At 37.6% G+C, this 66,528-nt stretch overlaps 3 protein-coding genes across 9 annotated transcripts; 2 read left to right on the top strand and 1 right to left on the bottom strand.

Annotated features, from left to right (window-relative positions):
• Positions 1–11,765: 11,765 nt before the first annotated feature.
• LOC120106647 (probable cytokinin riboside 5'-monophosphate phosphoribohydrolase LOG4) lies at positions 11,766–14,068 on the top strand. Of its 2 annotated transcripts, none has more exons than XM_039119658.1 (6): positions 11,766–12,153; positions 12,600–12,697; positions 12,798–12,828; positions 12,932–13,031; positions 13,117–13,187; positions 13,266–14,068. In XM_039119658.1, the coding sequence occupies exons 1-6, from the start codon at positions 12,019–12,021 to the stop codon at positions 13,269–13,271; spliced, it is 441 nt and encodes a 146-aa protein (XP_038975586.1). In that variant the 5' UTR covers positions 11,766–12,018; the 3' UTR covers positions 13,272–14,068. The 2 variants fall into 2 exon arrangements, with proteins under 2 accessions (XP_038975586.1, XP_038975585.1); XM_039119657.1 differs by having other exon boundaries at positions 13,285–13,941.
• A 30,241-nt stretch (positions 14,069–44,309) lies between these two features.
• Positions 44,310–56,220, top strand: LOC120106646 (nuclear transcription factor Y subunit A-1-like). 5 transcript variants are annotated; one of them, XM_039119656.1, is made up of 7 exons: positions 44,310–44,651; positions 45,376–45,677; positions 46,941–47,053; positions 47,229–47,300; positions 47,693–47,857; positions 55,304–55,726; positions 55,865–56,220. In XM_039119656.1, the coding sequence occupies exons 2-6, from the start codon at positions 45,410–45,412 to the stop codon at positions 55,715–55,717; spliced, it is 1,032 nt and encodes a 343-aa protein (XP_038975584.1). In that variant the 5' UTR covers positions 44,310–44,651; positions 45,376–45,409; the 3' UTR covers positions 55,718–55,726; positions 55,865–56,220. The 5 variants fall into 5 exon arrangements, 4 of the variants coding, with proteins under 4 accessions (XP_038975584.1, XP_038975583.1, XP_038975580.1 ...); XR_005508733.1 differs by having other exon boundaries at positions 44,311–44,651; positions 55,304–55,774; positions 55,853–56,220; XM_039119655.1 differs by having other exon boundaries at positions 45,381–45,677; positions 55,304–56,220.
• Positions 56,221–58,055: 1,835 nt separating this feature from the next.
• Positions 58,056–62,172, bottom strand: LOC103707848 (guanylate kinase 1-like). Of its 2 annotated transcripts, none has more exons than XM_017843122.3 (11): positions 61,890–62,172; positions 61,211–61,250; positions 60,929–61,039; positions 60,751–60,827; positions 60,547–60,676; positions 59,526–59,888; positions 59,210–59,331; positions 58,954–59,089; positions 58,786–58,831; positions 58,600–58,705; positions 58,056–58,515 (listed from the first exon to the last, which is right to left on the bottom strand). In XM_017843122.3, the coding sequence occupies exons 2-11, from the start codon at positions 61,211–61,213 to the stop codon at positions 58,401–58,403; spliced, it is 1,209 nt and encodes a 402-aa protein (XP_017698611.2). In that variant the 5' UTR covers positions 61,214–61,250; positions 61,890–62,172; the 3' UTR covers positions 58,056–58,400. The 2 variants fall into 2 exon arrangements, with proteins under 2 accessions (XP_017698611.2, XP_008790769.2); XM_008792547.4 differs by having other exon boundaries at positions 62,074–62,170.
• Positions 62,173–66,528: the final 4,356 nt, after the last annotated feature.

Below are 66,528 nucleotides of genomic sequence, written 5' to 3'. Positions count from 1 at the left end.
GGAAGACTCTCGATGGAAGTTTTCTTCCTTCCCAAGTCTGACGAGAAAGGGGTGTTTAAGTGCGTCTAGAACTCCAGCAAAGCTCCGATTTTCACCTATAAAAGAGATCTCCACCTCCCCTCTAGAATCCTCCCTTGAAGCCTTAATTAGAGTATGAAAAACTTGAGCTTTCCGTGGAGGGTTTCATTGTCGATTGGCTATGAGATCTTGCCGTCAACAAGGTAAGATTTTCCAACTTCTCTCTCCTCCTCTTTGGCTTTGGGCCATTGATTTTCTTTGATTAGAGTTGGCAAGTCACTGGAATTCACTTAGAACATAGTTCTTTATTTTGATTTTTGTTCACTGTCGCCGACCACTGCCACCTGTGGGCTGTTGCTCAGGGCTGTTGCCATCGCTGCCACCTGGGTTTGCTGTGGGGCGCTGTCCCTCGACTCTTCCTTGGTGGGATTGAGAAGGAGTGGGAGAGAGACATTTCCCCTATTTTGGGAAGGAGAAGAAGATAGTTCTCTCTCTTCTTTCTCTCTTTGTCCTCTTTCTTCTGAACTCTCTTCTTCTTTCTCTCTTTGTCCTCTTTCTTCTCTTTCTCTCTCATCTATCTACTTTTCTATTTCTTCTTTCTCTCTCTAGATATTTTATAGACCACTAGACAGTCCAAATATCTAGGTATAGGGAAGTTGACTAGGTGGACCTTAAGAGGGGTCTCGGGCTGGTATTGTGCGAACAGAGGTCTTGGGTCGGTATTGTACGACCAGGGGTCCAAGCAGACAATGTTAAAATTTAATCTCGTTCCATAATTTTGTACCATTGATCGTGGTTGTTGTGATTAGTTTGATGATTAGGCCTGATCTTATAGTGGGACAATCGACTAGGCAGAAAGGTATTGAGCATACCACTTTTCCCTCTAATTCGTAGTTCGAGGAGAGGATCGATATACCTAGTATTTGAGTCTATCATTAGTAGAAGTAAGAAGTCTTGTACACAATCATCTTTATTGATAATATATATTTTGTAGCATGTGCTGATGATTTTGGGGTTTGCATCATTTTCTATATGATCGTCTAATAATTTCTAACATATATATTTCATTACTATATAGACATATGAAAATTGGTGATTATGGCTGCTTGGATTATGGTTTTGGTTATTGAGAAGTAATGCTAATTATTTTGAAATTTGAGGATGACATAAAATATAAAATTATATTTTTCTTGGTATGGATGAAATTGAATAATTTGATTGATGAATAAGGACTAGACATGTTATGGATTGCTTGTCACGAGGTGAATCATGACATATTCTGATTTTGCTACTGTGGGCCGAAGTGCAGTTAACTTAGATTGCCACAAGTTGAATCACAGTTATCTTGGTTTGCCACCACTAGCTGAAGTATAGATATTTTGGTTTACCACCACGGGCAATCATAAGCATGCCCATGAATAGTCCAATTGAGAAACATAATGGTTAATCAAAAATCTCAAAGGTTAAAAATATAAAACCACTGTATGATAATATCTTACACATTTTTTGAAATGGGTTATATGTTTGATGACATATATTTATGGATGCATATTTACATGAATTTTATTGAGCTGTGATGGATAATCGATGTGAGATTTTATAATTTTTGTCTGTATTTTGACATGGTTTTTAGTTAATCTTTATTTAAAGTTTATTATATATATATATTGGTGTGAGTATGTAAAATTCTTACTGAGATGTAAAGCTCACGCCACTTCTTTTCTTCTTCTTTTAGAGTCACAGGATACGTAGTTTCGGATGCATTGGGCATGGAGCTCGAGCACCAGATTTATAAGTTGTTACTTAGTATATTTTTTGATACTGATGAACATTTGAAGATCATGTAACTAAACTAGTTATTTGAATATGAAGAAATTATTTATTTGAATTATTTAGCTATTCATTGTTGAGTTATTAGATATTTGTTCACCTTAAGCCTTGTATGATCTTTAGGGCATTGCTTTAGGGCTTATGTGGCCGTGTCACGTGACTGACCTGGATGATGGGTTTAGGGCGTGACACACTTCTTGTTATTTCATTGGCTATCTAGATAATTCTAAATAGATATAGATTATACTGCTTTGACAGAGGTACAATGATTGTTGAGTCTATCCATGCGAGATTTTTTAGAGTGATATGGATGACTGCAGATGCTCTCATACTAGAGATGTGACATTAGAGAAATGATAGGTTATTGTTTCTATTCCTATTTTCCAAAAAAAAGTCATATTTCATCCTATTGGTAGGACAATGGTAGAGCAGCATTAAATAGGTGAACCAATATGCACCTCCACAGCCAATTAATGAAATATCCGTAAGGAGATAACTTAGAAAAAGAAGACCTGTCATTCCTAATAACTATGTGGTTTATTTAGGTGAAAATGACATTGACTTTGGTTATTTGTTGGCCTAGTCTCATATTATCAGGCTATTAGATATCCCTAGTTAGATAAGTGGCTTGAAGCTATGCGTGATGCGATGCAGTCAAAATGAAGTATGAGATCTAGTGGAATTACCTAAAAGATTTTAAGTCCATAAGGTGTAATATTTAAAACCAAGAATATACTCTAATGGTAATATTAAATGGTTCAAGGACTAGAATGGTTACAAAAAGGTCATACAAAATGAGGGCATAGATTATAATGAGACCTTTCTTTTTGATCTTTTGCAAAGATTATTTTAAAGTAATTATGGCGTTGGTAAACCGTTTTGACCTAGAGCATAATTAGATTAATGTTAATCCAACTTTTTTGAATGATTTCTTCATGAGGAATTCTACATGAATCAATCAGAAAGTTTTGTCAAGAGTTGAAAGGAACATATGGTATGAAGACTTAAGAAATCCATCTATGGTCCTTAGCAAGCGTTGAGACAATGGTATCATAAGTTTGATGACATTGCGAGTTTCCTTAGATTTGTGAAAAACAAAGTGGATTGATGCATATACTTTAAGGTTAGCGGGATAAATTTATTTTTCTAGTCTTGTATGTGGATGATGTTTTGCTTGCTGGTAATGACTCTAAGTTATTGCATAGGACTAAACGTATGCTATCTAAGGTCTTTAATATGAAGGATCTTGCAGAAGCTTTATTTGTACTTGGTATAGGTTGTGGTGTATTTGGGTTATCTCAGAGAGTTTACATTGATCGTGTACTAAGTAGATTCAATATGCATAATTGCAAACCTAGAGACATATTTGTGATTAAGGGAGATAATTTAGTAGAAAGCCAGTGTCTTAAAAATGATTATAGAAAGATAATTCATGAAGAATATGCCTTAATCTTAGTGTTGTGGGTAGTTTAATGTATGCATAAGTCTGCACTAGACCAAATATAGTGTATGCTATTAGTGTACTTGGCAGATATATGATAAATTTAGATATGGAGTATTATTTTGTTAAATATTACATACGGTATCTTTTCCATTATTTTATATTAGAAAACCCTATTTACACTTGTGCACATATGGTTGTTTGCAAATGCTGTTTAAATAAAAGTTTTAAGCATAAAGGTGTTGCTTAAGCATAAAGGATATTTCTCATGTTATAATTGATATTATGATTCATCTTAAGATATAAAGGTGAAATTATGACAGAAGCTTAAAATTATTGTAATTGTAGCAGCTTTCATTCAAAAGCATAAAGGAGTTTCATTTGAAACCATAAAGTGAACTGATGATGAATTTTGTATGTTTTATTTTGATCACATAAAGATAAAATGTTCACACTACATGCACTACATCACTAAAATCCATGTCGGTGAAATTACTAATATTTATAACCATAGAAGAATCTTCTATCAATAAATGATATGAAGACTGCTATGATTCGATGTTAGCGGTTTTGTTGGACTAGATTTTGACTTAAGATGTTGCCCATTCAGGATATTTGTATATATGTCCACATAAGGTGAACTTAGCCCAAAAGTCATTTTCGAACTACATATATGTATTGAATAAATATATTTTCTTTAAAAATTAAAGTCCTAATCAATATTGCTCAAGTGGGAGAATTCTGGAATTCTCATAAGGTAGGCTTTCATTGATTATGGACTGATTCTATTTTGATTTATATATATTATAGGCTAAGTTATCATCTGAATGTATATTTGAGAAGCCTATAACTAATTTTAGTCATACAGTTATTTTGGACCCTATTGTCTTAGCCTGTGATGTAGTGAGTATTGATATATGTAGGCTTGATTTGGTTAATAGACTATGTAATAGATGGCTACATTAGCATTATTAACTGAGCTAGATCTCCATTCCACTACTATATATATATCTATCTTTAAAGAAATCCTGGAGCATCTAGGTTTCTATGCTCCTAGGGGTACTTATTCCATTGAGGAGATAAGCATCGGAAAGGAGAAGGAGAGGAAGATCTATCCGTTTTGTGCTTTCTTCTTCTAACGAATCTCATCACAACGATCATCAATGGCTACTTAGGGCTCTTAAGGTATGCCTCACTTTTCTGGTTTATTTTATGTTTTTTTTATATTCTTGTAAGACCCAACCCTTCTAGTAAGAAACCGGGTCTAGTCCATTTTACCGGTCCTGATGTAAGAGTTAGAGTAAGAGAAGTAAAAAAAAATAGATCCTTATTCGACTTAGAGTAGGAGATGGTAAAAAAAGATAGAGCCCTATTCGACTTGGAGTAGGAGATAGAATCTTTTCTCCATTTTGATTTCCTACGGAAGCTAAAAAACCTAGCCTCCAACAACTATTTAAAAATCCTATACCCACTTTTGCCTCACCGCCTAAAAATTTTGCCAATTGCCACTGCTAAATCACTGTCAGGTCCTTTCTCTTTCTTCTTTTGGGATCCAATGCTCTTGGCTTACGGTGCTAGTAGTAGATTTTAGTTGAGCGCTCATTGAAGTCTTAGGTCATGGGAGAGATTTTTGCAATTATTTAGACTTGTAGTTTAGTTTCGGTTGCAAGGTAAGTAATAATTTACCTTTTATAGATTTTTTATTTATATAATATTATTTTTACGATAAATAAATTGTTAAACGATTTATATATGATTTATGCATTTTATACGATGGTGTTTTGAATAGAAAATAGATATATAATTCGGAGTAATATTTTTTTGGATTATTGTTATACTATTTATTGATTTTACATCATATATACATATTTTGAATGGATTATAATATATATGTTATTTGTAAAAAGAATTTTGACATGTGTCAAATTTAGCTCTCTGTCTGACTATGTATTAGACCCTGCCAATTGGGGATTATGCATTAGCTTATTGATCTTATTAGTTCTACTTTTGGCCCCGCTATAGGGTATAAGTGTGGTATTTTAGACCACTCCGTAGGATATAAATGTGATTCTATTTCTGGCCTAGCTACATGGTATAAATGTAATCATAGTTAAAGGATGTTGAGTTAAATATAATTTATTTCGAATCAGATTTATGATTACGAATATAAATATTTGAAAGATATGGGTTTTAATGGATTTCTATTTTGAAACGAAATTATGCCTTTATAATGATTTGTGGTAGTTTGTGTTTTACTGTTGTATCTTATGTTATTACATGAATTATCTAGTTAGGGTATTCCTTAATTACTGATCTTGTAGGGAGAGCTCCTTATAAATATACGGGGGTTGCCGCGATCCATGGCTTGCAATCTTGGGTCGAAGGCGTGATAACTCTAATCTCCCACATCGTGTTCATGAAAAATCCCACATTTATTTCACAAAACAAATTAATGGTATAAATTGATGCATTGCAACTAACTATTATGGTTTGGTGTATCTTGAAGCCATGCTTATTGGAATTACTGAACCTGGTCTGGATCCATGCCCAATAAACATGCATGGAATTCATGCAGACACATATAGATGATAAAAAGGCTCTAGTAATACTGCTGCATCGTTTACTTCAATACAAATAGGCAGTTTAGGTGAATATATACAGCCATGGAAGCAATAGAACCAGTGCTAAGTAAAGCTTGTAGTTCACTGTTACTAAAGCATGTGAAGGCTGGTGCGGGCCCTAGTTAACCACCAACTTTGTAGGCGTAGGTGGCACCACAGCTAACCATGCAACCAATGCTTGGTCTCATAATTGTATGGCCAGGTTTTGAGGTCTCACCGTTTCTGTTTGCGATGGACCACCTCAAAAAAGGCTATTCCCAATATCTCTCTCTCTCTCTCTCTCTCTCATAATAGAGGAGACAGTCAAATGGCTTCATTAATTCTACTGTGTGGCCTGAGACCCTCTCAGGGAATAATAAAAGCCTCGAAATTTTGAAATAAGGCATGGTAGGACCTACATCCTTCATGTGATTACCTGTGGGGCAATTGATGAAACCTTCTGGAGCTTGACTCCAAGGGCCTATCTACTCAAAGATTCGGGAATCTATGTTTGGTGATGGAACCTTTTGGCGCTCATAAATTAGAAGGATTAATTGATCTATTGTCCTTGACTTCCAAGTCCAAAGCATACTATATCCTACAACACAAACACGCCTTTAACTGCCACAATGATCTGGAACCTAACCTCCCACACTAACCTCCTTCCCCCCATGCTTTCCAATGAGCTTAATTAATGCATTCTCTTGCCCAACCATATCTTTCTCACTGTTAAAATAAGATTGCAGGATCTGTGACAACAGTTGCTCGTCATGAGAGAAGGGGGGCCCCGACAAATTAGTGCTACTAGTGGTGGGTAGCCCTCAATGGCGAGATCAGCCACCTTTATTTGGTTTTGGATTGTATCTTTCATGCAAAAGAATAATTGATCTTCTCTCGTGGCATTGACCATATGCATATTTCTCAAAATATTGTGAACTCCATCATTCATCCAACTGCACACATCTCAAAGCAGCTATTGTGTGGTCCTACGGTGGATTCGCACAAAGAAGGATTGTCCTTCTTTCATTTGAAAGAGGCAGCCCCGGTCCCCATTGGCTCTTGCTACATAGCTTGAGCCATCGTGCATCAAATGACACGTAAAATCCTCATTATTATAATAATAACTTTATTGGCTTAAGAATAACAAATCAAATTCAAGTGATGGCGTATCGGGTGATGCTTATCATTAACATATAATATTGGTTAATGATCTCCAAATCTTACTCCATGGCAAATCTTTGCAAAAGATTCTCTTAGATTTTTTGAACTAGTTGCTATTTAGTAGTTATAAGTAAGGTTAATAATCTAGATTTATGTAAGGTTTTCTCCAACCTTTAAATCGGGGAAAAGAAGAAAGAAAAGAAATAACAGATTAGTGGAAACCAAAGGAATTCAATAAAAATGATCACATAAGTATTAAAGTGATAAACAGAAAGAAGAAGAAGAAGAAGAAGGTGAAGAAGAAATAGTCACAAAATCTACTTCCATCCAATAATATAAAGAGGAGGAAGTTCTTTCTCGTTGTCAATGATTTAAGTGGGACCAAGGCAGAGCCAGGAGTAGATGAACATGTTCTCTATCAGAGAGACCCACCAGCAAGGCAAGGCAACATCAAACATGAGTAGGGACTTTTGGTCTTTAAGACCTTCCTTCATGCAAGGAAGAACATTCTTTTATCAAGGTACAGAGGAAGGAGTCTCATAACATCTTTAAGACTATTGCATCTTTGCTGGATTCACATGCATGAATCAACTGCAGGATTGTTTTATGCTGTCGTAGTCATTATTCTTGGATACCACTTGGTAACAGTCCATCAGTAATAAACTAGACCAAGACAATCAGACTTTGCCAATCATCACTATGCTTGCCACCAATAATTTAGTTTGTCTTTGGAAATCGTGAACATGATCAATTTACAGGCATAAAAAAACAAAGAACAATGCAAAATAGCTCAGAATATTTGTAAAACGAATCAGTGCATCTGACTAAATATTTTTCATGTCCACATTCCCTGTTAAGTACCACACAAATGGTGTATTACATTTCAATATTTGGAAAGGACTGCACAGATATTGGAAAGAGATTCGTACCTTCTCTGAACTAGTTTTAAACAGGTGGCAATCAGGGACTCATAGGCTCTCTCGCATTTTCTATGAGAAAGGGCATGACTTGTGACTGGAACCAGTAGAAGAGGGGTAGATATGGATTGTTTTTTGTGAGTATTGAACGACATGATTAGGGATCGAATCTTCAAACTAGAGTGCTTTAACCACTATTAATCCTTTCCTCAGAAAAGTGGACCAAGGAATGGGACATCTCATAAATCTTCTGTAATCTTGATCAGAGGGACAAAAAAGGGGCCAAGAGAAATCCAACAAAAACTAGTATCCTCTAGAAGACTGGCTCCTTTCTTTTCTCGCCTGAGGCAGATGTCTCTGCTCATGGTCCGCTTTATTCCAACCCTCTTTAACTGGGAAGACAAACAACAAGCACAACCAACAAACGCAAAAAGCTATAAAAAGGCACTGTAAAGAAGTATTTCCGCTCAGAGGCAGGGCCCTCTATGAAGCCAGCCTTTTCAACCCTCACATCCGTCCAAAACTAGATGCTGTTATCATTGATACCGTGAGCCATTCCCCTAGTTTGTCTACAACATGCATCCATGACAAATTGTTAAGATAAAAAGAAATACATAACTCTGATTTATCAGAAATATGACCCCTGTTGATAGGGACAAGTTAAACAAGAAGCATAATTGTTAAACTAAGGGAAGAGAAAGAAGAGAGAAAGTATATCTTTTATTCATTGTATCTTGTATTTATTATACCGATATGCACATTAATATAAATAACCTAACAATGTGGCATGTTAGAAGAATGTACCGAGACTGATAAGCAAATATTAATCATATTTGGATTAATACAGTAACTAGAGAGTAGATATGCATAACAACTCCCTTCAAACTCAAGATGGTAAAATAGAATCCAGCTTGAGTTTCGAAATCACATCACGAAAGTATTCAGAAGCTGACATAGTAGATTTGGAGTTGGCGAGGCAGTGACTGAAGTGATAGATCAGAGGCTAGTATGGTAGATTATGAGCTAACATATAACTTAAAAGTTGATGTGGCAAATCAGAAGCTGATAGGGCAACATATAAGTCAACGTAGTAGATTGATGTATCAAGCTGATGTGGTAGATCAGAGAGATAATGTTGCAAACTAATATGTTTGGCAATGCCTTTAACTAAAGCGACAGAATGATATGTTCATGGCTGACATGGCAGACTAACGTGCTTGCCCATGTTGCTGACTAATATGTTGACCCACATGATCGACTAAGGTGGCAAATTGACGTATCTGCTAACATGGTTAACTAATTTATCTAATGACATAGTTGACTGATATGGCACTAATTAGACTAGAATCTATTTATGTGAATTGGATCTAGGCCCGAGTCTATAGTTCTGATTGAATTCAGATTTAAATCCAAATCTACAACGACTTTAGCTAAATGAATCTGATCAAGACCGAAATGAGCCGGATCTAATGGATCTGAACCTAGATCTGCAAAAGGGTTGATGCCCTAATTGCTACCGCTCGTTGAGAGGGGCGTCGAAGGAATTGAAGTTGTCAGGGCCGACGACGCCATTGTCGTGCTTGTGGAGAGCGATAGAGACATGGGAACCAACAAAATTGACAACGAGGATGATAAGGATGAAGATCTCCTATGACCGCCGAACCTCACCGAATGTCCGAATCTGCTTCTCCCAATGCAAGCCACCCCACAACACCTAGGAATACTTGGACAAAGTGTCAACAAAGCTTTGGAAGCTTAGGTACAATGCCATAAGGGCAATCAAGAAGAGCACTTAGAGGAACATGGTGCTTGTCGACATGAAGCATAGGTGGAACTGCCGATTAATCCTGTGGGCTTGCTCAGTCTTCACCTTCCTTGGTATCGATAGGAACAACTCATCCTCGAGAATCCTCATCTTCTTCTCCATCGCCATCTTCGTTTTCTTCGTTTCTATTCCTCCTATTCTCCTATTTTTCTTCCATTCTCTCTCTCCCAACAAGGGAAGGATTGGGCGGGTTTGCGGGCTAGTTGGTCATGGGCTTTCCACTTGACCTCGAATGCTTCGCAACAACAACTTCTGGCTGCTAGGAATTGGTGGACTCGATAAATGTTACTGGAGAATGCAAAGATTGGCATGATTGTGAGGGACCAAAAAACCCCTAGAACATTAGAAGATCGGTAGCTCTGATACCATGTTAAAATAAAAAAGAAAGAAAGAAGAGAGAACATATATATTTTATTCATTATATTTTGTATCTATTGCACCGATGTGCACATCAATATATAGGCTATGTGGCTGGTAACAAAAGTGTACCAAAACTATAAAAAAATATTAATCATATTTGGACTAATATAGTATCAAGACAGTAACAAGATAGCAAATAATACCAAGATAAAAAGAAATCCATAAGTCTGATTCTTCTTCTATATAGCCCCTGTTGATAGGGACAAGTTAAACCAGAAGACTTACAAGCATGATAATATTACTATATTTCTGATGAGCTAAAACATATATTAAATGGATTGGGTGGTTTACCAACGCATTGCACCGACATGCGATTTTAATTTAGGTGAATGGTCTCCTTGTAACAGTGGCAGTAGCTGGCCTTTTCTGGTGGGATCAGCGGCTGTGGATCAATGAGCCCTAGCAGAGACCATTCCAGATGTGATAGTTTTCCAGCATTATCCTCACTGCCTTGATACAATTCCAAACTTTTAGACATACACTAAGTGGATTTTTTTTTTATCATCACTATAGAGGAATTGTATCACGGAAATTTATATACATATTAGGACAGGCTAAGTTTCAAACTGAAACCATGCACCTAGTTGGTCAGATGGCACATAATTTTCTACCCAATCCTTCTTTTGCGAACAAAGTAAACAAGGCTTAGGGCCCTATTGGATATTTGAGATGTTAACAGAAATGAGTATCTCAATATTTGACCTATCCTAGAACCCAACATGATGATTTTAATCAAATTTAATGAGATAGTTTCGGTAATAGATTTAAAACTTAAAATTTGTTCTATTTCTGTTTCGGTTATGGTTTTGATGATTTCTCAATTCGAAACCAAACCCAGCATCGAATCTGATATCAAACTCGAAACTATATATATTTAATATTTAATATTTTTATATTTAATATAAATTTAAATTACTAACACATAAGAATGGCTATCAAATAATCATAGCTTCTATCACATTTAAAATATATAAAAATTTTGAAAGGAATAAAAAAAATTAAATTGTTTTCAGTTTTTTCAGTTTCGGTTCTAATTTTGCAGTTTTTTTTCTTGATGGTTAAAATTTTTTATTTTAAACATTATTTGATTTTGTTTTAATTTTTTTACTAATCATATCGAGCTGGTCCGGTCCATATTTCCGTCCAAATTTCTATTGGATATTCATTGTCTCACATGCCTCAAAAGCATTCATCCTTAAAAGGGCAGATAAAAACAAGAAGAGACAGCAGGCCGGAAAGAGCAGGCAAGAGAACAGTGTTGAATAAGCGATAAGATGTGGATGAGATTATCCAGAAAGTCAGTGGTAATTGGCAGTAAATTTGACTGAGGAAAAAGATATCCAAGCATATTGTAGCAGGACATTCCAACACCCAAGCACTGATTGGACGGGCACAAAAGCAAAGATATTTGTATGGTTATTCACTTAGATTCAGAAAAGAGAACCTAGTTGTCCATGTATCCGTGGGTGCCGGTGTGGAGAGAGAGAGAGACGGGCAAAGAATGAGGTTAGAGAGGAGGGGATAAAGGAGGGAGGATGGAGGTGGATTTCTTGTTGGGCTCATCTCCAACACCTAGTACCTGTAGCTTGAGCAGACAAAAGGAAGTGTTGGGGATAAAGGAGGGAGGGAGATTTAATAGGAAAGGGTGTCAGATACTTCTGTTTTGCTGGAATGGTTTGAATCCATTGTTCTTGGCTTTCATTGCCTTTGCCTCCTCACCACCCTCCCCCACTTCCTCCTTGTGCCTGTGTTTGAAGGCATTGCTTCTTCCCTGTGACATTAGTCATCTTCTTAATTCCTGAGAGGATGGAAGCAAGCAAACAGGAGGCAATCGTAAGTGAGAACAAGAGGAAGTTTAGGAGGATATGTGTCTTCTGTGGAAGTAGATCAGGAAACAGGACTTCATTCAGCGATGCCACTCTTGACCTTGGGAAGCAACTGGTGAGAAACTTGGGAGACAAATCTGAAAGCAAGCCACCAACTGACTTAATTGAGTTATATGAAGAAGAAGACACCTTCTTTGTTTTCTCTTACTCTTATGTTGGGTTCTCTTCTTCTTGTGAAGTTTGTTCCAGTTTTTTTTGGGTTGAAGATCAAAATAATGTGATGTGGTCGTGAAGAAAAAGCACTGCATAAACCTTATTTTACCTTTGGGATTCTTCATTTAGTTTGATTTATTTGCTTCTGGTAACCTCTGGGGAATGAGAATATTGGTGCATCCATGTGAAGAATGATGCTTCTTTTTTTGTTCTTTCAGTTCTAGTCTTTGTTTTATTAAAATAAATGTTATTTTTATGGTCTTCTAGCACTTGGTAAGCTTGACTCTTCTAGTTATTCTTGTGTTCTTCGCTCTAATAAATTGGTTTCTTTCATTGCTTCTCTTTCAGGTTCAGAGAAAAATAGACCTAGTTTATGGTGGTGGAAGTGCAGGCCTGATGGGCCTAATATCTCAGACTGTTTACAATGGTGGATGCCATGTTCTTGGGTATCTACTTCTGTTCTTTGTTACATGTAATACTTTTCTGTTAGATTTTCATGGTTCACAGAAGATAAAAGTTTCTTTCTAATCCATTCTCTCATCACAGAATCATTCCTAAAGCTCTCCTTCCACATGAGGTGAAGTTTCAAATCCTCCTCTCTCGGCTTTTATCTTTTCTTAGAGTTCAGCCGAAGCTATTTCTTTCCTGATAATCATAGAAAGCTCCAAACCCCTGGGCAGATATCAGGAGAGACCATTGGAGTGGTAAAGATAGTTGCAGACATGCATGAGAGGAAGTCAGAAATGGCTAAACATGCTGATGCTTTTATTGCTCTTCCAGGTGAAACCAAAGTTAACCGTCTACTCCAATGTCAATTAGGCTCTAATACACTCCCAATCTATGTCTAAATACCAACCTTTGTTAGGTGGTTATGGAACCATGGAGGAACTTCTAGAGATAATAGCATGGTCTCAGCTTGGAATCCATGACAAACCAGTCAGTTGTTGTCTTTCTTGACTTCTAGAGATATTTTTAGTTGAGACTTGTTAGGTCATGCTTCATTTAAGACTTTAGCTTTAAATTTTTTGGGCAGGTGGGGTTGCTGAATGTGGATGGGTACTACGACAATTTGCTTGCACTGTTTGACCAAGGAGTTGAGGAAGGCTTCATAGAGGAGTCAGCAAGACACATTGTGGTTTCAGCAGGAAGCGCAGAGGAACTGATCAGGAAAATGGAGGTAAATAATGGAGTGAAGATCATGAAGGGGAACACAAGCCTAAAGAGAAAAAGGAGCTGTTAGAGCTAAATTCATTTGTTTGATGGCTTCATTCTCTTTCTTTATTTGTTTATTGTTTGGTTTCCATTTGGTTGGTTGCTGAATTATTGAGTTGGGTGGCAGAAACAAAGGTTTCAGGGAAAAGCAGGGAATGATATGCTGTCTTTCACTGCTACTTGCAGGAGTATGCACCACTTCATGACATGTCTTCACCCAGACAAATCTGGGCTGTGGACCAATTATTAGAGTCTGCTACAAGTGGGCATACTCTCATGTCTTAAAATAAGCCCAACTCCCTTTTGTGTGTATATGTGTCAACATATTGCCTTCTATTTTCTATATGATTGCTATCTCTCTCTCTCTGTGTGTGTGTGTGTGTGTGTGTGAAGGACTCCAATCCCCCTGTGATGTAGTCTCTTGTTTTGTTAGATTTTGATGTGTGAATGGGAATGTTTGGTTTTGTTTGCTATATCACTAAAGCTGTGTAGATGGGGCCACCAGAAGTTTGATTTTTCTTTAATTTTTTTTTGGTTGTAAGAAAGATATAAATGTGCTTAAATTGTTGTCTATTGGTCTTCAGCCCCCGGGGCATTTGATTCAATCGCAATGGGAGCCATCCCAAAAACTTGCTAATACAATGTCATTTTTTAACTTCTACTGATGTAGAATGGAACCAGCTTCTTAAGTAAAATATTTGCCAAATTTTAAGGAAAGTGAGCTGCCAAGGCATTGCCTCAACCATAAAAATGAGATGATTTTTTCACACGGTTGCATATGTACTGCATTACTGCATTCCTTTTGGTTATTTTCTTGTCAGTTAGGAAGAAACAAGCTAAACTTCTGCAGGTTGGAGCATAGCCCAAGCAGCATCCCCTTCGAGACACCTAATGCAATGCTAGATTGGGCCCAAAACAGCCCAACTATTTGAATATAATATCGACTCATATTAGAAAACACTGATGTGCTTTTACTTGTTAAGCTACTTCATAATCTTAACAAGTTTCATCACTGCAGAGCTAAGCTTCTTTAGTAAAATCTTCACCAACATATAAAGGAGATGAGCTTTATACATGGTTGCAAATAGACTTCATCACTGCATTCCTTTTGGTTAGTTCCTTCTTAGTTAGCGAGAAACAAACTGTACTTGAGCAGGTTGGAGAACAGCCCAAGCAGCATCCGCTTTCAAACACCTAATCCAAGGCCATCTTAGGCCCAAAAGCTCCTATTTCAACATTATATCAAATCATAGTAAAAAAGATTAATCTGCTTTACTTCTTCATGCACACACACACACACACACACACACACATACACACTATATATATATATATATAACATAGAATGACCTGCATATATATATATATACTGTACACAATTAATTGCTTTTCAGGTACTTGCCAAGCTCCTTCATAATCTTAATACGAAAGCAGAGCTATTTGACACCTTTCAAACATTTGTTACCCACACGATGTCCAGTGTTATAAGATACGCAAGCTAACAACTTGATCATAAAAGTTTAATGGGCTTCTTTGAACATCCATATATATATGTCAGCCTCTTCTTGCTTTCAAATGGGCCTTCTAATGTGCTCAACTTTGTTCTTGCCTTCAGCTTCATATCCAAGCATAGACCTTCTCAACCATGCTTAGTGCACCACAGAAAATCTTTTCTGCAGTTTTAGATAACTAGTTGGTGTGACTACAGATTTTCGAGTATACTTTGAGCTGTTGTCATGCACCTCCTATAAGAATTATCTGATCGTATTGCCTAAGCCAACCTTTTAGAAAAATGTTCCCAAGAATTTTGCAAGATGAAGGGAAATATTTATTGGTAACAGCCTAGGGCCAAAATACTGAATTATTGGCTCCCAAAAACAAAATTCCACCTTATCTTAATTTCTGCCAAACTGGATATAATTATTTAACATGCCAAGTATGAAAAAATCGTAATCACTCTCAGGATTAATTGCTTGGTAGTCTTATAATGGTCTGCTTCTCTCGGGATATAAATTGCGATGAGATAATTATAGATCTTACTATGGTATGAGATAAAACAGTAAGAATCCCTTTCAACATCCCTGTAATTATGTCTAAATAAGCTAAATCCATCACAACTGAATAGTTGACTACTTTGAGGTTTTGATCTACAAGATTTTGTAAGAGAGCAGCCATAATAATGGAACATCCTAACCATGCCTTTCTTTCATGGATGTATTCACAAACTGTTCTTGAATATATTTATAAATGGAAGTGTGAACTTTGTTATCATGCACAATTTGTATAATCAATTCTGTACTTGAAATTGATCAATTAGTTAGACAAGTGCTATCCATGCTAGAGGAAACTCGTCGCATGCTTGAAAACATGCAAGGATTGCAAAATCAACTCCAAATCTTTAGCTTTTTAAAAATGAGTTTTAGACATTATAAGCAGACTTCTATCTACTATATAGTTTCAATTCTAGTATCTTGTAGAGTAGATAAAAGAACTAATAACTTTTGCCATATCCTCACAGCACAAAAAAATTGTGAAATGGGATGGCAACAAGATCTTGAATTCAATTCTTCTCATCATGAAGAGTGTACTGAATAGACTAAGATGACTTACATAGCTCAATTACTGAACTGTGAAGAGAGTCATTTATGTCATCTTCTTATCTTACTGTTACACTAAGCTAAGAGGAGAGAACCAATTTTGAATTTTTTTTTTTTTGAAAAAAAAATCTTCTAAGAGAAAACGTCTCCAATCCTATTCTTCAAAATTGTAGTAACATATCATCCACTTGCCTCTTATTTAAGAAAAATATTGAATAATCATTCATTAAAACCATAGATCATGATTTTCCAATAAGAACACCCCACCATTGATGCCCATGACTCCTTAATTTTACACACTTTCTCCTCCTCCTATTTCTACTACCCATCTTCCAAATTTACAAAATTTCATATAGATCTATTTTTTAAGCAACATGGGACATATTTTATTGCTTTATAAAATGCCACAAGGAAAGTATACAAGAAGAGAAACAAAAGAAAAAGGGAAAGAAAAAAGAAGAGAAAATCAAAGACAATATCTAGCCAATACCAAAAGTCTATGCAACAAAAAAAATAGCCTATAAATCAAAAGAACGATCCGTGAAACATTTGCTTTGACACATCCAAAAACTGGTCTAATGCCAATCTAATGCCCAACCATCTGTTAAGACTCATTGCCAAGTCTTAGTCTTATTAAAATTTATGTTCCGTTGGTTATTAGTTCTAATAACTTTAAGATTAACATCCATATTAAGTTAGGTTTTCTCAATATATTAGAGTTTATCTTGTAGTAGGAGATGGTGATGTTTTTATCTTTTTGTGAGATAGAGTATGTGATTTTATTAAGAGGTTGAGAGAGTTACATGAAGAGTAGTAGGGGAGAAATTTTTGAAATGCCATAAGATGGAGAGAGAGGCATCTTGGAAAGGCATGAGTCTTCTTTGTTAGAAGAAAATTAAACTCATTATTTCGGTCTTTATTTTTTTAAATAAATTTATTTTTTTAAATAAATTTATTTTTTACTCTCAATTTTTTCTTCCACTACTATTACTGGATTTAATTGATGTTTACTCTGGATCCTAGGCTAGCATGGTTGATCTATATTGAGTAGCATACCATTCTCTATATTATCAAAACCAGGTTGGAGCATAACCAAGTGATGTGCGGCTTTGATTAGATTTATCCAAAGCGTAGTTTGCAAAGCGACGAATTGCTTATTAGTAGTATTGGGAATTGTATCCTAAATGTCAATCGTCAGCATGTTGATGATTAAATTTTGTAAATAAATTGACAAATTAATAAAGTATTTTTTGGCATTATTCATCATTTTACATCTTCAAATGAACTCTTATAAGACGAAGTCCTTAGGACTTATTAATGATAAAAGAGGATTTATCTTCGAGTCCTTAAACCAGTTCGCGGCTAAATGATATGTTGTTACAAGAACGACAGCATTATCGAGATTAGGTCGTTGCGTGAAATATACGTTGGTTGTCCTCTTAACCAAGGAGTGTGGAGACACTGGTATGCCACACATATGAAGTGTAGGAGTACATTTTACTGAACGTGACCAATTGTGGAACACTTTACTGTCGAGAGATGTTCCGACTGGATATGGGTATTGATGAGAGCACAAAAGTGCGTTCTACACGTTGCTTAAATTAATATTATTGCTAACAAATAATGAGAAAAGGGCTGCATTAATTTTATATTTTATTTGGCACAAATTATCGTAAATCAGATTTTAAATGTGCATTTGGTTGACTTCAAGTCTAATTACACTGGAACAAAATTGAATCTGGTCAAGCACACTTGCACCCGAGGGAAACATGGCAGCCATCTGGAGGCAATGCGTAATGAAACATCCAAGGGCTTAGATTCATCAAGCCAAGAAGATCTGCAATTGGATCTCCCAGCTTCCTCCATTATCCCAGCCGTCCACATTCACAACGTGGTGATTTCCTTCCTTCTGGATTCGCCATCATCCCAACACCCACAGATCTCCCAGCTTCCTCCACAACGTCCGCCTGAGCCCTTCCGCCCGCAATCACCTCCCAACGCGTCCACCTCTTTCGGGTTCTCGCACATCCGAGCCAAGGGTCCCGTTTACATTCTCCTGTTTCAGCAAGTGAGCCACGGCGTTCATCCGCCTCCCACGAGTGATCCATGGTGTCCGTCCGCTTCTCCCACGCTCCCAACCGTCCGCGAAGCAAGCCTTCCGCGATCAGCCCGGTGTCCGAGATTTCAGCATTCCGAATCCATGACCTGCTCCTCTTCCAATTTCCAGGGGTGAGTTGAAATATGACAATCAAGGAAGCCCAACGACCATGATCGAAACCCAGCCACTGCCGAATCACAATGATGCCAACCTCCGAAACCCTCCAGTTGCAACCGTTGGGGCTATATCTGTTTATTTATTTGTTGAGACAATACTCCAGGAAAGGAAGGACTGTTTTGAGGATGAGTAATTACTGGATCCGCTCGTTTTCTTCCTTCGCGTACTTAGTTTAGTACAATGGAAACCTTTTTTTGACTTTTTTTAGGAATCGTTTCAACAAACGAGATATTTCACAATTGACATGAGACCCATCTCACGCTCCTTCCAGGTGTCCGCGTCTCAGCCTTCCTCTTAGTTGAGCCCAACGCCCATTCATCCGCCTCTTCCAGATTGGCAAGCAATCAGCCTCCGTGATCCATTCTTGTGAAGCTTCCCACCATCCGCATGCTGCCGCAGCTCTCATCCATTTCCACGTGCATTCAGCCCAGCATCCGTTCTCAGCGTCCCAGCCGGCCGCAATCACCTCCCAGCCCCATTCCTCCGCCCTAATCTTCTCACGCGGAAGATTATGTCCACTTGATAGGTCGGGAAAGCTATAAAAAGGAGATGGGGGATCGGTTCAAGGGTGGCTCATTTTGGGGGAGAAGAAGAGGAAGAACAGAGGAGCGGCCGACCTCTTCGATTCAAACAAAAACAGGGGCTGCGGTTGAAAGAAACAAAAAAAAGGGAGAAGGAAGAAACAGGGGATGCCCTGTTCTTCCAAAAAGAATAGAATAAGAGAGGGAAAGGCTAATATTTTAATGGAGGGTTGATTTCTTAGGTGAAGGGTGATGGAGGAACCTTTGATGTATTGCTTTCTTTGAAGTAAATTCTGAACCTTTACTCTTATAGATTTATATTTTCAATGTATTATGGATTCTTGCATAATTATTTTGTAGATAGTTCTTTAATGGTTTATGTTGATTGACATATGGACCGCTTTAGTATTTGATTTGTCGTTGATATAATAGGCACGATGAATGCTTAGAAATAGAGTTCATATGTCCATAAAATATATCCCATGTTTTGATCTATTCTGCTTTTACATCTTTAATCAAGAACTGAAGAATTTATTTCTTGAATGCAATATTATTAAGGGAGATTCCAGATCCCTACACCATCTTAATCTATCCAAACTTCGATTCTCTATTTACTATTTATTTTCTATTTGCAAAACATCATCTTAATCCACAAGTTTATTGAATTAATTAATCTAAAATTACGCTAATAATCTATATTTCGTTTCCTTGAGGAATTGACCTCGGACTTCCGAGTTTTACTGCTTGTGCGATTCTCCTGCACTTGGGAGAGCATTTTTGCGAGCGCACCAAGTTTTTGGCGCCGTTGCCGGGGAACGGCTGAGTTATTAGTATAATTTTAGATATAATTAGTACTTTAGTAGTTAGTCTTTTTCTTTCGAAAAAAAAAATTAAATCTTTACTACTGTTTTTATTCCCTGCACAGTCTGCATCAAACTCTGATATCAAGAGATATTCACCGTCTGATTGGACTCAAATTTGGTCGGCTGGTGCGAGCCACATTTTTCAATAATCTGAACGGTCTGATTGACATTCTGAGACTTTTAAGACCATTAGATTAATACGAAACCTTGCTGCTTTCTGTTTTGAATTTTTAGTATTTAATTTTTTTTTAGAATCAGAATTTTATTGTTATCATATCTCATTAACCCTTGTTGCTAATTGAAAAAAAAACTTTAAGAAAAGATAAAGGGTGATCATTCAAAATAAAAAAAAAAAGAGGGAAGAACTCAAAATTTCAAATTTTAAATTTCAAATTTCAGAATTCAAATTTCAAATTTAAACTATAAAAAAAATAAATAAATAATTTGCTTGATCAACTATTCAATATAATTTAATGTCATGTCATAAAACATTAAAAAAATCTTTTGATTGTTGCATATAGTATAAGGCATCAGCATAAAATATTCTAAGGGCTGAACCCATTAAAAAAGATAAGGTCGGGATTTCATCACTCGTCCTTAGCCCAAAAATCACCCCAGTGCATAAATATCCTAAGCTTAACTAAAATCAACTAGACGTTGGCCCCTAAGGATATTCGAGCTCAATAGAACGAAGACCACCGAAAGTTGCACCAATTTCGCTCTATGGCCCAGTCGATGTCTAGGCAAGCTTTGTCCCTTTAAGGGAGACAGTCTCTGTTCGAGGAAAGTGGGTTTTAAGTGGGACCCTTGCTAATTGCATCGTGACCCCTCCACTTACCTGGAAGCTTACCTGGTCGACTAGGTTACTAGACCGGATTGGAGGCTTAGGTGTCCTCTTCAAACCAGTTAGGAGCTGTCTAGAAATTTAAGAAAAACATTAGGAATTGAGGTGTAATGTTTTGTTGCATGTTTGATTGTGAATAGATCTTCGTATTAGGGTATCTTTAGGAGGTACTTATACTTATATTGAAAAAAAAAGAGAAAAATTTTGCATGCTAAAGTGGAATAGGGACGACACCGGTCGATTAAGTCGTACAACCTTAGATCATCCCTTAGGACACATCCCTAAAATTCCTTCGCAGTATCTCACACCTTGTGAGATGGCTGATTTAAACGAAGATGCGGGGAGTCACCACAATCAAGAACGAGAACCCCATGTTATGACTCTAAGACAATACCTGCAACCGGCTAGGACTAGTCAGCCTTCATGCATAATTTTTTCTGATAATGTAGGATATTTTGACATCAAACCAGGGATAATTCAATTGCTACCCAAGTTTCACGGGTTAGAGTCCGAGAGTCCGTATCTTCATTTAAAGGATTTTGAAGAATTGAGCATTACATTTAGAGTGCCGAACGTCACCGAGGATGTCCTCAAGCTGACATTGTTTCCTTTCTCTCTAAAGAATAAGGCCAAAACATGGCTAAACTCCTTGCGACCTAGATCAATAAGAACTTGGCAAGATATGCAGAGAAAATTTTTAAAGAAGTTCTTTCCCGCACAAAGGACCAACTTTTTGAAAAGACATATCAGCAATTTCCAACAAAAAGACAATGAAACATTTTATGAATGTTGGAAAAGATTTAAAGACCTTCTTCTCTCATGCCCTCATCACGGGTTCGAAACTTGGAGAACTATTAGCTTCTTTTATGAAGGTTTATCTCCACAGTTGAAACAGTTTGTAGAGACCATGTGCAATAGTAGATTTTTAGAAAAACAACCTGATGAGGCATGGGAGTATTTGGATTCCCTTGCTGAGACTGCCCAACTTTGGGATAACGAGGATAGAAATAATAAGTCTTTGCCTAAGCCTACTAGCTCTATACAGGGAGGCTTTTACAACCTCAGAACTGAGGATGATCTTCATGCTAAAATGGCAGCCCTCACTAGGAAGGTAGAAGAAATTAAGCTTAGGAAGGTTGAGCGTGTCAAGACTATAGAGCTTAGGAACGAGTATTGTGGTATCTGCGATATGTCGGGTCATACCACTACAGATTGCCCCACCATACCGACATTCAAAGAAGTCTTGCACGATCAAGCAAATGCTATGAACTCCTACCAAAAGCCTTATAACGATCCATACTCGAATACCTATAACCCTGGTTGGAAGAATCATCCAAATTTTTGGTGGAGAAACGATCATCCTCAACAGTTACACCATTCAGCTCCTCCACCTGTACATCCTACTTTTGCATCACCACCCTCTCAGAAGCCGAATATCGAGGATACCTTGCAATCTATACAAACTTTTCTACAAGGTCAAGCTAATATCAATGCTCAAAATATTCAAAATTTTGAAGATATAAGGAACCAATTGTCAATGTTGACTACCGTCCTAAGTACCCAAGAGAAGGATAAGCTTCTAGCTCAACCCTAACCTAACCCACAAGTGCACGGTAGTAATAATACGGCTCCTTCTAGTTCGCATACAGAACATACAAAGAGCATCATGACTTTACGTAATGGGAAAGTCATTAATCAGACCATCCCATTGAGACCGCAAATCACTTCTAATTCTGATGCTCCCAAAGCCGATGAAAGGGACAAAGAAGAAGTTGAGGTCCCAACTTCTACCGAAAAAGTTGAATGTCATTTTTCTCCACCTTTTCCACAACGGTTAAAGCCGTTGCAAAAGCTCGAATCTAATTCTAAAATTCTTAAGCTTTTTAAGCAAGTAAAGATCAACATACCTCTTCTTGATGCAATCAAACAAGTACCCTCATATGCCAAATTTTTGAAGGACCTGTGTACTGTCAAACGCCGATTAAATGTTAAGAAGAAGGCATTTTTAACTGAAAATGTGAGTGCTATTTTGCAGCACAACATTCTTCCTAAATATAAGGATCCAGGTTGCCCAACCATCTCATGCATCATTGGCAACTTTAGGATAGAGCGAGCATTGTTAGATTTAGGGACAAGTGTGAATTTGTTGCCATATTCTGTATATGAGCAACTTGGTCTAGATGAGTTGAAGCCAACCTCCGTCACTTTGCAATTAGCTGTCAGGTTAGTTAAAATTTTGAGAAGGATTATCGAGGATATATTGGTCCAAGTAGACAAGTTCTATTTTTCTGTTGATTTTATCGTATTGGACACACATCCGGCTTCGAACTCACAGTCTCAGATTCCGGTCATTTTAGGACGTCCATTTCTTGCAACTTCTAATGCATTGATTAATTGTAGGAATGACATCATGAAGCTTTCTTTTGGTAACATGACCCTGGAATAAAAAATATTTTTAATGTTTGCAAGCAACCCAATGATCACGAAGAGAATAAAAAGGTTGATTGGGTTGAAACCATCGTAGAAGAATATTTGTTAGCTAAAGCAATTAACGACCAATCTGATGATAGCTTAATTGATTGGTGTCCTAATGGAACCGATGATGATGATTTGTCAGTCACACCTATTGTGGATAATCTGGATATCAAGATGATCAATGGGTGGAGACCAAAAGTAGGAGAATTTGAGAGGTTGTTGCCTCGAGAGACGAAAATAATACCATCCCATGAGCAAGCACCCAAGCTCGAATTGAAACCCTTACCAAAGGGACTTAAGTATGCATTTCTTGGACCCGATGACACTTTTCCTGCAATCATCTCGTCTGAACTTGATCATACCCAGGAAAGAAAATTAGTTGGTGTTCTAAAAAATCATAAAGGAGCCTTAGGGTGGTCTATTGCCGACTTGAAGGGGATTAGCCCCTTAATCTGTACGCATCGGATATATTTGGAGGACAATGCCAAAACCATAAGGCAAATGCAACGAAGGCTGAATCCTACGATGAGAGACGTGGTTAAGGCAGAAGTCCTCAAGTTGCTTGACGTGGGTATTATTTACCCAATTTCCGACAGCAAGTGGGTAAGCCCTACTCAAGTCGTTCCTAAGAAGTCGGATTTGACGGTAGTAGAAAATGAACAAGATGAACTAGTTCCAACTCGTGTCCCGACAAGTTGGCGTATGTGTGTCGACTACCGAAAGCTGAATTTGGTCACAAGAAAGGATCACTTTCCTCTACCCTTCCTAGACCAAGTGTTGGAGAGAGTTGCAGGGCATGATTTCTATTGTTTTCTCGATGGCTATTCGGGATATTATCAAATTAAAATTTTACCAGAAGATCAAGAGAAGACTTCCTTCACTTGTCCTTTTGGCACATTTGCTTTCCGACGAATGCCATTTGGGTTGTGTAATGCTGCAACATTCCAAAGATGCATGCTCAGCATTTTTGAAGACATGAACGAAAAATTTTTAGAAGTGTTCATGGACGACTTCTCCATTTTTGGCGACTCATTTGATAATTGCCTTTCACATTTACAAGCAGTCTTATCTCGATGTATGGAGAAGAATTTGATACTGAATTGGGAGAAATGCCACTTCATGGTGCCAAAAGAAATTGTCTTAGGACATATTGTTTCATCGAAGGGCATGGAAGTAGATAGAGCTAAGACTGATTTATATGCTAAGCTACCTGCAACCAAGACGGTTAGAGATGTTAGATCATTTTTGGGTCATGCCAGATTTTATAGGAGGTTCATCAAGGACTTTAGTGTCATAGCTCGATCATTATGTAACCTCCTATCCCTTGATACACCGTTCAATTGGACTGAAACCTGTCAGGAGGCATTCGAAAAGTTAAAGTCTATGCTTAGCACTGCACCCATCGTGCGACCATCCGATTGGTCATTACCTTTTGAGATTATGTGCGACGCTAGCTACAGGAGCTGTCCTAGAACAACGCAAGGATAATAAGCCATATGTCATTTACCATACAAACAAAACCTTAAACGATGCTCAAATGAATTACACCACCACCGAGAAAGAATTGCTTGCAGTAGTATTTGCCTTAGATAAATTTCGCTCTTATATCCTTGGTGCTCCTATTGTTATCTTCACGGACCATGCAGCACTAAAATATTTGTTGGATAAGAAAGAGGCCAAACCACGCTTAATACGATGGATACTTCTACTCTAAGAATTTGACATCACTATCAAAGATAAAAAGGGAGTAGAGAATGTGGTTGCTGACCATTTATCACAATTTGTTTTTAATGATTCAGTACCACAGTTTTCCATCAAGGACTCATTCCCCGAAGAGCAGTTGTTTGCACTTTCTACTATGCCATGGTATGCTGATATTGTAAACTTTCTTGTCACGAACTGGATTCTGGAGCATTGGGGGTCGACAGATAGAAAAATTTTCTTGCGTGAAGTAAAGAATTATTACTATGACGAACCCTATTTATTTAAATATTGCAACGATCAAATCTTTAGACGATGCATACCGGATCATGATATACAAAGCGTACTCTCTTTCTGCCATACTGATGCTTGTGGTGGACACTTTACTTCTAAGAAAACCGCTGCAAAGGTCTTGCAATGTGGTTTCTATTGGCCTACTATGTTCAAAGATGCCTACGAGTTCTGCAGGACATGTGATCCATGTCAACGTATTGGAAGTCTAACTCGTAGGCAAATGATGCCTCTTCAACCCATTACTATTATCGAAATTTTCGTTTGTTGGGGCATCGATTTTATGGGCCCATTTCCACCGTCTTTTGGATATGAGTACATTTTAGTCGGTGTCGAGTATGTGTCCAAATGGGTAGAAACTGTCGATTGTAGGACCAATGATCACAAACCTGTCCTGAAGTTTTTTTAAAAAAATATTTTTTCACGACTTGGGATGCCTGAGGTTATAATTAGTGACGGTGGAAAACACTTTTGTAATAAGCCTTTCGAGACCTTATTGAAAAAGTATGGTGTCACCCATAGAGTTGCTACTCCATATCATCCGCAAACTAGTGGCCAGGTAGAGTTAGCCAATAGAGAGATCAAGCGTATTTTAGAGAAAACGGTGAACCCATCACGAAAAGATTGGTCCTTGAAACTATCAGATGCATTATGGGCTTATCGTACTGCATACAAAACCATTCTTGGCATGTCTCCCTACCGGCTAGTTTATGAAAAAGCATGTCATCTGCCTGTAGAAATAGAGCATAAATCGTATTGGGCAATTAGAAAATTGAATTTTGATTTACATGATGCCGGTCTAGCTAGAAAATTGCAATTGAACGAGCTTAACGAGATTCGCAGAGATGCTTATGATAATGCTAAAATTTGCAAAGAACGAATGAAGATCTTACATGATAAATCAATTTTGAAAAAAACTTTTGAACCTCTGCAAAAAGTTCTTTTATACGATTCCCGCTTACATCTATTTCCTGGTAAGTTGTGATCGAGATGGACAGGTCCTTACATTATAAAAACTGTTTTTCCATATGGGTTGGTTGAGATTGAGAATCCACAGGATGGTACGATATTTAAGATGAATGGACACAGACTTAAACTTTTTCTTGAGAATTTTGCAAATGAAGAGGACTCCTTTTCCTTGGAGGAGCCTTCTTACGACTGAGTATGACGGCAAAGGTATCTGTATATTAGTTAGAATTAATTTTTTTCTCTTATTTCTAGTTTTCTTCTTATTTTGTACGTCTTCTTTTCTAGATATCGACAGCTCAAGGTATTGCTCTTCTCCCCAATATTATTTTCTCTATTGTATCTATTACATTGAGGACAATGCAATGTTTAAGTTGGGGGGAGGAAAATATTTTAGTTTTAAAAAAAAAGTTTCTGCATTTGATTTATTCTATTACTTTCTTTTCTGAGCAAATGCACGTGTATTTCATATTGAGTTTGTGCAACTATTAAGACATGGAACACATGCATACTATGACTAATCAGAGACCTATTATTAGATCCCCGCACATGTACTTAATAATTATAGGAAGGCCTCAGGAGTTCACATTTGTTTAATACATTTTTATTAAGCCGTATCTGTAAAAGAAGTACGAGTATTCTTGTCCGTACTATAAGGTTCATGATATTGTTTTCACATAAAGATAGAGGTTGAATACCCTGGCTAGATCACCTAAGTGCCTTATGTTCTGACCTTGGTTGACCTATAGTCACGATGCAGTCACGTTATATGGTTTAGTTTACCTACTCTTTTGATTATGTCAAAAAAAAAAAAAAAGAGATGTCAAGTCTGACCTCGTGGCGTAGTCTGGTTCGAGTAATTAAGCCCGAGGGGTGTTTCACCTAATGCCTTGAGCCAACTGGATCAGGAGTCATTGGCCGAAAACTCACTACATGGACTTTACTAGAGCCTAAGGGGGTTGGACTATTGTAATCATCATATTTGTTTAAAAATAAAAATAAGCATGAATAAGGTTGGTTGGACTGAACCCAGTGACATGTGGTAATGGCTGGTTTGACTCCATTAATTTGGAACTCTATGTACTTTGGATGTTTAGCTGGGCTTGATAGCTCTTTCTTTATATGCGAACCATTTTTGATAAATTTAGACAACATGAGATATTCTGAAAATTTGATGGATCATGCCCTAATAAACTGTAGTAAACACTTGTGAACTTGAGTAGCGCACCTAAAAATTCAAGCAGTACCATGTTGTGGTGGAGGTATTAGTGCTCTAAGAAAGTCATTCTGTTTATGCACACTACACTTTAGTATTCCCCTTGCTTTGACAGTTGCCATGCTTGAAAATATATATTAATTACATGGGTATTAGCTTAGAATTTAGGACCTCATGTCATATCATTCATGATGTTTGTGGTTAACATCTCTACAAACCCTCACGAGACAACACTCGTCCACTAAGGTAACCTAGGGGTTTAACGGCTTGTTGCACGAGCTAAGTGCAATCGTGGTGCCCTATGAAAGTGGGTACGTATCTTAGTTTTGTGTCTTTAGCTTCAATAAAAAGTCATAGGTTAGACCACATCTTTTGTGTCCTCATTATCGTTTGCTCGTTAATTACTAGAGACTAGCAATAAGCTAGTTGGGGATGTGATGAGAGCACAAAAGTGTATTCTACACGTTGCTTAAATTAATATTATTGCTAACAAATAATGATAAAAGGGCTGCATTAATTTTATATTTTATTTGGCACAGATTATCGTAAATCAGATTTTAAATGTGCATTTGGTTGACTTCAAGTCTGATTACACTGGAACAAAATTGAACCTCATCAAGCACACTTGCACCCGAGGAATTGTATCCTAAATGTCAATCGTCAGCATGTTGGTGATTGAATTTTGTAAATGAATTGACAAATTAATAAAGTATTTTTTGGCATTATTCATCATTTTACATCTTCAAATGAACTCTTATATGATGAAGTCCTTAGAACTTATTAATGATAAAGGAGGATTTATCTTCGAGTCCTTAAACCAGTTTGCGACCAAATGATAAGTTGTTACAAGGACGACAGCATTATCGAGATTAGGTCGTTGTGTAACATATACGTTGGTTGTCCTCTTAACCAAGGAGTGTGGAGACATTGGTATGCCATACAGGTGAAGTGTAGGAGTACATTTCACTTAACGTGACCAATTTCGGAACACTCTACTGTCGAGAGATGTTCCGAGTGGATATGGGTATAAGTATCCTTCAGACCTGAAATCACTACAGTGATTAGCAAGCAACTCACTGTACTTTGGTACCGGACTACCTGAATTTCTAATTCAGTGACGGAAGGTCACTGGGTGCAGTCAAGTACTTGCATAGTCAGTTGTGAGTCAAGATGGAATTGACCCCTCATGAAAACAGGAGATAATTTCTTGTGATTAATTTAGCAAAAACTTGGCCAAGGTAATCCCAGTGAGGAGTCACGGGATATCTAAAGTTAATCACATAATGAATGTACTAATTATAGGGTTGACAGTGAGCTCTAAGTCATCCTGACATTAGGAGTCAAAGTAATGAATTATACAGTAACCATAGTCCAGGATTCTAGAATATTTGCTACGCATATATTCGGCCTATCCGGACGTCGGGTACCATTGCTAGATGGTTACATCGACTAGTGTAGGAAGTCGTTCCTATACTACCAGCTTAAGTTCGAACCTATGAGGTCACACGCATAGAAGTTTCCTGATTGATCAAGAAGGCTGATGAATGATTAAGAATCATTCGGGGGTAATTTGGTTAATTTGATTGACAAATTATCTTATAAAATAATTAAAGTAATTATTGGAGGATTAATTAGTAATTAAATTACTAATAAACTCAATTTGATTGAGTAATTGTACTAAGGATGAGCCAAATTGAATTGGATTCAACTTTGAGCTAAATCAGGATTTTGACCTAATTGGATTAGGTCAGAACCAAAAGAACTTAAGCTGATCAAATTAATTTTAAATTAATTTGTGCTTAATTAGGGATTGACCTAATTGGATTAGGTCCAACACAAAGTAATTAATTCAATTTGATTGAGTTTGGATGAGCCAAAATTGAATTGGATTCAATTTGAGCTCAATCGGGGCCTGACCTGATTAGATTGGGTTCAACCAAATTGTTTTGTTTTAATCCGGGTTTGACCAAATTTGATTAGGTGCAACCCAAGAGGATTAGGCTCAGATGATGTGGCAATTAGTGGTGACATGGAATTGGATTTCATGAATTTTAAATAACCCAAAATTAATGCATGGCGCATGAACCCATTGCTTGACACTTGGCGACATTGCTTGGTGTTTGAATTTAAATTCAAACATTAAGCAATGTGTTAAATGATTTTAATCACTCAAACCATCAGCCAAGGTGGCGTATGAGTTTTTTAATGGATTAAATTCGAATTTCAAGAGGTGAGTTCGAAAATATGAAGTCTTTTGCCTTGCCGCATGGAATTCTGCATCACTCCCTCTTGCGCATGAATTTGAATTTAAATTCAACTTAACCCTTTTAGTTAGGATCTGATTTGGGTTGTTCTTATCCTGATCATGCGCCAACTAAATGAGATTTAGAGGACTTGAATTTCGAATTTGAATGCCTTGATGATTGGCATTAAAAGGGATCAAAACATGGTGGCCGGATATAACAAGGAATGCTGCCTTCTTCTTCCACATGCCACATCTCCTCTTCCTTCTTCCTTCTAGCTAGGTTTTTCAGGGTGAATATCTAGAAGATTCAAGATCAGATCTGAGTCCTCTACTTTTCTTACAAACCTCATCTCCATCTGCTTCAAGACAATTGATCAAGAGTTGATTGAATCCCGGCGAGCAGATTTTAGCTTTCAAGTGTTCTACAGCTGCAAGCACTGTTGAGGAAGAAGATCCTTCAGGGCTTCACAAATAGAAGTTGAGAGACTAATGGCGCCATCGGACTGAGCTGGGAGGTAGTTAAGATACGGTTATGAACATAACAAGTTATAATTCTATTGAAAATAAATAGAAACTCGAAACCAAGATTACTGCTCTTCTCTCCCCACCCCACCATATTAGGAATAACAAAATGGACTTTGGAAGCTCAACCTATAATGCGATGCAACCCCCCAACTTATCCGAGAGATCATTTCTTCCTCTCTTCTAGCATATGTATTTTTTCTTAACATAACTACCAAATTAGTCGGGACTTGATTAGAATTCTTGTTGGCAACTAGGATAGGGTTAACAATCATACAATTTTAAAACAATGACACGTCAGATATCAACACGAAGGATTGATAAGATTGACAAGGAGGTAGGGTACATGGACATTTTGGAGATAGGTTTGATCTAGCTCCAAGTTCCTTAATTGTTTATAGAACTTTTAGAATCAGACTAGTAGATGAATAGAGAGTTGAAGAAGAATGCTATTTGTTGGCATGATCCAAGAATTATATGTATGCATGTTTCTAGAACAAAAAGAACATCTTTTGAATATATAAATTGCAATGAGAGTGCATGGATAAAACAAAGCAAAATGTTCCAAAGACCCCTCTATATAACTCACTAGTGATCAGAAACAAAAGTTCTATTTTGAAATTTTTGATGGGTAGATAGCAATGAGGTTGAGAGGCTCTGTTTGGTATCATTTTTTTCTTTTTCTAAACAAAAATGCAGAATCTGATACAAAAAAAGTGCATTGGTTACTTTATTTTTATTTTTTTAAAAAAAACTTTCATTATTTCTTGAAAAAATGGAAGTGAAAGATTTTTACCTTCATTTTTTTTAAAAAAATAGAAGCCATTCGTGTGCGTGGCTGCGAAGTCAAAGATCAGATCCACAACTTTCATCCATCATAAAAGGTATTAATCTAGCATTAATCATTTATTATGGTGTCAAGGTCTAGGTCTGATTTTCCGAGGTTTTACCCTCTTTTGGGGCTCCTCACGGAGATATCTCCAGAATCCATTCGATGGATATTCGGAGATTAATTGAAATAGAGTTCTTAAGTTTCAGATATGATAGTTAATCATGCATAAAAGTTTTAACATAATTGTTTAAACGATTCTGGCATAATCCTATGTGTTCTTAATGTGCTAATTTCCAGATTTGATCTTGTAAGCATGCATGAATTAAATTGTTTGATTCATTTTTCTGCTGCATTTTTGAAACTTAAAATGAACTATGTGTGGCTTGATCCCCCTTGTGAAGGGGTACGTAGGCAACCCGATCAGGTTCAGCCATGGTTTTCAAAAAAAAAAAAAAAAATTCAGCATGCTAAACACCGAAAAACCAAGGATTAACTTTCAAATAGTTCTTGTGTTTGTAATTCAGCATAATTTTAAAGCTTCCAGTAATTCATGGTGCAAGTGTTTGCAACATGTAAACTCTACTGTGATTCAATATTCGGATCATGATGGTTGACCTCATCAACTTTTGCTGCCACCACTTATCTCCCTAAGGTGAACAACACATATTATCTAATTTGAAAGTTTATAGTCAAAGTATATCTGATGGAACAAAATTTTGTGGAATATCTTGAAAGAATCAGAGACGATGCCGAGAGATACTTTTGGTAAACAAGTTGCGAGAAAAAAGTAGAACTTGAAATTTAAGAAAACAATGTGGATTATTCAAGCTATAGTTGATAGAGAGAACCATCTCCATATTCACAATATAAAAGAGCTGAAGAAAGTATGAGATATTCTTACAACTATTTATTCAAGATCCAGCAAGGTGAGACATCTCAAACAAAAGTTACCTAGAAAGTGGATTTTAGTTTGAAATTTTTCTGAAAATCTAAAAAAAAGGAGTTCAAAGATAAAGATCTAAAGTAAGAGGAGCTTAATCAATTAGACACTGGATCAAGTTTGGAAGATTTTGAGAATGGCAAGGTCGCTTAGCTCAAGGATTAATCAAGTCTAAAAAAAAAACTGAAGCAAAACAAGCTCGAGCAGATAGATACTATATCAAGTTTAGAAGAGATTGTGATTGAAGAATAGTTGATTTTGAAATTGCTTAGGAAGATTCAAGGGATGTTACAGTTGATCTAGTTATAGAGCCCTATATTGAGGAATTAAAAGAGTCTTATGCTGAAGCTTTTCAAGATATTGATGTTTCTTTGGGAGAATTGTCATCCATGCGGTTGAAGAGCTTTTGATGTAGCTTTGGAGATCAAGCATCAAAAGAAAATGCTTGGCATAGATGATTCATATTATGCCTTAGTATTCGACAAGGCTTTTGCTACGCTAGTTAATTTTAAAACTACTCTAGTGTTCGAATAGTTAGAAGACTCTAGTATATAAGGATTTGATTTCACATGTAAGAGCCCATTGCATGCAAATACAGAGAGCTACTCAACTGGATGCATGTGAATAGAGCTAAAGTTGTTTGCTGTTGATTTCATGTGTATAGGTAATGGCCGATACTTTGAAGAGGTGTGATTGCAACTGGTAACTGAATATTCAATGGTGTAAGCTATATGCTCGATAGAATCTTGACACTAAAGAGCTGGAGGACATCATCCATTTTGTCACATGTATTAGAGGGGACGAGCTGGTGAAGGTTTATTCTTCGAGCCAATAAAGGAGTTGCATTGTTTAATTGTTGACAAGTCATTGCATTTTGTTGTTGCTTTGGTAATATTAGTAATGGCTATTGTAGCTTTTCACAACATTGCTATATTCAATATTATCAGTATGGACTTTGCAATAAGGCGGAGTTTTCATATTCATTGCCAAGCCCTAGTCTTATTAGGATTTGTGTTTAGTTGGTCATTAGTTCTAATGACTTTAGGATTCAAGTCTATGTTAAGTTAGATTGAACCACAAGCTCAATATATTAGAGTTTGTTTTTTAGTGAGAGATGGTGATGTTTTTGTTTATCAGTGGAAGAGAGTATGTGGTTTTATTGAGAGGGGGAGAGAGTTATGTGAAGAACAGTAGGAAAGAATTTTTTGAGACATCATAGAGTGGAGAGAGAAGTTTTGGAGATGCATGAGGCTTCTTTGTGAGAGCAAAAGTGGACTTATTATTTCAACCTTTACTTTTTTGAATAAATTTATTTTTTTCTCTCAAATTCTTTCTTCCACTACCGTTGCTTGAATTAATTAGTGTTTATTCTAGATCCTAGACTGGCACATTTAATCTACATCGAGTAGCATAACGCTACACTATTTTCACAACCAAGTTCAAATTTCAAAATTTGAATTTCATAAAATCATGCTAGTCCTCTATCTTAAATTAAGGTTCAGCATAGCAACTACTCTATCACTATCATCCCTCCCCTCTCCTAGTACTTCATATTTACCAATGACTTCACTCCATTACAATACTTACTTCCCTTTGTGCGGTTTATTTGGTGTGATTGCTTGTTGACCATCACCCTCCTCCCCTTCCACTTCGTCCCCATAAATTCTTGTGCAAGAAATTTTAATTTATTGTTGTTGGTGTCTTTTAGAAAATAATCGTCCTCAATGCCCTCACTACCTCAACCTACCTCTCATCCCATGTCTTTGCAAACCAGGCTTGTTGTGGTTCAAATTTAGCCCGAGGGTGACCACGCCGGAGGAGTCAGGGGAGCTGCTGGTTGAGTTGGTAAAAGGACTCTACCTGCTGGACGCCGACAAACCTGCACAAAGCCTCACCGGTGATTTCGGTGAGGTTCCTCCGATGCTTAAGTTAGCGTGAAATTTTTGTTGGTCAAAATGTCCTCAGGCGTTACCTGATGGGGCTATTTATAGTCCCCGCATAGGTGCTCAGGTGGCAGAGATATGACCCGTCCTCATCATGGAAGGAGATGGCACTAGCCAGGTAGTGCGCAGCCACAGCCTACTTGAGGCATACGGTTTGAGCTGTCCCTACGTGCAGTATGGCATTGGCGTGTGCCGCAGGATATGGCCCTTATCAGCAGGCATGGCTAGGGCAGCAAGGCGTAGTCCTTTATTGACGTGTCTTAGCGTGGCCATCAAGCGAAGCATAGTGCGGTGAGGTTGCTGCAGGGTATGGCCGCGATGTGTACTGGGCGAGATGAGCTAGGCCTTTGATGGGGATCAAGGTCAGCTCGGCCTTCAACGGAGGCTGAGGTCGGCCTTGTACTTGGCAGGGCGCTGAGGTCCGGACGACATGGGGCCACAACAAATATTCGATGAGGTCAGTTTGGCGGGTTCTGAGATCGGCCTAGCTTCCTTGACTTTGAGGTCTGCTCAGCAAGGCGCCCCGAGCTCGAGCCAGGGCACATCGTCGTATGGGGCACCCCGAACTTGGCTGGGGCGCATCGTCGTATGGGGCGCCCCGGGCTCGGGCGCGTCGTCATTTATCCCTGCAGTCGACGCAGCAGGATGCCCTGAGCTTGAACCCGGGACGTCATTATAAGCACCAGAAGAGGTTGCTGCAAGTCGTAGCAGTGGAGAGATCCAGACAAGGTTGGAGAGATCCGAATGAGGTCGGCTGAATCATTGGCGAAATTCGATATCGGACTGGCTTTTAGAGGGATCGTGGTTCGACCTGGTCAGTGCTAAGGTCTGCTTAGTCGGAATGGGGTAGTCCCCTGTCCTAGGCAGGACAATCCTTTCTGCCCCCTATGAAGGCTCATCATCTTTTTGGATTTCACCTTTGCACAGACGCTAGCAAAGTAAGGCAATAGGTAGGCCATATTCTAAGGAAAGGAAGGAAGAGAAGAGATATTAGGAGAAGAGAGAATGGATGGGAAGCAAGGGGAGAGAGGTGCAAGAGGGAACCTAAAAGGAAGGAAAGGAAAAAGGCAGAGGAGGGAAGAGAAAAGAGGATGGATAGGGATGATGGAGGATGGAACAAAAGGGAGGAGAGTGGGTGAGAGAGGGGGGAATGGGGGAAGAAGAAAGGAGAAGAGATAAAGGAAAGAAAGAGATAGGTTTAGGAGAAGGAAAGAGAAGGGGGGTAGATGGGGGTTCCCTATCCACACCAAATCAGGGAGTCTAGAAGAAAATAGGAGCTTCTCTTTGGAATTGGCCAGAGAAAAGAGCATAGAGGAGTTACTAGCTAAGATAGTTTTGACTTCTCTAAGAGGGCCATGACACAATCCGAAGAAAGTTTGGAGTTGCTATAAGTTTCTATGTAGCAGCCCATCTCAGCCCTTAGAATTGTGGGCTGGCCTGAAGAGGCCATGCCCAATTAGAATTGAGGCCAGGCCCAATTAGCATTGAATATGCCTTTTGCATGCGATGGATGGAGGAGAAGACTCTCCATCAGAGTCTTCTTCCTCCTCCGATCTCGTCGGACTCTAAGAGTCCTAGGGCGAGTTGAGTTTATCCAAAACCCTGAGAATCATCTATTTGAGGCCTTCTTCTCCTCCTTTGAGTTCCACCACCAGAATCGCCAAAGATCGCTACCAATTCCAAGCCTTCTTCTTGGGTCTTCTTCCTCGATGCGTCGTCAGAAGGAGCTGTCAAAACCTTGCCGGACCGAGGTGAGTGTTGTCTACTCCTTATCTTTCTTTTCCCAATTTTCTAGCCTTTGCAGCCTTGAAATTGAGCCAACGAGTCGCTGGGATCCATCCGAAATAGGGGTGCCGTGTTTCGGCATCCTGTCTTCCAGGTTTCGCCATTGCAAGCCTCCAGAATAGGACGAGTTGCACTTCCCTTGGGGACCCCTGTAATTGTGTGACTGTGGTTAGGGAGATAGCCACGGTAAAGGATAGATTTGAAGAGTTTGAAGGTGGGTGGTGTAGATTGATCTTCTTTTCTTTTTCCTTATGCCAACCATCCACCATCGCCGGCGAGGCAGCGGCCGACGAGCCACCTGTGGCTATCATCATTAGGGCTGGCCACCATGGCTACTGCTCCCTTTGATTAGAAGAGAAAAGGGAGAGACAGGCTCTCCCCTATTCCAAAATTATACTTTTCATTAGAATTTCATCATAATAAAATAAAAAACCTAAATTCCAATAGCCTCATAAGGCTGACCAAGCGGGGGTGCTCGACATGCCAGTCAGTCCAATCAAAGTGAAATTCATCAAATCATGCTCGAATTAGGGTACAGATGGATCAACAAAGATCGAAGCGATCAAATCTACCAGTATTTGACATGGGCAGGGCGGGGCTGATACGCCGCTCGACGATCCTAAATTAGGACCCTTCACCAGACTTAATTCAAAATCATTGTGAAGAGTCCCTACTGGATCCAACTATCCTAGAGAAAGAAGAGAGAGGAAGTTCAGTAGAGGGAGAAAGTTTTTTTAGAGAGAAAGTCCAGTAAGAGAGAGAATCTCAGTCTGAGTTCAATCAGGGGTCTAGATTTAGTTGTCAATGGCATGGTCAACCTAGATCAATTAACATGTCTGGCCTTGAATCAAGAGATAGAAATTTTGTGAAGAGAGAAATTAGAGAGACTCTTCTTCTTTTCCAAAAAAGGGAGAGTCTGTCTCTCCTGTTTGGTCAGATCTAGGGGCTGTGGTGGCATGCTCCAACAATGGTAGAAGACATCAAGGCTCAGCCAATAGGCGATTGGCGGCCAACGGCGACTGGCAGCCGGTAGCATCAAAAAAAGTCAAAAACAGCAGTTCCCACCTGTCAAGTCATTAAACAGCAAATCCAATGGTCGGATACCATAGGCTGTTGTAGAGGAACGGAGGAAGGCTTTAGAGACAAGAACTGGCAGCAATGCCTACCGAAAAATAGAAGAAGAAGGTCGGTTTTAACAAAAATAGGAAAATCAGAATACCTATTCTTCTCGGCCAAATTCCAGCGATCACCGGTTGAAAACAAACCTCCAAAGGTCACAAGAGAGGGCTAAAAGGGCTATCTAAGGATTTCTGAAATTTTACCTCGCTTTCTAGTGGCAAATGGCAACAGCAACAGTATTGACACAGTCAATGGCCACGAAAGAAATCAAAGAGGAATCCGGTGATGGCTAGATTCTCTAGTGAAGTGGAAGAGGGATGAGAGGGGAGGAGCTCTAAGTAGAGCTCGGCCATGAACGAAATCCGACCCGGTGTCAAATTCCGTTCGACCATCTCAGGAAGGAAGAAGACTCCCATTAGGAGTCCTCTTCTCTCCAAGCACATGAGCGCCACGCGCCAATTTTTTTTTTGTTAGGCCAAAGTGATTGGGCCAGTCAAGTGGGCCAGACTCAGTATGCTAGGTTTTACATCTGCCCCCTAAAAAGAAATTCATCCACGAAATTTTTCTTTCTTGCACTTTCAAAAAGTTAGAGATACTTAGTTCTAATCTCATCCTCAAGTTTTCAATAATTCTAATTATCAATACAACTTTATCAGTAGTTCTTATAATAAGAATAAGGTCCAATATCTCAAGATTTGATTCCTTTTGTAGATGATCTAAATTAGGCTTTTCTCTTATCAACATCTCAATTCTGAATCAGAACATCAAGTTTTTTTGTCAAAATATCAATTGCTCTTGATTAACTGATCTATCACAAGATTAGATTACAAACAACTCTAATCCACCCCTTGCAGAATATTCATCAAAATTGTTTGATAACCCTATTTTTTTCAATCAGATGGAAGGTTGATATTAATTGACGAAGTGCAATCTTCAGATTTAAGAGGAAACAAGTATACACTAAGATATTCCAGATCTAAGATCAAAAATTGATGATCCATTAATTCTAGTCTCAAGATGCTAATAAATTTCTTAGCACAACGTAAAATTGGGGAACCTAAGATAGTGCAGCGGCATCCAAAAAAAATCAAAACACTGTCCTTTCATTTATCAAGGAATATCCTACTATACCAGAAAACAAATCAATTCTTTTGTTATTAAAGCTTGCCGAATTAATAAGATAATACTTCTGACCAACTTAGCAAAAAAATAATTTAGTCCACTATATTTTCGTTGTGCACTCTGATTTAAACCACCAAATCCTTTGGATTCACTAATAATTTTTGATCAAAATACTACTTTGTATTATGAACTAAAAAGATCCAAAATTTTAATTTTTAGGTAAAGCCCAAAAAGGAACCTTTGATTCTCGTTTCCTAACTTACCTCGAGCACATCCATCTAGATTAACCTTTGAGCCAATTGATACATTCAAACCATCATATAGGTTTGTTACTATAATTCAAAATAAATTGAATCTTAATCCTCTTATCAACTCAACTAGACAATTCCAAGTCAAACTCTTACAAATAAAGATAACCAGAAGAATTTTCTCAATGCTCCACTAAGTTAGAAGACCTTAAATCAGTAGATATGAGTAAAATTGACTCAATCATCTTTTCTAGAGTTTTCTTCATCGAGATCTTTAGCATCTATCAAAAATATTCTATGATAATTATGGAAACCTCAAAAATTCAAATTCTTTATATAAAATTAGATTTCATCAGCAATCTCAATAACATTGGGTAAAAGATCCCTAGACTAACCTATAAATTCAAATTTTGAATTGAAGTTTATTACACACCACATACGATAGACATAAGTAAGATCTATTATTTGGATCCAAAGATAGTGATATAAATTATTAATAATCCACCAAGATGAATACTTAATGATCTCAACATAAATCAATTCTTCAATAAGAAAATAATCTTTTTGCGATATCACCCAGTATATTTTCTTCAACATGCTAGTTTCATTCATAATCCACATACAGATTCAAACTTTGAAGAATATTCCAAGGGTACCATAAAAAAATATTTTATAGTCCCAAATCTTAAATAACCTCGTATAAATGTATCTTAATTTGTCTTTAAAAATTATCTTCAAAATTAAGTAATATCACAATATAGCTCCATATCAATTTTTGAGTTTCCGAGTTCACTTAAATAACAAATAATCACAATGCTTGATAATATTCCACGGTCAATCTTCTTGCACTTAATTTAGATCCAAATCTAACTAATTATAACTTGATTCATATATTGCCCAACTTTTCATCATGTATCAAACCTCATAAATAAATTTTATCATGATTCCCTAGTAACCTTTTTCATACATAATCACAAGGCTTAATAAAATATCTTTAAAGTAGCTTACGATGCAATTGATATAGTTGTACGTCCCAATATCCCTAGTGTCTATCCAATTACGCTCATTCTATGTCAGATTTTTTTGTTTTAGATTTTATCCACTTATGCTCTGGTACCATTTTAATTGTCATGCCCCCGACTGAGATCGCGAGTCGGAGGTTGCATCAATTGTTGCATACTCATAAAAAACTCTCCCCACAAGCATACAAAGCATCTCAACATAATATCATAAATATGCAGTGAAACAATTTAACTAATAATATGCAAACTTTATTTCATTAACTAATTCAACTTATGATGTCTCACAATTTTAACATTAGTCTAGAATAAAATATTAATTTAAATAAATTTTAATCTAAGATAACTTTTGCCATATTTTTTCTAGGCGCTCTTCCATATTAAAAATTCTGGTAGGTTAGTTCTCTGAATCTGTAAGAAAAAATAACAAATCGTATAATAAGCTAACAGCCCAGTAAACAATGATTACTTAGCTAAATAAATTAGACAATATATGTAGTACTATTATATGAATCAAATCCATCTTAAAATATTAAATTCTGTTCATCATGAATTTATATTCTTTCAAATAGTCAATTCATCTTATCGATCATGAGCTATGACCACATATTTTATGTGGTAGCGTCGTAACACCGACATAACTTCTTGTGGTGAGTTGCGCATCATCTTGCAACAAAGTCCTTCAGAACCACTGGCTTGCTGATGGTATGTTACAATCATCTTGGATACGACCTTCAAGACAAAATTATGTGCCAACGTATTAGCTCCCATTGGCGAGGTCCTCAACATAGCTAAGTCAAAATTCATAAAATTCTAGATTTTATATTTCAATTTTAAAATCATGAGGTGTCAAAATCAATTGATCAAATCTATAATAAGATTACATTTCGTCGTAACCTTCCAAAATAATATATTGCATAACAATATACTATATATCAAATTCGTGCATCATGAATAATACTACTCAAATTCATGAATATAATAATTTAATGATTGCTAATAAACTTAGAAAAAGTAATACATTATTTACCTTGTGAACGCAATCCAACTAGCAGATCTATTAATCTCGAAAATCCTTCTCATAGCCTAATATTCCAAAATTATACCTTTCATTGGAATTTCATCATAAGAAAATAAAAATTCTAAATTCCAACACCCATATAGGGCTAACCAAAAGGGAGTGCCCGACATCCCGGTCGGTCTGATCGAAGTGAAATTCATCAAATCATGCTCAAATTAGGGTACAAATAGTTTAACAAAGATTGGAGCGATCAAATCTAGCAGTGTTTGGCAGGAGCCAACGTCTGCTAATACACTGCCCAACGACCCTAAATCAGGACCTTCCCCAAGGTCAATTTAAAATCACTATGAACAAGTTCTACTGGATCCAACTACCCTAGAGAGAGAAAAGAGAGAAAATCTTAAGTGAGAGAAAGTCCAGTGATAAGAATCTCAGTCTGAGTTCAATCAGGAGTCTGGGTTTGGTTGTCAATGGCACGATCAACCTAGATCAATTAACAAGTCTCGACATGAATCAAGAGAGAAAAACTTTGTTGAGAGAAAAATCATGGAGAAGAGAGAGAAAAATAAGAGAGAGAAAGTAAGAAAAGAGTAAGAGAGAGGAGAGATGAGAGAAGAGGGAGAGAGAAAAGAGACTTTTCTTCCTCCCCAAAATAGGGGAGAGTCCATCTCTCCTCTTCGATCAAATCAAGGGGCAATCGTGGTAGCTAGCCCCGACAACGGCAGGAGGCAGCAAGGCTCGGCTAACAGGCGGTCGGCGGCCGATGGCGATCGGCAGCCAGCAGCATCAAAAAACCGTCAAAAACAGGGGTTCCAACCCCTCAAGTCACAAAACAGTAAATCCGACAGTCGGATCTCCGGCCATGACCATAGGTCATTGCGGAAGAGCAGAGGAAGGCCTGAAGACAAGAACTGGTAGCGGAACTTGCCAGAAAATAGAAGCAGAAGACCGATTTTCACAAAAATAGAGGAAACAGAGCACCCATTCTTCTCGGCCAAATTTTGGCGATGACCGGCCGAAAACAAGCCTCTAAAGGTCATGGAAGAGAGAGAGAAGGGTTATCGAAGGATTTCCGAGTTCTTACCTAGCTTTCCGATGGCAAATGGCAGCGGTAACAGCATTGACTACATGGTCGACGGTCGTGGAAGAAATCAAAGGGGAATCCGACGATGACTGGGTTCTTTAGTGAAGTGGAAGAGGGATGAGGGGGGAGGAGCTCTAAATTGAGCTTGGCCGCGATCGGAATCCGACCTGGAGTCGGATTCTGTTCGACCATCACGAGGAGAAAGAACACTTCCATCGGGACTCTTCTTCTCTCAGGCACGTGCACAGCACATGCCAAATATTATTTTTAGTTGGACCAAAGTGACTGGGCCAGTCAATTGGATTGGGCCCAATTTGCTAGGTGCTACGGTAGATGATTTTTGGATAGCCTTGGAAGAAGCCTTCAGTCAAAGCTCTTCCAAAAAAGAGAATCTCAATCGACGCAACAAATGTTATTGCTTTAAAAAAGAATGACTTTTTAGATAAAAAATGAGTATATCTGAAAATATGTGGTCACATATGATGCTCTTTCAGCTTTTAATTTTTATTTTGTTACAAGGTCTCAAGCATATATTGGCACGAGAACTTTGTAACAACAGATGCTTAAGCATTTTAGTACCTTCTTACCATGACACAGTCTGTTCAAAGTCATGAAGCTCACAGTCATCTTCATGGCTTAGAACATAGTTCATCTCAAATGTTTTTTATTGAACAAAATTCTGAAAATGAAAAAAGAAAAGAGGATAAAAAAGGTGGTTTTGTTCATTTCAATTCATTTGGAAAGGCTTGATGCAAAGAAACAACATTAATGAAAATAAAGTTGGTAGATGTTCTCAGTTTTGATGCAGGTGACTTTGGAAATGAAGTTGGACAAGCAATTGATTAAAATCCTTCTGAACCTAAATTATTTTTCAAGTTGAAGCAAAGGTGGCTATCACATGTTAGAACTACAAAGAAAAACAACCAAATGGCCCTTATACATTCCATTTCCGGAGCAATTTTAAACCAACATATGCGATTCATTCCCGTAATGGTTAGAACAAATGGTTTAATTATGCCTATCAATTCGATGATGTTCTTTAAGCCTTGGCTGTACTAACTACTAGAGAAAATCAAGAGCTCAAGTGGTTTCTCAACATTGGAGCCACATCCCATGTGATTGACAATTTCAGTAAGATAAACAATATAAGGACTTGGAATGGTTTTCTCGACCATTGTGTATGCGTCAAGTTTTCTCAAAATAAACTGTAAACATATTGGCAGTATCCTAAAATGCAACATAATATTATATAAATTCAGATCCTTGATATTTTGATCTTGATCTTGGAAAATTTGAACACTGTTGGATACTTCTAATTATAAAAAAAAAACTAAAACATAGTGGTGCGTTATATGAAATATTTTGTTATTTTGGTGGCAAACATGGTAATTATATTTGGCCTCAACTTCTATCAACCGAAAAGAGAGATCTTTCTCAGAAAGAAAAATATAGAGAAATAGCAGTAGGCTCCCTCATAGAGGAAACTCTAATTAATGTTAAATAAATTTAATTTTCTTTCAACATTAAAAAATAAATATTTTCGAGGTCTCTTATGCATCAACTGAGTACATGACAAGAGACTTTGATTTCACAATTATTTTTTTTTTATCTGAATCGTAGTTGTGAAGCATTCAAACTCACTGGACTTTAGCTATATGGCAACAGAAAATGTGCATTCTCAGTTGTTATGCTTCCTTCCTAAATTTGATTAACTTTTTTACAATAGCCTCTATCTTTCATCTATTTGATATGATAATGAAATATCTAGCATAATTTTGATTTTAAAAAGTTAGATACCTAGATATTTTAGGTCATGATCAATCACACCCAACATTGTGCGGTAGTTTCTTAAATTATTGGTTTTGCACTAATGAGTTCCAATAATTTTGTAAATGCATAGAAAAAAATATTTTGAAGAAGTCAAGTAGCTTGCTCTACCAAAAATAAATAATCTATTAGCATGAACTTAGTTATTCTTTGAACATTCTAGGCAACATTAGTAGATATCCAGTAACATTAGTTCAATTCCCTTATGCTCCCAACTAAACTTTGAATTATATAGCTTAACCTAGATTTGGCTACCCCCATAACTAAATTATGAATCAAGCTGGACTCTTCCATTCATATCATTTAATCCCACTTTTGAATTTCTCAAATCTGACCTTAACGCAACACGATTACATAACCTCATCAACTTGCAATTTATCAAATGCCCATCTATGATCAAGTCAAGCTCACTTCCGAGTCCCCGTCCACATCCAAATCTACGCGGTCAACTCCCTCGATCCGCATCCAAGTCAATATGCATGGCTCACGCGGATCCCGCTAAACGACAAAATCAAACCAAATCCAGCAACCCACACGCGTTACTTATTAGAGACCGGCACGTCGCCTCTACTGTCGTCTAGCGGCCCCGGGGTTCCCACCGCCGTGAGCGGTCTCCCCTCTTCCCGAGGACCCAGCTCGCACACGTGTCAATATACTATTGCCTCTGGCGGCCGCCCGGGTCCCGAGCCTGCCCCTTCTAGCCACGTGGCGGTCCCCGTCCCCGTGTCCCCCTACATTCTAGCTGCCACCCCGCCCAGCGACAGCGCTAACGGCGCCGTCTCTCCGCCGTTACGGTCCCCATCGAGCCCGCGTCGTCCGCCACGTGTTGGAAAGCTAGTACACGTGGTCCCCACCCGGAATACTACGCAGTCGACGCGTGGCCCGAAGGCCAGAGCACGAAGTGGGGTGGTTGGGCCGTAACTGTCCCTTGGGTTACCATTGTTCGGCCAAAATGACGTAATTACCCTTATAGTTTATAAAATAAGTGTATTTCAGAAAAGGTATAAGGGATAAATTCGTCTTTTACTGCGGTAAGTACTAGTGTTCCGGTCTGTCTTGGTCAGCAGATTTACCACCAAATTCCCGGAAGTGGACCTCTAACCCGAAAGGGTAAGGTCCGATATAAAAAAATTTACCTCGTGTAGTTAAAAATAATCTCATTAACTCCGGTTGGCGGTTTGCGGAAATCTACCGCAAACCAGCAGCTGAATGACCAAAATACCCCTCATTCCGCTACTGGTCAGATTCTTGGGCCATGATAATTGGACCTTGCGTAGCCGTCCGATGTCGATCCGACGGTGTAAAAATGCGGTTATCTCTGGGAGAATGACAGCCCGGAGAGTACGGAGGGTAAGATGGTTGTATTTCGTGTTTCGAGTTCTACAGACTTTAGTGGGAGACCTCCGTAGAAGTGAGAACCGATCGCTTTTGTCTCCCTTTTTCGAAGTGGATTTTTTCTTTCTGGGTCCTCCAGAAAAGTTTTAGAATTTTGATCGTAGAGGGAATGGATTCTTTGAGATGAAGGTGGCCGGAGATGGCGTAATTTCTAGGGTTTATTCGGGAACAGTTGAGTTCGAAGTCGCTGTTCCCCAATCCCTATCTCGATCGCTCGCTCCGCTTTTGATCCCTGTTGGTGGCTTGGCCTATTCAAAGGGGTCCTTTTAGGGTTAGGGTTTTTTTCTCGGTTGGTCTTCTGGAATTCTTGAAGAGCTTCGAAGATTCGGTCGGGGAGGTGCTTGCTCGCAGCTTGTTTCCTTCATATCAACTAAGTTTTGGTTTCGCTGAATTTTGTTTTTTCTATTGACGAATTGGCGTTTTTGATCTTAGAAAGTGAGTCTTACTTGAAAGATTCTGTCTTTCGTTTGGATTTTGTGTGGCGGCTAAGGTGAGGAATTTTGGGTTTAAATCATTCGATTCTCGAGGTTTTTAGGGTTTGAGAAGTGATAAGCTGATGAGTTACTGATTCTCTCTGTTTTGATTGTGTAATTTCTCTGTAATTTCGGATTTATTCGTCGAATCTTTGAAAAGCTGGTCGCTTGGATGTGGGAATTCAGTAATTGTACCTCTGCTGAGAGTTTTGCTGTTCTGATTTTTGAAATATTTCCTCAGTAGCGGATTTTTCCAGGTTTTGCTTTTTTTCCTCGATTACTTGTTAAAATTAGTGTCTTCTTTTCTTCCTCGATTACTTGTTAAAATTAGCGTTTTCGTTGAAAGTATCAGGGATCTTGCTAGACTTATGGCGGTGATTTTTATTCAGTTTGAGAATGACTGAGTTCCTTCCATGTCTTAAAATTAGGGAATTCTCGTGCATCATTAACTCTAGTTAATATCATATTAATTAAGTTGACGATTATTTTTAATGATCCTTCTGAAGTTGTTTGATGAGCTTAATATTTCTTACTACGTGCACGCAAATCTTTTGCTGATCCACGTTATCTTTGCTTATATTTGGCTAGGAAAGTTTTAGTTTGAAGATCAAGTTTTAGAAGCATGGAATCACGAGCTGATGGTACAAATACAGTAGATGCCAATGGGCAAGGTACTCTGCCATCCACAATTAATGCTCAGCCATGGTGGCGTGGTCCTGGATTCGGTGTTATGTCACCGGCTATGCTACCAGATAGTGCCTCTAAGTCAGCCTCAGTCAACCTCCCTGTGGGAGGTGCCGGGAACAAGGGTGGCCAAGCACAATCGCACGATCGGGCAGATGGCACTGGTGATGTTTGTAAAGAGATGCAGAACATTGGCACACAAAGAGGTTATTCTTTCTTAGATCATATGTTATGCATCTTTTTCTCATTGTAATGAACTTATTGCATTACTCTGTTCGCTTATATGTTGATTTGCTCTTTGTTTCTCAAGATGATTGCTCATAGCCCAAAAAGTGACATGTCCTTACTCTTCTGGGTTTCATGATCACTCATGAGATTGAGATGTGCTTGTTTGTGGGGTCACTCATCTAAATCCTTAAACTATTTTATGCAGAATAACAGAAATTGAAGGTGGTGATGGTAGTAGTACAAATGGGGTGATACACTTCTCTGCTAGAACTATAGTAGTTCCTTCTTTTAATGATCATGACTAACCATTGTCACCACCACCACCATCATCCAATTCTATTCTCATCAAGTAGGTGGTTGGCAATAGAGCACAAGTCTAGTTGATAAGAACCTATGGAAGGACTGAACAAATTTTGCTGCCTATTGTCAACTTATTGTCGGTCCTCTAGAAGTGCCAAGTTTTTAGACAAGAGAGATTTAGGCAAGAGAAGGGCTTGTGATGCAACCTATAAGGCCAGCTGCCAGGTGAAGGACCAGAACTTATTTATTGCAGTTTAAGCTCCTCCAACCAAGGACTGACCCTCCAACTTCCCTAGGCTAGGCTTAAAGGGAGTCTAGAAGAAGGTGGAAGGTGTTATTTTGGCCATATGGAGCCATGTTTTTGTCTTGCTCATGAATAAGCTAAAGAGCCTAACAAAATGCAGGCTCATGAATCATTATAAGCCATTATGACTAAATCGGTTTATGACAGGGGAAACCAAAGCTGTATTCTCTTGCTATTTTTCCTATCTTAGTGTACACTGGAAAAACAAGTCAGTAGATGTTTTGGGATAGTTATAAGGTTCTAACAATTGAACAGCGCATGGTGCTTCTTAGAATGAAGTACATATACAATTGTTTACTGTGATTTGGTGATAGATTGTCGATTTAATTATTGATATGAATCCAATTTTCCATTGTATGGTAAAACTATGCTCACTATATGACCTTTCAATCAGATATAAGTGCGGAGTATTCATCTAGTGTACTTGGTAGCATCCATGTTATATTATTTTGTGATTTCATGCAGTTTTTACTCTTTAGGTTCAAGAGCATGTTTATCACACCTGTATCAGTTGCAATATCAGCAATCACTATTCCATATCCTGAAGTGTCTGTTTGGACTCTATGTAATTATGAAGTGGGTATTAGTACTGGGTACGATAAATTTTTACTCATAAAAGTCTTGTTTGTATGGTCAGATGGAAGCTTGGGACAGGAACACCAGCATCTGCAGCCTGTCTCATCTGCCATGCCTCCTATGATGCCTGAATACCTTGCGCCACATACCCAGCTGGAGCTTGGTCAATCAATTGTGAGATTTCTTGCTTTTTTTTATTTTCCTTATTATTTGAATTGCACTGTGTAATTCGAATCATTTGATCATTTTATAAGGGTTCTATGCTATATTGCCAGCGATGCTTTTGTCATCAATTTTTTATAATATTTTTTATTTACCTGCTGATATTTATATTGTCTCATATGTACAGGCTTGTCCGACATATTCATATTCTGATCCTTATTTTTCTCGCATCATGGCTCCTTATGGAACTCAAGCACTGGTATGTAAGTTGCATGAATATATTAAGGGCATATTTCAAGGGTAATGGTGCCTACTTTTTGTTATATATGATGAATATATTATTCTCATTCATATGCATCAGAAGTTTACTTCTCCTCTTGTAGTGGAACCCTGTCCCATATTCTGAATTTCATCATGTCCCTGTAAGACTATCGGAATTTTATAGTATGCTTGTTGTTTCCTTTTTTTTCTTTTTTTGACATACAATTTATGTGTATTGGTTGGGGTGTAATCATACATTTTTTATTTATAAACTTATAGGATAACTGCATCACTATATTGAGCAGAAAAGATAATGAATTGTTTGCAAATTTCCTGCTTATGATGTGAAAATTGGCTAACTTAACCTGATCTTCATGGGAGTTGTTTCAGGTGCATCCACAGTTACTTGGGATGCCTTATACTCGCATGCCTTTGCCTCTTGAAATGGCAGAGGAGCCTGTTTATGTAAATGCCAAGCAATATCATGGAATTCTGAGGCGAAGGCAATCACGTGCCAAGGCTGAACTTGAGAAGAAAGTTATAAAAGTTAGAAAGGTAGATGCAAATAAACTCATCTGACATATTTTATATATAACTTTATTTAGTTTCTTGTGTGCATATATCATCAAGGTTCCTTGATGCATTTTATGCAAATTTGATTTTTTATGGCATAAAAAGCTTTATGTATTAATTAAAATTTTCTCAGATAATTTATTATATTTGTAATCTGAACAAAAAATATGCTATGACTGACTTGTATATTACCTTATCTGCAAATTAGTTTGAGGATCGTGTGTTATAACGTGTATGGAGAGATTTAGGTAGACTATTCCTATTTTTTTTTAAAATGGAATGTCCTCAAAGTACTTGATTTAGGAATCTGGACCGCCTCCTTTTCCCCCTTCTTGTGATTCTTGCACTTTGGAGATATATATTGGATTTTTAAAAAATTAGCAGTTTTATATATATTGGAATTTGGTTTGATAAGCGCTCTAAATGTGCAAGTCGAGCTTGAGGCTTTCCTAGCTTGCTCATGGTGGCTCAACTAAGCCCAAAAATATGAATCGATGCATATGCAATGTATATTTTCTTATATTTTATTAATTAAAACTTATCCTTCATTTTTGTTTAGTGAATACTATTATACTTGAAAAGGTGTGAGCCCTTTGGACCTTAAACTAACAGCTTATCTTAGCTCAAAATATATGCAATGTCATGGGTTTTTTTGATTCTATGTTCTCAATAATCCCTCGAGCAAGCTATATGGGGGCATCAGTTATATGGGAGCTATATATAAGCTCAATCTCAACTCATATCAAAGGATTGAACTTGGCCCAGTGATAATTCAAATCTAGCTTGATTATCAGTTGTTTGCTTGAGCTCAAGGTTGTTTAGCCCCTAATTTGATGTCACAAAGTGGGAGCAAAGTTGCTTCTAATGATGGTGTGGTTAAGTTCAAATCAAGGTTCAATGTCTTCGTACCGGATCCCGTACCATTACGATCCTATTACAGTATCGGTACACAATACGGTACGAGACGACGAGGCATACCGAGTGTCGGTACAGTAGAAGACTGCATCCAGGTTTGGTACCAGTAAGGTATAGTATTGACCGATACTGCAAACCTTGGTTCAAATATTAATACATGTTTGCAAGTGAGAGTTTTCCAAAGCATTAAATAAAAGACTCTTTACATGGTAATATACATTTAGAAATCATATCATATCTTTTGGTAAGGATGTCTTGACTTGATATGATGAAATAAAAAAGGCATACATTCAATTACATATCTAGTTCTAGACATTGGTAAGCTTCAAATCTCTGGGAATTAGATTGGGAACTGGTTCTGTTTAGCATGATCTCAAAGTTACCCTATTTTGTTGTGTTGAATTATGAAAAACTACATTAAAAAAAAGGGGAGCATAGTGCACAGTCTTTTATTTGACCCTACTTTAAAATAGGGTCCCTTGACCATGATCATTTAACTTTTAGTCCTGCACACACTTATACAAGATTTGCACACATTTAGACTTATATTGTACACGTTTATACTAGTTCTTATACATAGTTACACTCTCCCTATATGCAGTTTTAGTATCCCTGCACACACTTTTATCTGTGTGTATACAATTATTTGTAACTGTGCATATTAGAGAATAAGTGTGTACAGCTGCTAAGGACCGGGAATTTAAAAAACTTTGAGAAATTACTGAAATTATTATTAAACTGCATAATTATTTTAAAAGACAAGGGGTTTAATTGTTATAAATCGCTCAAATAAAGGTCAGTTTCATCACGTCTTTACTCCTCTACTGTGTCCCTAGTGTAAATGGAAATGCTAAGAAAGGGCTATAACTTCTACCAGATTTCTTAGAAACAAGACAGCCAACAATTTTACTGAGGACACAACACTTAGAACCATATGTGGAAAAAAAGATCAAAGAACATTTTGGCAGACTGTTATGTAGAAAACACCATTCTTTGCTCCTATTTCTATTATATGGGTCATATAACAAAAGGAAAATGAAAAGAATATCATATCATACTAAATAGCTATTTTTGATTTTTTTTCCCCCTTATGCCTTGTATTTATTTGTTTAACTTTCAATATTATGTTTTATATTAATGGTTCGTATAACTTGTACACCCTGACTCTTGTTCATCTTGTTTTAGGGTTTCGAAGCTCATATAGATTTATATAATGCAATCACTGGAGAAATGTTCTAATTTCATTTCTCACTATTAAATTACTTTGACCTTTTCCGGTCATTATATGAGCATATTCTTATGGGTTTTGCTTGTTATTTTCTCTATCCTCCCTAGTCAAAATTAGGTCGGAATAATTCATAGTGCCGTTCACTATAGTCATCTTACACGTCTAAATGTTCAATTGTACATCAGGACAAGGTTTGCTGTGCCGGGACCAAATCCTGTACTAGTTGCTTGGCAGTACAGTATCGTGCCATTCCGTTCCGGGTTTGTATTAACACATCAAAGCCGGTGAGGAAGGAGGGGGGAAAGAAAAGAGAGGAAGAGAGAGAGGGAGAGAGAGATGGAGGGAGGGTGAGGAAGAGGAGGGAGAGAGAGAGGTCAAGAGAGGGAGAGAGAAGAGGAGGTTGGGGGGGTGGCTTTTGAGCCCCTATCACCTCTAGCGTACAAGAACAAGCATGGAGCCCTTGTTTTGAAATGAAACAAGGGCTCCAGCCTTTTTTCCTTAAAAAAATTTTTTTGAGGGAACTAGCACATGCTGATAGCATATTTTGTATTCAAGGAATAGTCTCTTTTGGGCCTTGTTACGGAGTTGATTGTGGTTGTAGTCGTAAAGGATAAGAAAGAGTTGATGGTATATTGATGTCGATTTGGAAAGGAAAAAACTTATTGATCTGATGCAGAGCATATCTTGAAAGAAATGATGTTGATAAATGTATACACACCACACTTTGTATTCTATATTTGTTCAACTACTGTATTTACAATTTCAAATTCTAAAAATTCATATTTCTTGCATATTATGCTTGATTCAACTAGAGGATAGGTAACTTACTAAGTCTATATCTCTTTCTATTTTTTACATTTGTAACAACCTACAACCTCATCCAAAAAGGTTAGTTGAAAGGTGTTATTTAGATTTCTTGACTCTATATAAGTATCCAAAATCTATTTAAATCATAGCGGATATAGAACTAAACACATGCTCGCATGGATCTTCATATACTCTCCTCATTTAAACTCCGGTGTTTTTGGTAAATTAAGGGTCTAAATCAATTCAAATCCAATCACAAACATTCTGATCAGCCCAGTCAATCCATATAAGCTCGTGTTGAAGTGTTTCCTAGTCCACATGGGCCATATGTCGGGTCCGCTCTAATGCCATTTGTAACAATTCAGAACCTCACCCTAAAAGGCTACTGGAAAAGTATTATTTAGATTCGGTTGTCTTGTATAATTATCCAAGATCTACCTAGTGCATAGCTGATGTGGAACTAAATACATGCCCGCACGGATCATCACATGACGTGTGTGTGTGTCTGTCTAAAGGCAGGCCTTGTATGTCCTATGGGATTAAACCATATGGATGTGCGGCTGTGTCATGTGCTTAGCTCGTGCTATTGGAATGGGGTGTGACATGTCTTACTAAGCCTTATATTGTGATAACCCGTTTGTTCTATGGCCCTTTATTTTTCTATGATAATGTAAAGTACTTGCTATTTGGAACCACCATTCAGGCATTTTGCCTTCCTGTTCCTTTTCCACTTAAACACCATCCTTTATGGAGTGTTTGATTGGATTTCAATATTAGACATACTATTTTTCTTAATGATTCCTTATTTCCATCACCCACATCTACAGTGCTTCTTTACTTTTCTAAGAGCTCTGCTTCCTCAAACCCTCAGCTCTCCTTTTCAAGTAACTGAGGCTAGGATATCACTGCCACCATTTTGTAGTTTCTTTGATTTGATAACTTGTTGTTACAATTAGTGCTTTTCTTAACTTCTGCTTTGTATTATAATGTTAAAAGTCATCTAGTTGGAAATTTGATTCATCCTCTTGAGATAGGCAAGCATCTCCTATCAATGTCTTCATTGCTTTCTCTTGCTTTGGACCTCCTGTACAAAGTCATACTTCATTGCTTTGCCTTCTTACATGTGTATAGTGATATGTCTGGTTTTATTATATACCTATCAAATCTGGTAAAACTACCAGTATAATGATCATATCATCGTGTGCAGCTTTTCTTTTCTTTCCTTCAATTCAATATTTAATATGCATTTCCTGAATATTTGGCTTTGAAGAGTATCTCCTTCACGAGTTGTTAGTTTTCAGCAATTGCATGTTACATTATTGTAGCTAGCATAAATGCATAACATGTCAAGGTTTCTTAGCTTTAGTGTCAGATGCTCGAGTCTTATGGATATCGTCAGTTGAATTTATTTTGCTATCTTTTTATGATACATTAGAAATCAATAATACATGTAATCCTGTATGCCACTTCAGATGGTATATTGTCTTTTTGTTCCTTATGCTGTCCTTTGTTTAGAACCTTAGATGCATTAAATTTCAATAAATTCCATGGTTCTTTCTCATATCTGGCATTATATGCAAACTAACATTTGTTCCTCTTTATCTTTTGATTTTGCTATCTTTTTATGATATATTAGGAATTATTGGAGTTTTCTTATATGTATCAATAATACATGTAATCCTGTATGGCACTTCAGATAGTATATTGTCTGTGTTGTTCCTTATGTTGTCCTTTATTTACAATCTTAGATACATTAAATGCCAATAAATTCCATGATTTCTCATAGCGAATTATCATAGGCACACTAACATTCGTTCCTCTGCTTCTTTTGACTTTGATATCTTTTTATGTTATATTAGGAATTATTGCATATTCTTAAAAAAATAAATAAATGTTGCTAGTACTTGTCTGACACCTAACACCTATATAATTGTCCTGATCTGTTGTTCATGTTAATTTAGATATGATATTTATGTCAACCATGTTAAATACTTGTGCCTTTATATTTTGCGAGTTTAACTTGAATCTCTGGACATTAACTTCTACTTTGAAGTTTGAACATAACAACTTTTTGGTTTTCAGGACCTGCTTGAGGATTCTTGAGCAAGTTGAATTATAACTATTTTAAAACTTCAATAACTAAATTTCAGTATGATTCCAGTTGCTATTTCTGTTATTGATTTATTTTATGCACATGCAAAAAAAAAACACACACACACACAGATGTTCTTTTTCTGAAAGAAAAAGATGCTAGGTCACCTGCAATTTATTCAGAGGTAAGGGAGAATTACAGAGAAGAGAGAGAGGAGAGATTAGACAGAGGCAAATCAGAAAGAAAAGGAAAAAAGTACATCAGTTGTTTATCTGCCTGATGCTGTTCCAAGATACACAGATGTTCAAGCTAGAAAGATGCTTTGAGATGTTTTTTCCCTGACCGAGGAAAACTCCGTGTTCTACATTTCCTATTTCCTTCCATTCTCCAAAACAGAAAATCCAAAATGGTCACCATGATAGATTCAATTCAAGGATGATTGTGTTTCTCAATGCACATCTACATGTTTTTTGATATGCATTTATACCTTCTGAATTAGATCCTTTAGGCAATGTGAACATAATGTAGCAAGATCCTGGTAGCGTTAGATACAAGACCATTTCTTTTTCTCTGGTATTGGTTTATTGTTTTCCGCTGTCCTGCCCATATGTCTATATTGTAGAAGTAACTCATCCTAAAAGAGTAGCAAATAAAAATTATTGTGAATTGATACATTTACCAAAGATTGTCGGATCTGATACTTGTGATCTCTGTGTCATCCTTGTCGGATACTTGAGATGTCCATGTTGTTGTCCCCAGAGCATATGATGTGGATAATCCACAAACTTTAGAATTGAAGGTTGATATTTTTTGAGCAATTTAGTTTCTAACCTCAAAAGATTTTTTTCTTTTCAATTATTATATAGGATTGAAGCGTATGCTTTCTATGACAATGATGTCGTAGATGTGTGATAAATATATACTTGCATATTCCTGTATCTTGACTTTTTCTTAGAACTACTTCTATTTCCTTATTTTTGTTATCAACAGTTAAACTTCTATTCAGCATTTTTTACTGCAAACATTGAAGGCATCTGAGGTCTAAACACTATAAATTAAGGTCTGCATGCCAGAACCGGGGCCCAGCGGCACAAGTTGATATGCCCCTATAACGTTCCGTGCTAGGCCCGTGCCGATACAGTAGAGGAGACGGGGGAGAGAGAGAACGGGAGAGAGAAAAAGAGAGAGAGAGAGAGAGAAGGGAGAGAGAGGGAGGGAGAGAGAAAGAGGCCGGCAGAGGAGCAGCAGAGGCTGGCGAGCGCGCGGAGGGTCATGGAGGAGGGGCTCTACCTTCGGTCCCCTATTTCGTTCGACATATGGGCCCCGGAGGGGACCCCTTTTAAATTTGTGATTTGCTGACTTCACTTAAAAATTGTCAAATTTAAAAAGGGGCCTCCTTTGGAGCCTCTGTTTCGAACGAAATAGGGAACCAGAGGTGGCGCCCCTTCTCAACAGCCCTCCACACGCTTGCTGGCCTCCGCTCTTCCTTCCTTTCCCTCCCTCCCCCGCTCGCTCTCTTTTCCTCTCTTTCTTTCTCCTTCTCCCCCTTTGCACGCTTGCCGGCCTTTGCCGGCCCTCCGCCAGCCTTAGCTCTTCCTTCCTCTCCCTCTTCCTCCCTCCCCCACTCGCTCTCTTTTCGTCTCTTTCCTTCTCCTACCCCTCCATCGGATACTTTTCGTTTCAGTTGCTGGAACCGTCCTAGTCCGTTACTAGTACAGCTCGGTACTCTCCGAACTGCCCGGTTCGGGATGGTTCCGCTGACATTGCTATAAATATAAAGAAGCCTTAATATTCAACGATAATTTCTGTTTCAAACCTGAGCCTGTGAAATAAGAAGTTTTTGGGTCAGTCTTGTTTTCGTACATCCAAGCTTTTCATATCATCAACTTTTTGGCCTGTTTTCCTTGTTTGATCCCTACCTAAGCTTAATGCTGTTTGTCTGTTAACCATCTCACCATCTTCTGCTTCTACTTGTCTTGGAGCCAGTGTCGTCCATATGCATCTGTATATCTATTCTTTCTGATCTGTCCATTATCTATCCAGCATCCTCTACGCTGCTGGGCTAACTCTTTGCTTAATTCATTTCATTGCCCAACATCTTTACTCTTTGCTTAATTCAGTTCATTGCCCAACATCTTTGATCCAGAAAACATATAAAATGTTCTGCATGTCATTCATGCTCCTATTGATTTTTCGCTATTTAGATGAAAAGCCACCTGAGTTTTTGATAAGGGATTCAACTTAAGAGTGACTGGTTTACTTTATTCAGTGTTTATGGTTATTGATAATTATGACTACACCAGTACCATCCTGCTAGTGAGTATGAAAGTGATCTCTGTCTGAAAATCCAATGACGCAATACATGGATGTATCTTTCATTCTGCAGCCATATCTTCATGAATCTCGTCACCTGCATGCAATGAGGAGGGCAAGGGGTTGTGGAGGTCGTTTTCTCAACACGAAGAAAGCTGAAGCTAGTGCCTCTATTGCTAACCCTGAGAATGGGGGGAATGCAGGTGCATCACTTCCAACGCAGTCAGCTAGCTCCTCCGCTTCCCAAGTTCTGCCCTCCGGCTGTCCAGGAAGCAACACGAATGAAATAAAAAGGCCAGTAGTGCAAGGTATTTGTGAAGCACAGGCGTATGCTAATGGTAATGATGGCTACCAACAGCAGTCTGGCTTCCAGTTATCTTTTCACTCCAAATCAGGTGAGAGGGTGGAGGAAGGGGATTGCTCGGGACAGCAGCGTGGTGGCATCCTTGTGAATCGGCCTCCGAACAGGGCTGTCGCCATCCAGTGATTACCCCTTGTGAGCATGGCTAGTGTTTCCAGCGTTTCCTAGTCAATTCTGATATAGATAAGTCACTTTCTAGTTTAATTCACTCCCAGATTATGTTGGCGGTACTTTTGAGAGGGTCTCCTCTACTTGTTCCACTGCTTGATTTAGGTGAAGGCAAGAGGGCAAGCTGGAGGCATGGAGCCAATTCAAGAGGGATGTCATTGGTAGGTCTGATGTTCAAAGGCAATTCATTCTTGGCTTTTCCATTTGCTTTTCTTTCTTTATTTTCTTTTCGTGTTGTGGGAGGAAGCACGCAAAGAGAGAGAGAGCAGCAGCTGGTCTTATTCTTCTCTTTGTTTTAGCGTCTTCTCATATCTGTTAAATACTTGTACTATGAAAAGGGATGGTAGAATGAAGTAATCTATTAGTAACTGTAACAAACAAGAACATGCCCCCTTTTTTACCTTATTGGTTTGAAGATTACAGCAATCCGAATCAATGGTACGTTCAACTGTTCATGCAAACATTTCTATATTCACTCGTCTGTTATGAGATGTAGTCTCCGGTGATTTTGGATATCTCGTGCGTATGCTCTCATGGGCAATTTGCTGGCGTTTGGTGGTTGATGGGTGTCCATTGAGGGTTCAGCTGCTGCAAGTTGACATGAAGTTCAGCTATGTATTCTTTGATGGTTGTTTGTTGAGGGTTCATCTGCTGCAAGTTAAGTTCAGCTCGTGTATTCTGAGGTGCTGGCCTACAAATTCAGCACCCAGCGAGCGGTGAAGTTAAGCAAGGTTACATTCAAAACTTATGGCTGGGATAAAGGGTGCAAGAGGGTGCACTCAGTGAAGGCATGGATGGCGTGAGAAGTCCGAGAAGATGGAGCCCTGTTGCCTGATTAGTGTTCCTCAACTTTGGGCTTTATTATCTTTTGTATCTTAGAACTTATTTTGAGGTTCTTTCTCCTTCCTCCAATAACATATCATTGGCATTAACTAGAGCTTAAACCAGTGGTCGTACCTCCTTGCTCAGCTAGATGTTCTGGGTTCAAAAAGATTTTGGATGGTGCATCTCTTAAGTATTAGTTCTTTTTTCTCTCACAACATAACCATTGTTGGTATGTAATCCTTTTTCTAATCCCTCTGCAAAACCCTGTCCCACATTTTTGGAGCAGGATTTACTTGGCAATCGATGGTAGGTTTCCTTTATCCGAAAATGGTGGTAGGTTCCTGCAAACTATGCATGTGAAAGGCTGATGCAGACATCTAAGTTTGATGACATACAGAACCAACGAAAATTCGTGTCCCTGTTGGCCGGCAGTCCCAATCCACTTATTTAGGAGAAAACACTGGCAGCTAATCCAAAGCTGGAGAGATGGAAATAGTCCAGCGTTGGGCTTGGATCGGTCCTAGGGCAGACTTTGTGGAAAAAGAATGCAGGGTCAAAGATTAGGTTCGTTTGATATGTTAATGTTGTTTAGTTGATGCATCTAATTAGAAAAAAAAAATTAGGGCAAAAGATTTTGATGAGGGCTTTGGTCTGATAGCTATCTGTGGAGCTATTCAAGTACCAACAGTAGCCAATGAAAAAATTCCAGCTGAAGTGTAACAGGGAAAATTAAGCCTCATTGCCTAGAAGGATAATGGAGATAGGCCCAATCATATAACTGGATTTGAGATACCATGTGAAAGATAGCACTTTCACTAGGAACCTGATCACTGGATTTAGTAACATAAAATTATTATTAATTTTACAGCAACACAACTTAAATCTCTGCTTCAATTGAAAGTCTTGTATGTCTTCATTCATTATGCCGATTAATTAGCTGCTACTGTTGTTTCAAATGGGGCTGATCAAATTGTGTTTCCATATCAACATCCATATAGGCATCTCAGTTTCATCGTATATCACCTTGGATGCTGACATGGTAACTTTTCCAACTTTGCAAATGATATAACCCATGGCCTAAAATGCTAGGCACTGTTCAATTTCTTCTTTCTTTTTAAGGCCAAATAACATTTCTCATTGACAATAAAATTGTTAAATAGTAATTCTTTGGGTATTACCATATTATAAATCTTACCAAACTCGTTTCATTGTATTATCTATAACATTTTACTGAAGTTTCAGACATTCTTCACCCCTTATAATTATAATTATATATATATATAATATAAACATATCATGCTTTGAACTGGTGGCTCCCTAAATTCTTCAAAGTTGGCCGTTGATACATTGAACAAAATAATATATAAAACAAGAACATGTGATGCAAATTAATGGCTTAAAAGATTTACCACCAACTGAAACAATTCAATTGCCAAGATCAAGATAGCATCACTAAGAACAAAGCACCAAGTGGTTATAAAGTACTAAAAGAAATTTTAATGCATCAAGAACAGACCCCTGGAGATAGCATAGATTAAGACATGCATTTTATTGTCTCCTATGTCCCAGTGAAGAGAATAATAAATTTAGTTCTCACCTACAAAGTAAGAACATAAAATAATGTCTCCAGAAAACTTTTTGCTGTAACAATAGTACAAATCACGCAGTACCTATTTAATATGCAATTTGAACTCGACAACCACATTGCTCTACGTCTGAGTGTAAACTTTTATAACTTTAGGCCAAGTTGATCTAAAACTGAGATAGCCAGTACCGATGCATATATCTTGATTAGGTTTTTCATTTCTTTTGGTTGCTAAAGTTGTTCAATCCAATTTAGACTATCAGTTAATGGGTCAATAGCATATATTTTCAGTCCTCTCGTCCGGCCAGGCGCACCTCCTTTAAGCAAGGATGCATCAAGCATGAACCTATCCAATTCAAAATACAGAGGAAAGGAGTCAGACTCCTTCAACAGGAATTCAATACTAAAAGCTCAGAATCAAATAGCTTACGAGGTAGGGGTTGCCGCTCCCAGCTCATTACTTCCACCATGTATCAGAAATTTTTGATCTGTTTTAGATATGGAGTAACATAAAGGGATCTTGTGATTCTTCATAGCTGTGTGATACAAAATATATTAGTAATTGTAATTTCAAAAGAGCAAAATACAACGAAAAATTGCACCAGATTGAACATACATTGTTGATACAAAGCATCAGCAGTCTCATCCAAACCAAGTATTTTCTACATGAAAATGTAATTCGATGAGACAAATAGTTGGAGGTTGGCTAAACGTTAAAAACAAGAGAATCCAGGTTGCAAATAAGTGAAAAGTAGCTATATATACTTGAAGGGGTAAAGTGCACCTTAAGATTCTTATAGCATGTTTCAAGAACATCATTCACTAAGATATGATCAAAAAGACCAGGAGATTTTCCTTGATCAAGCTCTGCCTTCGCATTTCTCAGTCTCTTTTGTACCTGTTCCTCAGTCTCAGTTCCTCTAATGTTAACAAGATGAGAGCATTAGATAGCCTGATTCCTTGGAGTAACAATTAGAAGATTTTGGTAGTTACAAAGAACAAAATCATAATCTCAAAGATTTTTAGAGTTTTTAACATACCGGTCACGAAGGCGCTTCTCAAGGTCTTCAAATGATGGGGGGCAGATAAAGATGAATATTGCTTCCAGAGAACTAGACCTCACAGATCGAGCACCTTGAACATCAATGTCAAGAATGCATCTCTGTAATTGAAAAGGCCCCCAGATCAAATGAGAAGTATATCCAATTCACAAGGATAAAAAGGCCCAAAATCAAATGAGAAGTACATCCAACTTGCAAGGAGAATAAGCAAAGGAGGAGAAGAAGGAGAAGCAGCAAATGTAGTAGTCTTTTGCACATATGCATTCACAATTAGAGTAAATGGATCTGATAATACCTTCCCAGCATCTGTAACTGCTTCAACTGCTTCAATACTTGTTCCGTAAAGGTTTCCATGAACTAATGCAGATTCAAGGAATTTCCCATCCATTATTTCTTTCTCCATTTTACTTCTTTCTGTGAAGTGGTAATGAACTCCATCTACTTCCTTCTCTCTTGGAGCTCGCGTCGTGTGACTTACAGAAAACCCGAAAGTTGATGGAAATTCCTTCATAAGTTTGGATATTAGGGTACCTTTACCAACTCCAGAAGGGCCACTGATGACAATTGGCATTGGGCCATCACCTCTGACCCCCTTGCTCCAGGCAACCACCTCTGTGCCAAGTATCTTATCCTTCTCTTTAACAAAAGGGGTGCTCACCTACCAGATTATACAAATAGAAAAGAAATTCATAAGCAAAGAAGGTTGAATATGTAGAAAGAAAAAAAGCAACTGCATTATATATTATATGTAGATTAAAGACATCGGGGATTGTCATGTGACAAAGCTTCTGGCACAAAACTTCAAATCCTTGTCCCTAATACAAAGATATTAGCATCCATAAACCTATTAACTGGTGATAGTGTTGGATACAAATGAACTCTGAATTGATTTGACACACACCAAATGTATAAGATATGCCCTACATGCCATTTTCATAATATTGTTTGTGAATGTTGAATTCAATCCCTTAAGAACCCATTTTTCATCATGTTCATTACTAGCACTCAAGTAGTCAGAGTTCTGAAGAATGATTCAGATTATTAATCAGCATCATGTTCTGTATTTGGTCCCTTGGAGTGGTCGCTCATGAAATTACCAGTACAGACTACATGTCCACACACCAGACAAAATTCTGAACAAAAAAAGATCCTGTGCTTGTTAAAATTCTGTGTTTCCTCTAGAAGAAACGACAAACAATGTGATGCATTATAAAAATTGAATGAAAGGCTCCATCCGACAAAATCTCATAAGCATCACAAATGTAATAGAGGTTTTACATTCCTACATATGAGAAAACAGTCTGAAGAATTCAAACCTCAAGAAACCAGGTGCAGTCATCCAGTGGAGAGTCCCTCGTAAGAATCAATATCCGATCATTATTAAAAAGAACGGCTGAGTGACCTTTAGATGGCACAGGTTTCGTACCCAATACGGTAGGAATCGACCTATCAATTCAAGCAAAATTGGTATTCCAACTCCAAATACAAGCTGAGAACAATGAACGACAAGGAAATCTCACCATATTCCTGTTAACTTATCAAAAACTTTGACATTCATCGACAACTTGGTTCCATCATCAGATCCTCCAATAACATACTGAGCATGTAAATACAAACAATTATTTTTTGCAAGATTTAAACTACTCCATATACATTAAGCTAATGAAGAATGAGAGTTAATCCATCACATTCACTCACTATCTTGTCGCCTACGGTCGTAGCTGTCTGATAGCCTTGGGATTCTAAATCACACCGAAGAGGTGAAAATTTATCAAGTCCATCTAGAAGGTATTCGGGTGCTTCTTCCCCCTGATAAAAAATCTCAAACAGATCAACTTTCCTTGATCCACATATCTAGAAGCCAAAGCCCAGAGGGTTATTTGACAAATATTCAGATCATAACAAGGACATAGGTCTTAAAGCACAAAGCCATCATAACAGAGAAAGCAGCACAACCGCAAATAATAAAAATCAAATCACCATGAAAGGATGTCCCTTTTCTTCAAATCAATCTTCTACCCTGCCAAAAAGGAAAACATAGCTAAAACCAATTAAAACAAAAGCAAGTGCAATCCCTTAATAGAGCTCACAAGCATAAACAGATACAATGAATATAAAATAGACAATATCCTCAAACATACATATACTGAAGCAAAGAAGTTGCATAATTTTTGCACGTAAAAGAGACAGAGGATACACGGAAAAAGCCAGATCTATAGTCCCAAGTGTGAGAAAAAACATGCATACTACCAGAAAGAGAAACAACCCATACCAAAAAGAAACCAAACATCTTCATGTCTATTCTCGAAGACTCTTTATTTGTATGAAATCAATATGAAGTCATTGCCAAAATGAAGATAATCAAGATCCAATGCCACAAAATTTTTCGTTTTAGAAAACGAAAAGATCTTAATCTGCTCTAATCATTAGAACAAAGCATCCAACTTTGAACAGAAATCCAGCTTGAATCTTCTTCAAACAGAGCTTTAGAATAAATACAGAGAGAAGAAAAGAATTGAGAAAAAGGGAGGAAAAAACATATTTTTTCTGCAATAGCAACAACGGCACATGCCAAAAACACCAAGAAATCTGGAGAACAACCAAAACCCGTTGGCAGAATCCCGAAAAATCGCAACATAACATCGAAAATAAACTGAACACCTGGATCTAACTGAGATCTCGGGATTCAGGAATCTCCTGAGGGTAAACTCAAAGATTTTTTGTCACAAAATGGCCTAAAAAAGGAGGGGGGGAAAAAAGGCTTTTCTCCGGCTTCAGGTCAGGAGGCTGGCCTTCAGGAAAAATGGACTCGAGATGGCAAAGAATATGCTTTTTCTTTTTACCCTTCTCCCAGTTCCGAACACCGTTAAGCTAAAAAGAGGGACGAATAAGAACGAAGAAATCGAATAAAGCGGAGGACTTCCCAGGAGACCGCACTCAAATCATCAAGAGAGCCGCGGATTTTATAGACCTCGCTCTGACCAGGAGCCTCCTTCCTCTCTCACCTTCTCCCCGGTTCACCCGAACCGGCTTGTGTGAACCATGCTTTAAAGAAGTGGATTGCCACTCAGTTAAAAAAACATTAGAGTGCCTTGCACCAATCATTTTGCTTCGTTCAATGGCACATTTCACGATGCCAGTTTGAAGGGAGCAATTAGAGTGCACCACGCCAATTGAATGAATTTCTGAGCTGCAGTTTTTGAGTTATGCGAGAATTTTTATTTGATTATTGATTTCATAAGAAAAAGATCAGATCTAGTGTTCTAATGTTGGTATGCATATAGAAATTTTTGAAAACTTTGGTTATTAGATCTAAATATAATAAAATTTTTTACATAGATATCTTTCTAAATATCGAATTTTGTATGTATATCCTTCTAAAATTGATGTTTACATATTTACTAGCATCTAGTATTAGTTTTATGTACATTTAATATATGTAATAACTAGTATTTTCTCACATGTTATGCACACGCGTGAAAGAAGTGGGCGCGGGAGGGGAGAGAGAGATGGGATTAGCTAGAAAAATTTTTGAGAGAAGTAAAAGATATCGTATTTAAGAAAAAAAATAGATACAAGTTTGGTGGAATTATTTTTGATTGATGGGCTTGGAAATAACAAGCTATACCGGAATAATTTTTCTTCAAATACTTTTAATGTCTCAAATCATGATGAAGGTGGTAATCAATCTCAAGTTACTTGGATGCAACTACCAAATATTTTGCTGGCTTGACATAAGAGAAGGAAAAATACTATATCTATGGGACTATATGCATGTAGATCCTGCAAGATTGTACTTTTAAAGTTTGGCTTTACTGGGTCAATTTTAGAAGCTTCCATTATGTGTAGTACATTTACTTAAACTACCATCCACTTCATACTTAGTTTTAAAGATAAAATCATCAAGAAACCCTTCAACATGCTTTATTCTTTATATAAGAAAAACAAGAAAAGTAATCTTTCTTATAAAATTGATAATTAAGTAGGTACTCTATGAAAAGATTGTTTTAAATAAATGGATATGATAATACTGGTAGCTATCACAAAGATTATGAGGACGGTTTCGTTGCTTTATACATATTCATAATAGAAAGGAGTAGTTGTTACCTAACTATTATCACGTTAACAGAAATTATGATTTGGCATTTGTACTTTATTTTCTTCAATCTTTATATTCAAGATATAAATTTTTCTCCTGAAGAAAATATAAAATTTTATCAAATATATCCTCAAAATAGTTCGTATCGTATTAAAAAAATTGTTAAACAATGGCAATTTGAGCAATAACATCATTAACTTTTTCTTATTGCTCATCATTTTGTACTAATACCTTTACAACGACTCGTATAACTTATAATAGATATTATCTGAATATTAAACAATTTAAAATCATATTAATGAAACAAATAACAAAACTTACTATCATCATAACAATCAGTAATTATGAGGACCCATGCAGCCGTGTGTTTAGTCCTACATCGGCTATTCGCTGGATAAATCTTGGGTACTTATACAGAATTAAAGAACTCAAATAATACCTTTCGAACAACCATTTTGGATGAGGTCCTGAGTTGTTACAAATGGTATCAGAGCAGACCCGGCTTATAACCTACGTGAACTAGGGGATACTGTAGCACAAATTCGTTGGAGCTGATAACGAGCCGATCATGGTGTTTGTGATTAGATTTGAACTCTTAATCTGACGAGGACGTCATGGCTTGAACGGGAGGTTATGTGAGGATCCGTGCGAGCGTGTGTTTAGTTCTACATCGGTTATTCGCTGGGTAAATTTTGGGTACTTATATATAATTAAGGAACTCAAATAATACCTTTCAGCTGGCCATTTTGGATGAGGTTCCGAGTTGTTACGGTAATAGCACTATTGAAACTTTGTTGTGAACCGGCGATCCAACCGGTTCAAACTATGATATAGGAAGTAGACAAAGGTTTCCTGGGTTGGGATTAGCTGATGGAAGTGGCGGGGGCTTCGATGCATGGACCACCACTAGGGGGAGGGGAAGGCCGAGAGGACCGTTGGTGTTACTGTTATACGTGGACAGAACAACTGCTCCCATTCCGTCCAACTTGGCCAAGTTGGACTGGGAATCGAGTTCTTTCCTTAGTTGTAAGGGAGCTGTCTGAACTCATGTGGCCCCTAGTTGAGTCGGTATGGATTTCTTCTCTCTTTGAAATAAAAAGCCCTTGACATCTATATACTTTTTCTTTTTTTCCTTTGGTGAAAATGACACCTATATACTTGTGACGTGTGTGTGTGAGTGGCACCTAATTTTGTCCTCCAAGATTTCAACTTCATTGCTACTCGAAAACGCGTTCTTCATGCAAGATTTTTGGCATTTACAGTTTTAATAGAAAAATTCCATTTGGTTTCTCAAAGTGGGGGGATGTGAGAATAACAAGAAAATGAAGGGGAAAATGGTGGAGGATGCTTCCTCAATTGCTAGTTCCCTGCAAAATTTAGAAGAATTGTCAATGACATTGAATATTAATTTATAAATGGCTTTTCTATGTTCTTAGTAATCTTGACGTGTTTCCTTTTACCAAAAGATATTTGCTAATAGTCTAGAAACGACATCGTTGCTGTGGATGAGCAAATAAAGTTGCCCTGATACCTTAGCTATATCATGATTATGGAAAAATTGAGTTCCTCTCTTCTTTTGTTAATTTTGGTACTAGAAAACATTCTAATTTGCAATCTTTAGAAGTGAGGAAACTGAGAGAAACTTGAAAAGGGAAAATTCAGGAAATTTTTTTATTTACTTCATAAATTTTGGAGAATAGTGTTAGAATTTTTTAGAACTTGATTGAGGAGTAAGTCTCCAAATTCTAGTTCCCTCGCAACTTCGACAAGCACTACAAATATGGCTACCATTATAGAGATATATTATTTTAAAAATCTTCCAGATATTAATTTTTCTCCTGCAGTATACATGTGCAATTAAGTAGCTAGGGTAATATTTAAGCCTTCTTTTGTACAAAATAAGCTGGGCCAAGAGTAGTATATAACATGTATAATGCACTATATATGTTACAACGAAAGCACATGGCAAAATATTAACATGTAGGCAAGCTGAGAGGCACAAAATCTACTTTCAGATCTATGCATGAATTATTATAATGGCTAGAAAAGTTTGCGGACCCATCCATCTTGTAGTCATCCTGCATAAGAAAAAGAAATGCTCCAATGAACCAACATGACACCCATTTGCATATTCATATCTAGAAGATCTAAGATTTTTTGGCTAATCTCTTGAGCCAAAATTTACTAAAATACAATTGATCTAATAGGAGAGACTATATATAATTGAGCCATTTATTTTTTTATTTAGGTATGGATGCAACATGTAGCTAGGTGTAACATTAATTTCTCAATCAGGGGAATCGAGGAATCCAAAGGAGAGAAGCCAAAATACAGATAGTATAGAGTAATTTGACCCTCCTCAACTTTGCCTAAGTTGCACTTTTCCCTCCTTGGGTTTGAGACTTCTTAATTATCCCTTAAGTTAGTTGATTGACCTAATGTAATCCTGCACCCTATGTGTTATCCAATATCATTACTACATCATTCCAATTGATGAAAATACCTTAGCCTCTTAAGGGTTTTACAAAATCCTTTACCTATCCTAAATTACATAGTTCCATTTTGATTTGTCACTCCTGTCATTCATAAAATGCTAATGTTTTTTCTATCATTCGCAAGCTTCCGATCCTACATTCCGGGCCTCTTCTCTAGCTCAACCACCAAGCTACTCTCCACTCCCGCACTTAGGTCTTAAAATCTAACAAGTTTGAGGTAATCCTATTGTGTATCCCACCATCGGACTTCACCTATTTGGGGCAGGAGGGTAGGGCGGGGGTGGAGGAGAATGATTGCATCCCCTCATCATTGCTCCCTCTTAAGGTGGATCCTATTGATCACTTGTACATTTTGTCAGAGGCAAACATTTATTGGTAGGAGAAGAGGCTTGTACTTGGAGAGAAATTTCTCCTGCTATCACCAAATTTTAGGATCTCACTGAATTACAGCTTGCAGGAGAGGGGAGGAGAAGAGTGCGGGAAGAGGGATGCTTACAAGTGATTGAGGAGTGACGATAGATACTACTAGGTTAAACCTGATAGAATCATAGCCTACTATACTTTAGACATGTAAAAGAATATTGATTATCCTCACACTCTCAATAGCAGTAAAGTACCAATTAAAGGAGGAGCTGCCTAATAACTCCCTTCCGTTAGGAAAAAATCTCTCATGAAGTTAATTTAGTAGCAGCTGATACTAACTA

The sequence above is a fragment of the Phoenix dactylifera genome, unplaced genomic scaffold, assembly GCF_009389715.1.
Source record: "Phoenix dactylifera cultivar Barhee BC4 unplaced genomic scaffold, palm_55x_up_171113_PBpolish2nd_filt_p 000589F, whole genome shotgun sequence".
Taxonomy (NCBI): Eukaryota; Viridiplantae; Streptophyta; class Magnoliopsida; order Arecales; family Arecaceae; genus Phoenix; species Phoenix dactylifera.
Note: the sequence above shows the minus strand (reverse complement) of the source record. Positions and strands in the feature narration are given on the sequence as shown.

Bases quoted from the DNA above. Each gene is read 5' to 3' on its own strand.
- LOC120106647 (XM_039119657.1), top strand. From the start codon at position 12,019: ATGGAAGCAAGCAAACAGGAGGCAATCGTAAGTGAGAACAAGAGGAAG. The intron at 13,032-13,116 runs GTGAAACCAAAG...AACCTTTGTTAG, and splicing joins TGCTTTTATTGCTCTTCCAG to GTGGTTATGGAACCATGGAG. The intron at 13,188-13,284 runs GTCAGTTGTTGT...TTTTTTGGGCAG, and splicing joins TTGGAATCCATGACAAACCA to GTGGGGTTGCTGAATGTGGA.
- LOC120106646 (XM_039119655.1), top strand. From the start codon at position 45,410: ATGGAATCACGAGCTGATGGTACAAATACAGTAGATGCCAATGGGCAA. The intron at 47,054-47,228 runs GTGAGATTTCTT...TCATATGTACAG, and splicing joins TGGAGCTTGGTCAATCAATT to GCTTGTCCGACATATTCATA. The intron at 47,301-47,692 runs GTATGTAAGTTG...GAGTTGTTTCAG, and splicing joins CTTATGGAACTCAAGCACTG to GTGCATCCACAGTTACTTGG.
- LOC103707848 (XM_017843122.3), bottom strand. The intron at 60,677-60,750 runs GTGAGATTTCCT...TTGAATTGATAG, and splicing joins GATAAGTTAACAGGAATATG to GTCGATTCCTACCGTATTGG. The intron at 59,889-60,546 runs GTTTGAATTCTT...ATAATCTGGTAG, and splicing joins ACTGCACCTGGTTTCTTGAG to GTGAGCACCCCTTTTGTTAA.